This window comes from Danio rerio, chromosome 19 (assembly GCF_052040795.2).
Source record: "Danio rerio strain M-AB ecotype USA chromosome 19, GRCz13ab, whole genome shotgun sequence".
Taxonomy (NCBI): domain Eukaryota; kingdom Metazoa; phylum Chordata; class Actinopteri; order Cypriniformes; family Danionidae; genus Danio; species Danio rerio.
In genome coordinates, this window is record NC_141039.2 from 11,498,843 (window position 1) to 11,570,931 (window position 72,089).

The 72,089-nt window shown below is 36.8% G+C and overlaps 4 protein-coding genes across 6 annotated transcripts in view; 1 reads left to right on the forward strand and 3 right to left on the reverse strand.

Moving 5' to 3' along the window:
• necap1 (NECAP endocytosis associated 1) overlaps window positions 1-8,702 on the forward strand; it is an 11,946-nt gene extending 3,244 nt beyond the window's left edge. Inside the window, 7 exon segments of the mRNA NM_200722.1 lie at window positions 2,111-2,211; window positions 2,298-2,402; window positions 4,713-4,794; window positions 4,937-5,045; window positions 5,333-5,471; window positions 5,605-5,698; window positions 7,968-8,702. Coding sequence (NP_957016.1) covers window positions 2,111-2,211; window positions 2,298-2,402; window positions 4,713-4,794; window positions 4,937-5,045; window positions 5,333-5,471; window positions 5,605-5,698; window positions 7,968-8,028 — 691 coding nt within the window. The 3' untranslated portion in view covers window positions 8,029-8,702.
• A 7,010-nt stretch (window positions 8,703-15,712) lies between these two features.
• Window positions 15,713-26,245, reverse strand: si:ch211-171h4.3. Of its 2 annotated transcripts, XM_087295476.1 has the most exons (4): window positions 25,652-26,245; window positions 21,090-21,234; window positions 20,508-20,710; window positions 15,713-17,548 (listed from the first exon to the last, which is right to left on the reverse strand). In XM_087295476.1, exons 1-4 carry the CDS (start codon window positions 25,655-25,657, stop codon window positions 16,892-16,894), a joined length of 1,011 nt encoding a protein of 336 aa, XP_087151602.1. In that variant the 5' UTR covers window positions 25,658-26,245; the 3' UTR covers window positions 15,713-16,891. The 2 variants fall into 2 exon arrangements, with proteins under 2 accessions (XP_087151602.1, XP_087151603.1); XM_087295477.1 differs by lacking the exon at window positions 21,090-21,234 and having other exon boundaries at window positions 25,652-25,861.
• Window positions 26,246-29,688: 3,443 nt separating this feature from the next.
• Window positions 29,689-40,509, reverse strand: il11b (interleukin 11b). The gene is made up of 5 exons (XM_087296165.1): window positions 40,445-40,509; window positions 32,639-32,805; window positions 32,197-32,277; window positions 31,662-31,820; window positions 29,689-30,651 (listed from the first exon to the last, which is right to left on the reverse strand). Exons 1-5 carry the CDS (start codon window positions 40,449-40,451, stop codon window positions 30,481-30,483), a joined length of 585 nt encoding a protein of 194 aa, XP_087152291.1. The 5' UTR covers window positions 40,452-40,509; the 3' UTR covers window positions 29,689-30,480.
• A 13,536-nt stretch (window positions 40,510-54,045) lies between these two features.
• The window catches only part of si:ch211-171h4.5, a 25,303-nt gene continuing 7,259 nt past the window's right edge, over window positions 54,046-72,089 (reverse strand). The window contains exons 4-10 of one of the 2 annotated variants that reach the window (XM_087295474.1): window positions 71,727-71,887; window positions 71,491-71,635; window positions 67,920-68,189; window positions 59,585-59,678; window positions 57,464-57,482; window positions 57,223-57,300; window positions 54,046-55,404 (exon numbers count right to left, since the gene is read on the reverse strand). In XM_087295474.1, coding sequence (XP_087151600.1) covers window positions 55,336-55,404; window positions 57,223-57,300; window positions 57,464-57,482; window positions 59,585-59,678; window positions 67,920-68,189; window positions 71,491-71,635; window positions 71,727-71,887 — 836 coding nt within the window. In that variant the 3' untranslated portion in view covers window positions 54,046-55,335. Of the gene's footprint in view, window positions 55,405-57,222; window positions 57,301-57,463; window positions 57,483-59,584; window positions 59,679-67,919; window positions 68,190-71,490; window positions 71,639-71,726; window positions 71,888-72,089 lie in introns of both variants that reach the window. The other variant, XM_087295473.1, reaches the window with a different exon arrangement.

Below are 72,089 nucleotides of genomic sequence, written 5' to 3' on the forward strand. Positions count from 1 at the left end.
CAGATATCATATATGCTTCCATTTACATCGAAACAATCATCTTCAGTCATGCATAGAGAACGTTACGTATGCTAAACAGAAGCTGAAATGTGTGTGGGTGAAGCATGAGAGCCAATGGGATATTCTCTTGTCAGCAATCTACAAAAAATCTTATGGGTTTGGAATGGAATTTGTGGGTAAATTATTCCTTTAAGCTTCCACCAAAAGAGCCTAGTTATGAACTGAAAACTATTTAAGCAATTTAGTCATTGTTCATATACATGAAACTGGTTTCGTGGCATCCTGAAAATGCAGCTTCTCTACTCTCAAATGCAACACTTATGTTTTACTCCAAATTTTCATGAACTTAAAGATTAAAAACTATAGTCTATATCAGGAGTGGGCAATCTCGGTCCTGGAGGGCCGGTGTCCTGCACAGTTTAGCTCCAACCCTATTCAAACAGACCTCCCTATAGAGTTCAAGTGATCTTGAAGACACTGATTAGTTTGTTCAGGTGTGTTTGACTAGTGTTGGAACAAAACTCTGCAGGGACACCGGCCCTCGAGGATCAAGTTTGCCCATCCCTGGTCTATATACACGCACAAAATTTCTCTCAAATTTGGCTGACGCATTTGTCCAAATCTGTGTTAATGTGCACTTCTCCTTTGCCAAGATAAAGATTAGGCAGCATGATTATTGCACAGGTGTGCTTTAGGCTGGCCACAATAAAATGTCACCAATGCCACAGATGTCACAAGATTTTAAGGAATGTCCACCAGAACTGTCATCTGTAAACTGAATGTTCATTTCTGTACCATTAATCCATCTATAAAAGCCTTTTCAGAGAGTTTGGCAGGACATCCAACCAGCCTCACAACCACAGACCATGAGTAACCACACGAGCCCTGGACCTCCACATCCAGCATCTTCACTTTCAAGATCGTATCAAGATCAGCCATCTGAACTGCTGATCCAACAATTAGTTGGCATAACTAAAGTATTTATGCACAAACTTTCAGAAAGCATCTCAGGGAAGCTCATCTGCATGCTCAAGTCCTCACTGGGGAATCGCCATGACTGCAGTTTATCATTGTAACTGACTTGAGTGGGCAAATGCTCACATTTGATGGCATCTGGCACTTTGGAGAGTTGAATCCCGGTTTTCAGTCTACAGGGCAGATGGCAGACAGCTTGTATAGGTTGTGTGGGTGAGCGTTTTATGCTGATACCAACGTTGTGAATCGAGTTGCCCATGGTGGCGTTATTGTAATGGCAGGAGTAAGTTATGAACAACGAAACAGCTACATGTTATTGACGGCATTTTGAATGCACAGACATAACGCAATGTGAGTTTCGTTGTGCCAATCTTCCATGAATATCACCTCATGTTGCAGCATCATAATGCACTTTCAAGGGTCTGTAAACAATTCCTGAAAGCTGAAAACAGCCAAGCTCTTTATGGCCAGCATACCAATGCATATGTCACCCATTGAGCATGTTTTGGACACTCTGGATCCACATGTATGAGAGTGTGTTCCAGTTCCAGCCAATATCGAGCAACCTTTGCACAGCCATTGAAGAGGAGTGGACTGACATCCCATAAGGACAGAAACAACAACTCATTCGACTCTATGCAAAGGAGATGTAATGGACTGTGTGAGGCAAATAGAAGTCACATTGGACTCTGTTTTTCACTTTTAGACCTTTGAATTCAGCTCATGAAAAATGAAAGCAAAAAACAAAAGTGTTGCATTTTTATATTTTGTTGAGTGTAGATTCTTTTTAAAACCATACCATTATCATTTTATTTTACTAATGTAATTTTCTCATTTAAAGTGCATGTCCTTTACAGTTAAGTACTTTACAACTACAATAACAACAGTAGACTACAAGACTGTTTTTTTAAACAGACATTTAAGGTTTCTTTACAATGTACCATCACCAAAAAGTGGTATGGCATGAATAATGCACTGTTTTTAGTCATCTACATGTTTTTTTTTTAGTCATTTACATGAAACTTTTCAGCAACAACAACAAAAAAACTTTCCCATTTGTAGTAAATTACAGTAAATGTATCATTTATTTAAATATGTTGGCCCTAAAATGTGATTTGTGCTGTGATAATGGCAGGGCGGCGGACTGGAAGTTGGACGCTCCTGACTGGATGGGCCGAATGCGCATAACAGCAAAGGGGAAAGTGGCTTTCATTAAACTGGAGGACAAAGTCTCAGGTTGGAAATCTGCATGAAAAGAAAAACACCCGAATGTTTGATTGAAATGAATTTCAGATTAACGTGAGCTTCATAACTGTCTTCAGGTGAGCTATTTGCTCAAGCGCCAGTGAATGAGTATCCAGGCATTGCTTTGGAGACGGTCAGTGATTCCAGTCGCTATTTTGTTCTCCGAATACAGGATGACAATGGTTAGTGGAACAGTTTCGCTATTTTGGTTTATTTCCTGTCATACTATACAATTAGTTATACATTTAAAACAATTCAAAGCTTAATATGCAGTGCTGAAGTGTGTGCATAATAAAAAAAATTAAACAAAAGGAAAATCTTTTTTTGTTTTTTTTGTTTTACATTTTAACAGATTTTAAATCCTGTCTACAAGCACTTGAAACTTTGAAACTGAACATTCTTCATTTATCAGCATAATTAGAAAAGTGTACCCTTAAAAGTTCATATAATATAATAAAAAAATAATATAATATAAGATAATATAATATATTTTTCACTGACTTTTTAAAAAAAATGTGTAACTTAAGAAAAAAGTAAGGTTATACTTAAGACAAAACCTAAGAAGAATTTAAATTCTTACATAATAATGTTAAGATAACTGACAACATTGCAAAATGCAAAAATTGTATTTATTTTTTTGTTTATAGAAAACAGAAAAGGATGTAACTGATAAAATATTTAACTTATGCAAACTACTTAGCTTATTAAATGTTCGTGCTCTAGATTGAAATACTATTGGTTGTCTATAGCTCTTTCCTATTGAAGTTTTTGCTTTTTTTTTCTTGTCATTCATTTCTAATTAGATAAGACATTTACCCTTTTCTGCAAGTCTTTTTTGACAGTCCCACTATATATTAAGTGTCCTTAACTACTATGTACTTATATTAAAAAAAATAAATACAATGTACTTACTGTGTGTTTAATGTATTTGAGAACACTTGTGGTGTTAAGTGTTTAAGTCTTTAAGTTGGGATAGAGGTTGGTTATGGACAGGTTTGCTGGTATGGGTAGGTTTAAGGGTGGGTTAAGATGTAAGGGATGGTCAACAGTGTATTTACAAATGTAATTACAAAAGTTAATTACATAAGTAATTACATACATGTATTTAATAAAGCATAAGTACACAGTAAATACAAGTATTTACACAATAAGTACATTGTAACAAACATATTATTTCATATTTCATATTGTTACTAATTAATTCCTGTGTAAGTACATATCAGTTAAGACCACTTAATATAAAGTGAGACCCATTGTCATTATCTCAGAGAATGTTTTCATCCTAATCAATATATTAATATTTTAAAAAAATGTTCTAAAATATGTTTTTATTTGAGTAAAATATTTTTTTAAAATTGCTATATTTACTGTTATTTATTACATGTTTTTTAAACAATTTGTGCTATAATTGTAAGCTATGCCTTTGAATTATTTTGTAATCATAATGAATAAATTTATGATTAAAATATTATTTATAAATGCTGTATTTACTGTTATTTAATGCACATTTGCTTGTTTGTTTTAAACAAAAATGTTAAATAAATGTAAACAATGCATTTTAATTGTGTTGTAATCACAGTGTGCCTTCTGACTTTTGATTTTGCAGTTAATAAAGTCATTGCTTCTGATATGGCATTATGTACACTACCTGACAAAAGTGTTGTTGCCTATTCAAGTTTTTAGGAACAACAAATTGTAACTCGACTTCTAGTTGATCATTTGGTGTCAGAAGTGGCTTATATAAAAGGCAAAGGCCTCTAGATTACACTTATTTTACCAAAATAAAATATGAACATGTCTTGATTTTCAATTATTTATTTAGGACAGTAAGGTCTGACTTTGCGTAGTCAAAATTCTTGTCACTTACTGCAACAGAAATAATGTACAGTATATAATATAAAGTCATGGTGCAGTTGAAGAAGAATTAATATTGTGTATGACTCCCATGAGCTTTGAGGACTGCATCCATACATCTTTGCAATGACTCAAATAACTTATTAATAAAGTCATTTGGAACGACGAAGAAAGCTTTCTTGCAGGAAAGGGTAAAGTATGAGAGAGCGCTATCCTGCTGAAGAATTTGCCCTCTCCTGTGGTTTGTAATGTAATGGGCAGCAAAAATGTTTTGATACAGTACCTCAGGCTGTTGCCATCCACTCTGCAGATCTTTCGAATGCCCCCATATTGAATGTAACCCTAAACCATGATTTTTCCTTCACCAAACTTGACTGATTTCTGTGAGAATCTTTGGTTCACGTGTGTTCCAATAGGTCTTTTGCAGTATTTGTGATGATTGGAGTACAGTTCAACAGATGATTCATTGCAAAAATTGACCTTCTGCCACTTTTCCAAATGATCAACTACATATCAAGTTATTATTTGTTGATCTTACAACTGGGATCAGCAACAAAACTTTTGTCCGACAGTGGAAATAAATAAATCAATTTATATTACAGTTTAGATGTTCATTATCTCTTCTTCCTGTGTATTAGGTCGGAGTGCGTTCATTGGTGTTGGATTTGCAGACAGAGGTGATGCTTTTGACTTCAATGTTGCCCTGCAGGATCATTTCAAGTGAGATTCTTTCAAAAAGCATGCACGCATTCATAATTGGAAATGATTTTGTACTTGTAGTAACACCTTAAATGGTTAAAAAGCTATTTTATCATGTCCAGTTTTTGATTCTGTTGAAATATTTTGATATTTTCATATTAAGGTGGGTGAAACAGGAGAATGAAATCAGCAAAAATTCTCAGGCTGCAGACTCAGGACCCAAACTGGACTTAGGCTTTAAAGAAGGACAGACCATCACACTGAATATCGGGGTAAAACAAAACGGCTAAAAATTCCTTTTTACAATCATGTTATTATTTTAATGCCCACATATTAGAGAACAGGTTTCAAACTCAATTCCTGGAGCGATGCAGCTCTGTATAGTTTTGCTCCAACCATAATCAAACACAGCTGATCCAACTAATCAAGTTGTTCAAGACTTATAGAGACTATTAAGCAGGTGTGAGTTGGAGGTGGTTGGAGCTAAACTATGCAGAGCTGTGGCCCTCCAGGAACTGAGTTTGAGACCACTGTATTAGAGAAATGTTTCTGTGTGCAGCAAGGTAAAAAGAGGGACAAGCCCCGCCCCCAGAGCTCAGGAGGCCTGGGGCTCCTCCCTCCACCTCCAGGAGGAAAGATTGCCCCGCCTCCTTTGTCTAATCACAACACAGTCCAGCCAACAGGAGGAGCACAGACAGGTTAGACCTCATCACTGCTTGTAGATGAATATATTGATGCGTTTTCACAGATTAGTCTTGCAAGTTGCAACTAGATGTTGATATCTTAATTGATCTTTTTTTGTCTGATCTCACTTTCTCTCCCTAATTTTAGCATGTTTATTAGAACTGGACAGCAGTAATTCTAATACGGTGGTTCAGTCCAACCCCAGCTCTGACCTATGGGGAGACTTCTCTAGCTCTGCAAGGTAACATCATTACTGTTGTTGATTCTTCACCAGTGAATATGTTCCTTTATTCAGAAGTTTATTTGCTAATAACTAAACAATTTCTTAAAATTAAGATTTTTAAGATTTTAAGAAAACAACATTTTTTTTCAATATTGTATCTTAATGTCTGTATTGCAAGATATAACGAATTGGGTTTTTATTTCATTCTGAGTTTATATCTTGCAAATTCTGTCTCTAAACTCATATTTTTTTGGTAATAGAATATTTTAACCCTTGTGTGCTGTTGGGGATGTTTTCATCCACTCTGGGGTGATTTTGAGTATAAATTTAGCCACATCTTTCTCTGTTTCTCAGAAAATGGAATGATTTTTGATTGACAAATCTTATTTTGACACGTTTTGGGAAAATGCTTGGGAAATGTTATTGTATGTGTATTGTTAAAAGACTCAACAATACACTATGGGCAAATCTAATAACTTTTTTTATATGTTAGTGGCTGTTTTTGCCCCATTGAATTCCTCTATGTGAAGTTTATTCATAAACTAATTTCGAGAGGATCACGTGCTTATGTTTGACACGGCTGGCTCCGAGTCTAGCTAATGTACGAACCACCAATCAGACTATTCCTAACCCAGTATAAATAACCAAACATCTTACCTTTAGTCATCTTCGGCTTGAAGAATCCCCCCTTCCACCCCTTCTCCTCCTCTTTTCTACAGAGCAGCACGCCGGCCCAGTGGCTAGCACTGCGGCCTCACAGCAAAAAATGTGGGGTGGTTCTCGAGATCTACCCGAGCTCAAACTCCCCTCTCCCCCTGCAGCGGGGAGGGAGCTCCGGGCTCGAGGCTCTCATGAGCTCGGGGCTCTCTCCGGGGACCGCATGCCAAACTAGCTTATTACTAATCATCAGTTAAGTGTGAACTCTTGAAAACACCAAATAATCATGCATTCTTGATTGTTGGTGGTTTTAAATATTGAAAGGAGGTACGACTTGTTATTTTTACAGTTGATTATCAGTTGCAGTGCAAAAAAAGCTTAGTTTATGGCTTTTATGAAGTGTTTGTTTGTGTTTGTGTTTGTGTTTGTGTTTGTGTGTGTGTGTGTGTGTGTGTGTGTGTGTGTGTGTGTGCGTGAGCGTGTGCGTGTGCATGTGCGTGCGTGTGTGCGTGTTTGAGTGGTGAGTTCACACCAGATGCAGATGATGCATCAAGCGTGAGGGATTTACATGGTAAGCTAACGCAAAGACGCGAACAGACATCAGTGCGATTCGCATGAATGACGTTATGTGAATTGAGCATTTTGCACATTTATTGAACATTCGCGCCTTGTTAACTAATCAGGAGCTTGCTCTTGGAGCATCGCTATTATGACCTAGCCCCTGCAGTTAATGTCCTGAGGGGAAAATGACACCAGACAGCAGCTCATCAAACTGGGCTCGGCTCAGTCGGAAGCACTGCTGAAAGCTTCCATCATCCAGCTATAGTTTCTAGAGGAGATAATGAGCTTAGAGCTGGGTACACCTCTGAAAGGATCTAGTGCACTCAGACATGATGCCCAACAAATCTACGCTGTTTTTCAGCCTTCCTAAAGCACATAAAGCACAGCTTCTCTCTCAATAAAATCCATGTTAGCCATTTAGCATTGAAGCTAGAGTCACCTGGCAGACAGAAGCCCTGCCTATGATGCAAATCAGCATCTATTGTGAAGTGAATATCACATGCGAGTGAAGCGGATTTGACGTGTGAATAAAGGGAGTAAATTCAATATATTCATGCATCTACTTGCGCATGAATAGCTGTGTCTGGTGTGAACACAGCAGGGAGACCTTTCTGACTAAATCAAAATAAGCACCTCACCTCAGCTCTCAGAACATAGTAAATGTATTTATACTGTACATGCACACTATAGCTTGCTGTTTTACTCCATAGAACTCCACATAAAAGCCAGAAACTTTTTTGCACAGACCTGTCTAAAGTGTTAATTGTGCTAACTGATGATCAACAGGAAAATTGACAAAGTTCACCCCTTCTCAACAGGAAGACCTCCAAAAATCAAGAATGCATGATCATATGTGGTCATGGCTTTGTAATAAAAAAATGTAAATATAATGTAAGTCAATGTAGCAAAAATAGCCCTTAACATAAGAAAAGGGTAGTCAATTTGAACAATACACAAGGGCTAAATTCAGTGGTTCACACAAGCTTCCAGATTACGTTAATATGTTAAATTCTGTAAAAGTGGGAATCATGAACATTTGTTGTATTTATTTTCCTCTTTCTTGTTTCAGCTCTGTTCCTGCTTCAGCACCACGTCAAGATCCCTCTTCTGAAAACTGGGTTCAGTTCTGAAAAACAAAACCTTCATCATCCTTCATTTCAGTCGTTGTTCCCATTCCTTTCATCAGAACTACTGCAATTAAAATATACTGCATAACTGTTTGGAAAATCTGAGGCGATCTGTATGTTAAGCTGCTAATCCTAGCAAAGCACAGAGGCGAGAAATAGGCTATTAAGAATTGCAATGGTCTTAAAAAAACAAATCAACCAAATGAAATTATGGAAAAAGATTGTAAAACGGTGAGGATCATCCCATTGTGTGAAACTTTATGAGATTTTTTTTTAAAAAGTCTGTTTCAGTATCTTTACATTTGTCCAAAAGGTGTTGGATGTTTCCACTTTGTTGTCATAAACTGTATGTGTTTGTCTTTGGTTTTGGGGAGTGAATTTGTGTCTGAGTGTTAAAAACAAAAGATGACAGAGGTTTGACTGCTTGGAAGTGTACAATTTAAACAGGGCCTGGATATGTTTTCAAGAGCTAACATCTTGTATATCATAAGAATATATCAAATCTGTACAGTATAAATATACACGCATATAAATCGAAGGCCATAATGTAGAAAATATGTCCCTCAAATACAGGGATTATGTCTAGATATTCATTACATATCCATGCTGTCATTGACTTGACTAAAAGATAGTCATTTACATGTTAAACAAAAATAAAATATACAAAAGAAAAACAACACCCATTGCTTTGTAGTTCTTTTAAAGAATATAACTACTGTGGTATTTGATGATTAATTAATGTTGCTTCTGCTGATGCTTGCCCTACCTTATAGTGTGGAAACAAATACAATCATATTATTGTGCAAAAAGTTATAAGGATTAATTTATGTCTTTTTTTGTTTATTAGCAGATATCAAAACCCATCTGTTCCAAGAATTACAACATGTATCTTTGCTGACTTTAAAAACATAAAAGGTCAACACCGAAATTACAATAGTTTATTCTATTTATTGTATGATCTTACATTGGTAACCTCTAAGGCTAAGTTTACTGTAGCAGAAAACAATAGACTAGATAAGCTAATTGTAATTTCATTGAACTGCTTGATTTTAATATATTTAAATGTAAACATAGTGTATTTCGTAAATTTGACTTATTGGCTAGTACTTTAAGAGTTTGTGAAGGGAGCACGTTTCTATCATCAACTCAATGCTACTAGATAGTTGGACATACTGTACCCTAAAGCAGGGGTCACCAACATGGTGCCCGTGGGCACCAGGTAGCCCGCCAGGTTCACATGAGTTGCCCACGGGCCTGTTCTAAAAATAGCTCACCATAGCACCACATATGAGTAAGCTGCATCTAATATTTTTATAGGTATTCTTTTAAAATCACACTTGCATTGGTGTAAATTTAAAAAAAAATACTTTAAGTTATATATTTAAAAAAAAAACTTTAAAAACAATTTCAGACAAACAAAGTGTTTCATTTTGATATTTATCTAACATATAATTAAAAGTTAATTAAGAAAAATGTGTTATTTAATAACTGGTAGCCCTTCACACTAGTGTAGTTCTCAGTTTCCAAAAGGTTGGTGACCCCTACCCTAAAGCCTGTACAGTCTAAAAAGACTGATGTCAAAGTAGGCTATGATGAACGTTTATCTTTAATTTAACCTGTGTAAATGAAAAACTTACAATAAAAAAGCTTTTTATCAAAGACTAAACGTAAATGGACTTTGTTTTATTTAGCGAATAGTAGTGGATTTGTGAAGTAAATTAAATCGCCTGAGTAACAGATTTAATCTACCTCTTTGTTTTTATAGCGGTTTCTGCTTTAAAATGCAGTTTAAGATGGCGAATATTATTGTGGACCGTGTTATTTGTAATACAGTCAGATATTTTGAGGATGCGCGTCTGGACTGCAGTTTGAACAGCTAGAAATGAGCTAAACACATAATTTCCATCAGAAACCTCAAAGCACAGAGATTATTTAGGGGACTCATGTCTAGATAACTTCTTTTTGCAGACGTTTTGCTGCTTTGGTTGAGCAAGAACTTCCATCACAGTCTGCAATTCTCAGGTTGGCCACCAAACGTCTCTGTCACTCCAGTGCTAATTCCAATATTAGCTATCTGGCTACAGCAGGCTACCTTCACACGGACTATTTATCTGTTTTATGGCCTGTTTTATTCTTATACACATTTAAAACAGGACAAAAAGCTAAGAACACCAGGATAACGCATATGCATTATACAGTCATGATGAGTCATGTCCCACCACAGCATAGGAAATATAAGTCATTAATTAAACATTTACAATTTTACATTAGAAGTAGTAGCACAATCTAATTAAGTAATGCATTTCACAACCTGATTACTTAACCTAGACTGCATATAATCAGCACCAAATACTGATGATAATGCACTTTCTTATTTCTTATGGCACTACTGCCACATTTCCTTAAAACAATATTGATTTTTAATGAAAAGATTACAAAAAAGACCAACAATTTTAGGGATGATACATAACCCTGGTGGTTGGCTGGTTGACCAGTTTGGCTTTAGAGGGGTTTCGCCATTTCCAGGCTGGTCTTAGCTGCTCAGGATGGCAAATTACCAGCTGATCAGCCTGGTTTAGGCTGGACATAGCTGGTTTTGGCTGGTCATCTCCCAGCCTAAACCAGCTAAGACCAGCCTGGAATGGCCAAAACCTTTCTAAAACCAGGCTGACCAGCTAAAACCAGCCAACCAGCCTAGTCTGGTTCAAGCTGTTTTTTTTATATTTTTTATTTTTAGCAGGGAATGTATACACATAGTATAAAACAATTCGTTTTAATAATATTCACAAAGTTTTTTGCCTAAAAACCTGGATACATTTATTGAAAATGTGGAAAAATGGCCTAACTGGTCCGTTCAGGTTAGGTGTGCAGGTTTGGAACAACATGAGAGTGAGTAAAATATGACAAAATTTAAATAAGTAAATCATGTTTATATTCAATGTACACTAAATTAATTTTTTGGATCAATAAGATTTCAGAATGTTCAGTGCTTAAAGTTCACCCAAAAATGTCATCATACTCACCCTTTGCTTGTTTCAAAAAGCTTTCATGAAAAAAAAATTTTTTTGAAAAAAGCTGGAAACCTGTAACCACTGACTTCTATAGTGTCTACTTTCCTACTATGGATAACAATGGTTACAGGTTTTCAGCTTTCTTCAAAATATCTTCTTTTGTTTTCAGACAAAATGAAGACACTCTTAAAAGTCTGCAACTATTTGAGGGTAAGTAAATAGTGAGTAAGTTTTAATTTTGGGGTGAACTATCCCTTTAATTGTAGTGGTGCAGAAATAGAACAAAGTGTCCTGTCTGTCATTCTGGTATAGCGGACGGTTATGGAGAAGGTGTTAAGGTCTGTTTTGAAACATTGCGATGAAATGGTCTTGGCTAATAAATAGGCAGCATGTTGGGGCTTCAGCTGTTCACTCGTTGATGCAAGTTCGAATTGGTCTCAGAAGCTTGAATGTGTGAGTGACGTGTGAACAAGTGAGTTATTTAGCATTATAATGATAGATTGTGGACTTGATCTTTCTCTCATTCATTTGATCGGCCAGTTCTGCTAATGAGAATTCAAGGTGCTTCTGGATTAAACATGCAAACATGTTTTTTTGAAAGATTTTGGACATATATAATGTCATTTATTATGGTTTTCTTGAATGTAGATCAGCCAATCAGAATCTAGGCCTGAAAGTATTTCATTTGTAATCTTAGTTTGATCTCTTATTTTTTTCCCCAAATGTTCTTATACTAAATAGTCAATTTTGTGAGTAGGCATGCATTGGCATCGGGAATGTGGTCATAAATAAATAGACAATAAATTCATAATTAAACATAGTAAAAAATATCGTCAATATTACATGCAAAAAGAAATCTCTGCATGATTTATTAATCATTGTGTCAGTTTGATATGATTTAAAAGATCACATTGTCATGTACTTCAAATTCCACACAATTAGCATGTTTAGTACATTTATTTAAATTGTCAACATACACTCACGGCCACTTTATTAGGTACACCTTACTAAGTATCGACTTGAACCAACTTTTGCCTTCAGAACTGCCTCAATCCTTCGTGGATTAATACATTCAACAATGTACTGGAAATATTCCTCAGAGATTTTGGTCCGTATTGACATGATAGAATCACACAGTTGCTGCAGATTTGTCGGCTGCACATCCATGATGCAAATCTACCTTTCCACCACATCCCAAAGGTGCTCTATTAGATTGAGTCTGTTGACTGTGGAGGCCATTTGAGTACAGTGAACTCATTGTCATGTTCAAGAAACCAGTCTGAGATAAATCGCGCTTTATAACATGGTGCGTTATCCTGCTGGATGTAGCCATCAGAAGATAAGTACACTGTGGTCATAAAGGGATGGACATGGTCAGCAACAATACTCAAGTAGGCTGTGGCGTTGACACGATGCTCAATTGGTACTAATGGGCCCAAAGTGTGCCAAGAATATATCCCACACACCATTACACCACCATCACCAGAACCATTGAACCATTGAAATGAGGCAGGATTGACCCATGCTTTCATGTTGTTCACGCCAAATGCTGACCCCATCTGAATGTCGCAGCAGAAATCGAGACTCATCAGACCAACGTTTTTCCAGTCTTCTATTGTCCAATTTTGGTGAGCCTGTGTGATCTGTAGCCTCAGTTTCCTGTTCTTAGCTGACAGGAGTGGCCCCCGGTGTGGTCTTCTGCTGCTGTAGCCCATCCGCCTCAAGGTTTGACATGTGCGTTCAGAAATGCTCTTCTGCATACCTCGGTTGTAACAAGTGGTTATTTGAGTTACGGTTGCCTTTCTATCAGCTGGGATATTTTCCACTCACTGGATATTTTCTCTTTCTCCAACCATTCACTGTAAAACCTAGAGATGGTTGTACGTGAAAATCTAGCAGATCAGCAGTTTCTGAAATACTCAGACCAGCCCGTCTGGCACCAACAACCATGCCACGGTCAAAGTCACTTAAATCAGCTTTCTTCCCCATTCTGATGCTCAGTTTAAACTGCAGCAGATCGTCTTGACCATGTCTACATGCATAAATGCTTTGTTTTGCTGCCATGTGATTGGTTAATTAGAAATTTGCGTTATTGAGCAGTTGGACAGGTATACCTAATAAATTGGCCGGTAAGTGTACAAACTGCTCACAAATAACAAGCTTGAACATGATTTATATACTGTATATTTGGCTCCGAAGCAAGCAGCAATTGCTTATGGTTTCAACTATTGGATTTCATCCAAACGAAAACTATATGGAATTAAATACATAATATTAAGCTCAACCCGAGTTGTTTGAGTGAACTAATAATAATGAAATATATAGTAAACTATTAATTTACTAATTGTTATTTGTTGTTTTTTTATTTGCTATTATTTGTTATTGTCTCAGTTAAATTTGCTAGGATCTTTCTGAGCATGAGTTCTAAAATATGTCCCTGCGGTTTTAATGGGCTAATTTATTGGCAATAAACTTTACAAGCAGAATGCTGGTATTTCAGCCATTCTAGTGCTGTAAATGCTTCGCAAATATAGACAATTATTTCCTTACTGCGCATTTACTTACAAATTAACATATGCAAGATGACAGCATACTGGAACGCCAGCATTATTGCACTCATAAATGTGTTTTAATGTAGTATATCAGATGAAAGGTCACACAGACAGTGACTGGAATGGTCACCAGAGCTGTTAAATGATCTTGGTGGTTCTTCTCTTGCTGTAATGAGCTACTTCAGTTGTTAATCTCTTAACAACATGCCTGAAAATCCTCAGATTCAAAAGGCAAAATCTCACTCTAAGTATATTTTGATATCATATTTCAGAGGCCTAGATTGTATCTATTTAGTTTGTTGTCCACATGTTGTCAGTTACATTTTTTAAATATCATAATTTGCCTTAAATTGCTTACAACTGTGTTGTCTCTTTATAAAAGTCAAGTTTTAAATGCATCCACAGAACCAGATTTGTTGCATGAAGGTTTTAATTTGATGTATCATGCATTTAAGGTTGTCATATTTACTTGTAATTTACAGTGTTATGTTTTCATGGGTTGCTTGGACGAGTTTGAACCGAAGCCAGACCTATCTGTTGCATGTAACCTCACACTGTTTGTGTGTGTGTATAGCTTTTGATGAATGGAGGGACAGGTTCGAATACTGAAGTGTGAGACGCTTCAGGATAAAGATCAGTGAGGACTGTGTGTGTTTGCGCATGCATGTGTATGTGATTTCAAGTGTGTGTGTCTGACAGAGGTGATGATAGCTAAAAGAGTTTTATTAATGGCTGCGGGCTGTTATTTTTAAATCTAGGACACATAGTGTCTGAGTGCTTGTATGTGTCTGCAAGGCTTCTCCTGAAATCTGAGAGATATGCTCCTTCTTACGCTCACAGCTTGGAGTGCTCCACTTGAAGATGACATTTCATGAGCATCGGCTGTTAAAAGCATAAATATTCTTTTAGGACAGGAGTGAGCATTCCAAACTTCATGAGGCTAAGCAAACGAAGAGTAATCAATACAGTGTAAATACTGGTGAAAATATATGTTTAATGGTTTGTTTTTAAGAGAGGAAACTGTTACATTTTTACATCAACATTTCTGGAATTTCTTTTACTAATTCTCTACATCATGAACCCCAAGGGGAATTAAGACACCTTAGGAAATTTTGTACATTACATGCAAGAAAAATACAAATCACGAACAGGATTTATTCGTTAGTTCCCTAAATTTACAATAAAATCTGCTTGATTTGTTCCATAATTTACATTTCTTGATCCTAAACCTTGAGTTTCTTTCTTCTTTTGAACACAAAGACTGCTGGGAAAAAAATAAGTCATTGGCTTCCATATAGTATGGTTTTGTCGCTGGGTATTAGTATTGTTGCTGGTTCGAGTTCCGGCTGGGCCGGAGTTTGCATGTTCTCCCCATGTTTGGGTCTGTTTCCTCCCGGTGCTTCTGGTGTACCCCATAGTCCAAAGACATGCACTACACTGTAAGAAATTTCCAGATTTTGACAACAAGTTACAGTAATTTTTCACAGTAAATTACATTAGTATTGCTTTACAGTATTTAACTGTAAAAAAAACTGACAGTTATATGTTGTATTCATAATTTTATTGTAAAATTAAGGCAGGTACGTAGCATGATTACAGTAAATTACTGTGAAAAGGGCTATTTCTTTTGCACGTTAGTTATAGGAATTGAAACATTTTTATTTCATTAAACATAAAAATGAATACAAATGAACTTTTATGCTAGTCTTGGCACTTTTTAAAAAAAATAACAGAATGTTACCAACATGTTTTTGTTGGTACTGCACCTTTATTTAAATTAATAAATAAATTATTAAATAATTAATAACTTAATTAAAAGTTTAACATAGAAATATTAAATAATATTTAATGAACATAATTTTGTGCTTAGCCGTAACATAATAAACTATAATAAAATAACATTTGTAGGTTGTTTCAATCCTGTATACATTTTTTGTTTTGCTGGACACAAAGAGAAATATTTGATACTTTTATTCTTCGGCGTATTCCTCTGGAATAGTGCTGTTTACTGATATTTGGTTGTTAAACTAAATAAAAATCTACATTATTGATGGTGTAAAAGGACCTTATGAAACTGAAAATAGTCTCATCAATCGTTTACTGTAAGATTTCAGTGGCTGAACAACATTTCTGTGCATATAACCCATTCGTAACAACAAAATCTACACAAGTTTTGCGTGACTAAAATAGTTTTAAAGCATAACATTACCAGTCTAACAGAAATACTTCAGCTATGGTGTCATCCTTCCTCCAACTTGCAAAAGTAACTTCAATATTGACTCAGAGTTTTCAAAAGTTTTGATTCAGCATTTGTTTTTAGCGATATCACTCATGTCTATGTGACCATGGCTCGCTTTAATGCGCATCGGCGAATCTGCATGAAAAAGTGCGCAGTTGTTCAAATCTACATTTGCTGACAGACAGTCTGGGCTACTTATCTGAATTATGGGAATTATCTGCCTGACAATTATTAATTGAATGAACATTTTTTAGTCTTATGGCTTACCCAGAATATAAAATTACATATAAACACATTTAGATCATTTACTTTAATCATTACTAGTGGAATGTGAAGGGGCTTTCAACCAGTACAACAAAAAATGTTTCTGAAATCACCTACTGCAAGGTAGGTGTCCCAAAAAGATAATTTGTCCAAAAAAAAACATAAGAATTGTGTGGTTTCAACTCATTTTAGTTTAAACAAGCAGCAAAAGTAATTTTTGAGTGTACTATGGATATCTATAGCTGTTTTCCCCCTAACATTCTTCAGATTATTAGGAAACATATAAGGGAAATTCCCAAATGGTATTTGTTTGATTTAATAACAGTGCTGTTCATTTTCAGTAGATTGTTCTCTAGTTGTTCAAAAAGTTCTGTTTGCATGAAAATGAAAAAGAACAGCTCAGGATGTCAGCTGAGTGACCTGATTTAGGGACTTGCAAGAGCTGTTGAAATTGCCAAACGACTTTGGAAAGTGGAGATGGCTGGCAGTATTTATTCAGTCTTATAAACACAGATGTTATTAAGATGCCTTCCGATGTGAAGCCGCCACTGTAATATTAAAGATTCCAGTGTAGCCTTACAGTCATTGCACATTGTTTCGGAGTGCAGTAATGTTGCCGGACTGTGGATTGAGGCCCAAGTTTTTCGGTATTCCTATACACCTTGTCTCCTCCTCTGTAGAGTTCATGTGTGTTACCATTGGAACCTCTTCCAAGAAGTCATCACCATTTTTCCCACTAAAGAGGGAATGACCAAATAACAACAATCTACTATTCTCAGACTTGTCCTTTCTTTGACGTATCACCCACTGACATCCTTGTCCAGAAGCCAAGCTCCCCCAAGGTACTTCTCTACTTCATCTGGCCGGCCACGAAGTCTGGACAGTGGATGGAGCAGGGACCTAAAAAGAGAGGCTACAAGAGGAGTGAATGCCCCAAACTGTGGTGCCAACTGATAGAGGTCCTCGGATTGATCTTCTGATGCAGAACTTTCCCATTTGCTCCACTGTAGATAGCCTTTATATGCAGTGTTGTCTTTAACAGTCTCAGACCATGGAAGGCTCCCCATCAGCATGGCATAGATTAAAATGCCCAATGCCCAGCTGTCCGTACAGGGATCCACAGACACCAAAATCCTTTGGGTCTTGCCAAAGTCCACATTTAGCTTGTTCCCATTGTCATCCACATCTGTGTCTCCTGAATCGCTCTCCACCTTTTTCTTTGCTATCTCAGCCTCAGGCGTGCAGTATGGGGAGCTGTACCACACACACGGGACCCTAGTCCCTGCAGCTTTCACCATGCCAAAATCGCCAAGCTTGACCCAGCGGCAGTCGCGATCGCATAGAAAGATGTTCTCTGGCTTAACATCACGATGGACAAAGCCAAGGGAATGGAGGTGAGAGAGGGCACCGCTGATCTGAGAAGCCACTCCTTGGGTACGGCTCTCTTCCAGACCAACCTGCAATCAAGAAATCAAAAATGTACTTAAGACTGGGATGTCCAATTTGAGCTACACGTTGCAGTAGGATTGGACATCCCTTACTTAAGCACTTCAAACTTTAATGGATTAAAGCAGTGATGACAAACTCAGTTCTTGGAGGGCCATGGCTCAGAGTTAAGTTCCAACCCTGGTTCCACACACTTTCCTGTAAGTTTCAAACAAACCTGAAGGACTCAATTAGTTTGATCAGGTGTCTTTAATTGGAGTTAAAGCTAAACTCTGCAGAGCTGCAGCCCTCCAAGTATTTAGTTTGACACCTTTGGATTAAAGTCACTGTCACACTAGTCTAGGGGACACCAACCCTGTTCCTGGAGAGCTACCTTCCAGCAGATTTGAGTTGCAAGCTTGACCAAACACACCTGTCTATAACTGTCAAGTGCTGCTTCATGTCCTACTTAATATGTTCAGGTGTGTTTGATCAGTGTTGGAGCTGAACTCTGCAGGAAGGTAGCTCTCCAGGAACAGGGTTGGTGACCCCTGCACTAGGCTTTGAGCATGGGAATTTAATTTGAATGAAACAGTTTAATGCAATACTGATGAAATGATTACACCATATTTTAGAAATAGAAAGTCATGTATTGATTTTCTTTTGGTCTCACGCATAAATGCAAGTCAAATTTGCAGGTCAGAGTTTACCAAAGGGAAACTTTGCTATGCAGTGAAATATGGGATGAAAATCTTGTACAGGGGTGGTACAGGAGCCAACGTGGTGCAAAGACTAGCTCCAACTGGCTTCAACACAGAGCTAAACTCTGAAAGACATTAGCCCTCCAGGCCCAAGCTTTGGCACTCCTGGTCTAGTTTGACGACAGTTTAAGTTGAGGTTTGCAGACCTGTTCCTGGATATTAAATTCAATTAAATTAATGTTTATTTCTATAACGCTCTTACAATGTAGATTGTGTCAAAGCAGCTTAACAGAGAAGTTCAAGGACATTGAATCTGTGTCAGTTTAGTTCAGTTCTGTGTGGTTTAATTTCACTGCTGGAAGTCCCAAATTAAGCAAGCCAGTGGCGAGGAACAAACGTCACCAATTTGACTAAAGTGAAGGAAAAAAAGTTGAGAAAAACCAGGATCAGTTGGGTTAGATCATTTCTCATCTAGCCAAACTTCCTGTGTGGAGCTGCAGTCTAGGTGCAGGAGGCTGGAGAACACTGGATGTCTATTGTGGAGAAGCTGCAGGTGTGAGTACTATAGGTCACCAGCGGGTGTACAGGCTGGCCCATGGAATCAATGTGAAGACTCGTCTGTCACTGTGGTCTTTTAGGAATCAGGCTTTGTTTAGATCCTTACAATCCATAATGCTCCTTAACAAGCTATTTTAAGGATTTTAGACATTTATATTTCTGTTGAATTTATACTTTAACTGGGGGTATTGGAGTGTGCATGTTTGTGGCAAAATGAGGCAAAACAATCTGGTTTTAGTGCCCACACGATCACTCGATTTAAGGAGCTTCTGAAAATCTTCACAATGGCTTTCATCACAAAGTTTTCTTTCTGTCACATGATGCTGCATTTTTGTGTGGACGAATGCCAAACTGTGTAGAAAAAAAGTGTAGATTTGAAATGGTTTTTCCAGGTTTGTGTGGACAGGGCCTTACATTTTTTATTGACTACATTTTCATAGATATCAGTAATCTAATTATTAGCCTTAATTCGAACAAGACAAGATGATTAAGGTGTCTACATGAGCAACTTTTCGAACATTACATTTAAGTTCCCGTTTAACATGTTATAGTACATAGTTCGATTAACGTAATTACGTCCACGCTAGTTTCCCCCGGCATTTCACGCAACAACAGTTTGTGTTCATCATGGCGCCATATGTGATTTTGGGGATTTCGTTTTTAGTTTACGACAAAATCAACTGCAGTTAATTTCTCACACTATGCATGCAAACAGACGACGCCGGATACAAATTCTCAAGCAACAGGCCTACTCTAACATTTCATTTTCTAACTTTTCATTCATGACCCCAGTGACAATCTTGGAGGTACTTCATAATGTCCATTTCCTCCAGAATTTCTCACTCGCATCAAAAATGTGTGCTCTTGCTTGAAGCCATTCTCATTTGGTTGTTGTTAAAAGACAACTTCCTTGTGTGCCTCCTGTTGCAAAATGTAGCAAAAAGTACCACAAAACTGTAATAATTTGATTAGGTTGTTTACATGTCTGTACTGCACTTCAATAATGTGACTAAAACAGGAATACTCCATGTGTCTTAATTCGATTCCTGTTTAGTTCTAATATGACTTACTTTAGTCGGATTAAGGTAATCAAAAATCTCTACTTTACTTTACATGGTAGACTCGTAATCAGAGTATTGTCTTAATCGCATTAAAATAGGAGTATTGGTGTCCATGTAAACAGACTCATTGCCTGTTTCTCAATATGCATTCTTCAGCGATATTGCATCCTCGTGTTCTTGTGTAATGTCATCATCAACTGCCAAAGTTCAATTCCAAACCTCAAGACTGCAAGAATGGAGGATGCGTAAAAGTTCCTGCTAATTCTCTCAAGATTTTACAATACTTCCAAAACTCTGCTGCATGTGTTATCACATAAATCATCTCGGTCTCACATTACTCCTGTACTCCAACAGCTTCACTAGTTGCCCTCTTAGTCTTGTATTGATTTTGAGACATTGATTTTAACATGTAAAGCAGTTCATGGTTCTGCTACCGTTTACATTTGTGATTTGATATCTATTTTCTCCTGCCTCTCGCTGTGCTCCGGGTTTCAGCCTTGTTGTAAACTCAGCACCAAGGTCAGAGCTAACAGGACAGTGCAGGACAGTGGACAAGCTTGGACACCCCTGATTTAATGGGTTTTAAAGGTTGAGAGATTTTCTCGAATCAGCTTTGACGTGTTTAATTTCAATCATCATGACCAGTCATTGTTTAGATGCATGAAACGTACCTCAGGAACGATGACATCATAGAGGTCACCATAAAGGCAGGGCTGCTGGGCGAACACATAGTGAGTGGGAGTGGAGAAAGCGATACCCAAAGCTGAGGTAAGTGAGGGGTGCTTGCAGAAGGCCAAAGAGAGATTATACTCCCTCAGAAATGACAGGAGACAGGTAGAGTCTCGCAGGAAGAACTTAAGGGCCATTGGGGTTCCTAGATTACAAAACAGATTTAGAGAAATAATCAGTCAAAGATACAGAAAGAAGAATTGGTATTAACCATTTAGATGTGGCGATGTCATTGGCCCATAAACATTCCCTGCTTGTTGTCAAAATATTTCATAGTGGTAAAAAGAGACATTTTAATCAGATCTTAATGTTAAAACAGCCATCATAACATTGTTTATCAATATGTGGACTGTTTGAGATTCTTGGACATTCTTGGGAAATTAAAAATGCTGCACAGAAAATTAATTAGGACCATTGTTATTGGTTACATCCCTCAAAATGGTCTATATAGTAACAGAGCATCATTTTCAGAAATCAAATTAGTTGAAAGAAACTAAAAATATGAAAGGCCTGTCATCACTTACCTCTCTTTTTGTGCACCGCTAGCATGACTTTGCCATATGAACCCTCTCCAAGAAGTTTAATAACTTGGAAGTGATCTAATGGCTCCATTGTTTCTAGAGACTGAACTGTTAAATGACACAGCTCATCCAAAAGTCTTGTGGCAGCCTGCAACAAGCGAAGCAAGAGTGTGCGTTTTGCAGTTGAATATACCTCATAAGTTTAACCTCAAAATGTAGTTGGAGGTAGAATTTTCATGCCTTTGTTTGATTCAAATGCTCTTGTCATAAGTTTCCATTCAAAGATTAAACTTATGCAAAACTAGAATATCACAGAAAGCATTTAAGAATAAAGCACCGTTTTTAAGATCCAATGAGTCAAAGAGAAACAAATCATCAATTCCTGATAAACTGGTGTAACCCCGCTGGTCTTACGCCACCCAACCCACTCAGAGCTGGTATCAAGCCAACGACCTTCCGCATGGGAGTCGGTTGCTCTAACAAGGAGGCTAAAGACCATGGCTTCTAGCATATGTAGAGCGGTCAGAGGTCAGAGGAGTGAGGTTTACCTGCACAGCACTTACTAGCTGGCCTCCGTTACACTGGCGCCAATAATCAAAAAGAAAAACAATATGTTGTGGTAGGACAAGTGGGCATTTTTAAAAATTTAATAAACTCAGATATTTTATATCATGGTCAGTCCACTTTGTCCAGTAATCCCATACTACTCGTACATGACTTTCTTGTGCACATGCTGGAATTTATTCGGTAAATGTGTTTTTATGATTGTTTAGCCAGCAGCTAGCTCTCTACAACTCGCACATGGTCACCCACTGAAGCTAATTACCTGGATGGGAGATCACATGGGAAAGCCAGGTTACTGCCTGAAGTGGTGTTAGTGAGGCCAACAGGGGGCGCTCAACCTGCAGTCTGTGTGGGTCCTAACGTCCCAGGATAGAGAAGGGGACACTGTAAGTTTAGTAAGTGCTGTCTTTTGGATGAGACGTGTTAAACCGAGGTCCTGATTCTCTGTGATCATTAAAAATCCCAGGATGTTCTTCAAAAAAGAGTAGGGGTTTAACCACGGCCTCCTGGCTAAATTTGCTCAAATGGCCTCCTAACCATCCCCATATTATGATTGGCTTCATCACTCTGTCTCCTCTCCATCAATCAGCTGTGTGTGGTGCATGGTGTGGTGCAATATGGCTTCCGTCGTGTCATCCAGGTGGATGCTGCACACTGGTAGTGGATGAGGAGATTCCCCCCATTGTGTAAAGCGCTTCAAGTGTCCATAAAAGCGCTATAAAAATTATTATTATTCATACAAACTTGTTCTTATTAAATAAAAAGTCCAAAACGTATGAAAATAGGTTCACGGATATAGTTCCCATACTTTGTTTTTTGATATCTGCCTTGTCATATGAGTTCTGACTATAGCTGTCAACAGAGCACCAGAACTACACAAGGCCATGTTGAATGCAAATAGGATCTAGCTGGATCAGAGATGTGTGATGAGGGTCTGTCATTGCATACTATTATAAGGTCGCTACAGCGAAAGGGTGATTTGGGGCTTCTTAGAAATGTGTTTTCTGTCAACACATCTTAACTGTCCCCAGACAGCTGTGGTATTCAGCTGAGCCTCATCGGATTAAGTGTTCAGTTCACTAATAGTTTTGGTAACTGATCAAATATTATACATGGTTTAGATAGAGAAGCTGTTTTCGGTTGTTTATGGGATTTTAGATGGAGGATATAGTTAATCTCTTTAGTAAAGCAGTTGGGGTTGATGTGGAAGGGATAGTGTGTTGCACAAGGGGGGATAAAGTGCACCTGTTGGGCTTTGATTGTGCGAGGACAGACTGTTTGTGTTTAGTTAACCCCTTGTCAAGAACAGCACAACTGGCGGCACATCGAAGTGCTTCAGGATTAGTTGTGAATGTTGTAAATTGCTGAGTTACATAACATGCTCTTAAAATCTTTTCAGGTATGTCGTTATGTGTAACTGGTAATAGGTAATAAGTTTACGATTGCAATCTGACCTTGTGTTTACACTCACTTTTATACCTTTCATTTATTCATTTTCCTTCAGCTTAGTCTCTTTATTCATCAGAGGTTGCCACAGCGGAATTAACCACCAACTTATCCAACTTATGTTTTACATATCGGATGCCCTTCCAGCTGCAACCCAGAACTAGGAAACACCCATACACTTTCACATTCACACTCTTACACTACAGCCAATTCAGTTTATGCAATTCACCTGTAACGCATGTCTTTAGACTGTGGAGGAAACCTACGTGAACACAAGGAGAACATGTAAACTCAAAATAGAAATGCCAACTGACACAGCCGGGACTTAAACCAGCGACCTTCTTGCTGTGAGGCGACAGTGCTAACCACTGAGCCACCGTGTCATCACTTTTATATTTTTACATATACTTAATATATCTGATCTCACAATTTGGACTTTTATTTTGAGAATTCCCAGCAGACACACAACGTCATAAGACATTAATATTAGGTTAGATTTAGGTCGCCAGCATCTAAGTACAATGTTACTTTGATGCCCAATACTGACGTGAAAGGACATTGATATTATGTTGATTTAGGTTGTGTGACCAAAATCCAACATTGAGCCAACATCTTAAACCAACGTCATATTGACGTCAAATACTGAAATTTAATTGTCATGTATGGCAACCAATAGACAATGTCTGATAGACGTCATATTGGTAACGTCCACACAACTTCAAGCTGTAACATCATTAGACATTGATATTAGGTTGGTTTCATAAACTACTGGCCGCAGCCGTATATGATCTATAACTGATCATGTGGATGGATAACCTAACCATGTGGATGGATGATAACAGCCTTCTGAGCCTACTAGCAGGCGCAGAAGGCCTCTACTGGCCTAAATCTTTCAGCTGATAACCACTGATAATGCCCATTCAATCGAGTAATAACATTTGAATCGGCTGAACATTGGGTTCCGACTTCAACCCGGCTTTCATTTCCAAACAAAATGCAACGGCCCCCGACGTTGGTGTACAACATCAATCTGACGTCATGTTAATGTCCTGTGCCTGCTGGGTTAATTTTTACTTTGTAAAAGGACAAATTGCAAGATATAAACTGTGAAAAATACAGTCAGATCTGTCAAAGAGCCTATAAATAAGTATTTTTGAAAGAAATTAAATCCAGATCTAAGTTAAAAAGGTTTAAAATTTGAAATAATCTGAGTTTATATTTGAGTTTATATGTCACATGGATTTTTCTAAGCATTGTTACTTTAACTACAATTCATAATTTATATTTCACAATTTTTAAGTTGTAAGGAATATTATGATATTATTTTATCTTTGTCATTAGTTCTAATATTTATTTCCATTATCATATATTTGACAAACGGGCTTTCATGTCTCACAATTATACCTTCTAGTAACTGTACATTTTTTCTAGATTTTGATTATTTATTTATTTATTTATTTATTTATTTACTTACTTATTATTAACCCTTTAATTACCTCACCAAAAAAAAACAAACAAAAAAACAACAACATGAAAACGTTTAAATTGCATTTCTTGACTCCTAATGTAGTTAACAATCTTAATGCATATTTTCAACACATCCCATGATTTTTAAAATATCAGCCTCTACCAAAAACATAATCAAAATAAAACATTTTTGAAAACTAACTAATCTGTATTTGTTGAAGTATGGCATACAATATTTCAGATTCTCATTTAACATATTGTGTTATTTCTTTATTATTATTATTATTTTTTTTTTTTACAATAAAACCAAAATCAAGTGTAGTAGTGCTACAGCATTATGTTTGTTAGATTTTTTGTTAACCAACAATGCTGTTTGTGGATCCATTATTTAAAACAGTCAAAGCAGGTCAACCATAATAATAATAATAATAATAATAATAATAATAATAATAGTAGTAGTAGTAGTAGTAGTAATAATAATAATAATAGCAACAACAACAACAACAACAACAATAATATTTATAATAATAATAATAATAATAATAATAATAATAATAATAATAATAATAATAACAATAACAATAATAATAATAATAATAGCAATAATAATAATAATAATAATAATAATAATAATAATAATAATAATAATTATTATTATTATTTTCATTTATCTACATATATTTTGGCAATGTGAGCACCCATATTAGCATCACCATTCTTTTTTTTTTAAACTTAAAAAAGAAAATTGCAAAAATTTCGAAAATAAAGTTAAATTGTAATAATATTTCATAATATAACACTTTTTTTATTTTGCATTTATCATATAAAGGCAGTCAGGTTGTGATCAACTGTAAAATTGGAACAGTAATGCACAAACAGTATAAACCTACATACACAAATTATTCCATAAACAAATTAAAATAACATACATTACAATCTTTTTTAATCATGCCATATGCATAGGCCATAATTATTGCCTACATGATCATAAGCCTATTCAGCCCCCAAATAATGCTCCACTTAACAAAGTGTTGCAAACTCCCATATTTAGTTTAGCGTACAAGAATGCACAATTTGTAAGGACTTACTGTCATGTTTGCTGTTGTTGAAGGCTGAAAGGAAATTTAGAGGTGCGGTTCCCTATTGATCAGTCTGTCCATAAACTCTGCTCACTGAAAGCTGCAGGTCAGATGTGCTCCAGCAGGTCAAGCAGTCATAAATTAACTTACTGGTTACAGTTTCTTTTGCTTCTGTGGAGAGTCTTGTGCCTTACGTAGTTCAATACTCTCTCTCTCTCTAGCCTAATCCTCCAATATACTCACTCACATGCACTCTTGCTGTCATAACCCCTCCTTTTGGATATTCAGAACTCATTGCTGACAGTACGTTCTGTATGGTTTGTACAACAGGCAATCTATCAACACTGGTAAAACCTCTAACCTTTTCAGTTCTTTTTCTGACTTCAGTGTCCTCACAAATTGTACCCCATGTCTTATTTTGTGTCTCATTCAAGGCTGTTTAATGTAGTCTGATTAATGGACCAAGGAGACAACCTGCTGGTTCACATGTTTTTTTTCCGTATCACAGGTTTGACGAATGAGTTCTGATTTTGGCCAGCATGATCAATTTCTCTCTGAGCGAGCATGACACATCCAACAGCTGTGAGAGAGCAAAATGCTTGCACCGCAGATCTCACTTTCTGCTGGACGTGCCAGGTCCTGACTTTCCAGCTTTTTTAGACTGTCATGTGATAGACTCTGGCGCCTTTTCAACCTGTGCTTTAGCACAAATATCTCATTGGCCAGTTATTTGACAGTTCAGTTTCTCTAATTTACCAATCATTTTGCATTTAGGCATGATGGATCAAAGTCGGATGGATTTCAAACCAAAATTCATAATGTGAAAAATGTATGTCTGGTAAGGTTGTATGGTTATTAAGGTTGGGTATCGTTTGGGTTTTTTACGATACCAGTGCTAAATCGATACTTTTAAAACGGTACTGGTGCCAAAACAGTGCCTGAACCGATACCTTTTACCCACAAAATTAATCGACAAAAACAAAAAGATTTTATGTTTATATATATTTAATATATATATATTTTATATATATATATATATATATATATATATATATATATATATATATATATATATATATATATATATATATATATATATATATATGTGTGTGTGTGTATGTATGTATTTATTTATTTTGAATCATTATAATTGAACAATATACATATATATTTATAATACGTTTATAGTAAACATCAATTGGCCAGTTAAAAGAAAGAATTGAGATCTACCAGTCTGGAAAAGTCATTTCAAAAGCTGTATTGAAATTAAGTATGAAAATGTGTGTGAAATATTTTTAGTTGAAATAATCACAGCTTTAATAAACCTCTATTGGCCTGTTTCCACTGAGTGGTACGGTGTGGTACAGTTCCGTACCGAACCGAACCATACCGTACCACTTTTTCGACATCCTTTTGAAAGGGTACCAAAAGGCGGAGCTAGACGTGCAGCTGAACGCTATTGGTTTACAGAGATACGTCATTTGCTTACGCAACAAGCCAGAATGAAAACAAAGGAACCGCCATGTTTAAAATACACAGCCGAAGAGCAGAGATAACAGCGTAATTATATATACATATATAATAACGAGCCATGGTCAACTCGAGCTAAAACAAACCTTGTCATCATCTTGATGAACAGCCACAAAATCAAAAAGAAGAGCAGATTTACCGTGCCCTGTAGTTTTTTACGAGCCAGTCTGAAACGCGAGCGGTTTCGCTTTTTTGCTTGTGCTCGCCGCGCATCTTTATGTAAAATAAAAAACTTTTTGAGCTGATGATAATAATGTGTGCCTGATTATTGAAGTGCTTTTGAAACCCGATCCTGTCAGAAACTGACAAACGCAAGAGTGAAGGGTGAAAAAACAAAGGAGAAGCCGGACAAAAAGGAGCATATCATTTTTTAGCAAACGTAAACAAACTGCCATGTTTAACTATTATTATCACCTTTTGGACTATTATGAACTCAGAATTATGGAATTACTCTCTAACAGAGGTTACATGTGCTACTGAAGATTACAGACACAGATGAGAGGTTTGCACTGACTTTGGGCTTAATTTTGTGTTGTTTTTGAACCTAAATAAGGACTAAATGTATGCTGTGTGCAGTTCTTCTGTAGTTGGTAACATATTGGAGACTGTAAGGGTCTGTATGTGTTCATATATGTTGCATTTATTTATTTATTATATATAATTGCAGATGTTACAGTAGGCTATTTCACACTGTCATTGATCTGCAGTTATCATCAACTCATGTTCATAGAAAAGTTAGTAATAAACATTTATACACAAGTATTTATGTGTATAAAGCATCTGTTTAGTGGAAAGTGCTTCTCATATAATATGCAAGGACCTATACAGCTTTACTTTAGGCATTTTTTCGAGCAAAAATGACGTCAATTGAAACTTTTTGCCATACACCACATCCACCAAAACGGTACCCTTGGGAGTGGAAATGCAAGCCTGATAAAGTCATTGTAAACGAGCCATAAGTTACAGTTCAAGAGCTAAAAATAAAACCCTGTTAATTCAAGTCATTAAAATGCCAGCACTTGTTAATTCAATACGCTATTTTTCTAGTTATTGCTATTTAACAATGTATTTTAAATACTTTTGGCATTATTTTTGTTCCATACAACTGTCATGCAATATCAATACAGACCTAAATCCCTGAGGAAATGTTTCCATCGCTTTGTTGAATCTGTGACATTCTATTAGAGGACATCCGGAAGTATCTTGAGTTCTAGCAATGTGTGTTTAATTAACTGGCTGGTGAGAGTATCCATGTCCTGTTTCCCATTCTGCAGCTTGATATTAGTCATCATGACAAAGATTTTGACTGTCATGGTTGATTACACTATTGCTGGCAATTTGAACAGTTGAGTTATCAGTGCAAATGCTCAATCAGACAAAGAGGGACAATTGGGAAATTTATATATAAACCTGTACAAGTTTATACTGATGACACACTTACAAATCCAAATATAACTCATTTGATACAGTTCAGAATGTTGCATTGTGACGATAGTTTCATTATTGATTTAATAAAGGCTCAGTTGTTACTGATGCAGTTCAAGTTAAAAAAGCAGTTTGATGTAAAATACATTTTATTCAAAGTAACAAGGACACAAACATGACATTAAAACAATTAAATAGGCATTAAATAACTGATATAAATACAAAAATAAATATGTATAAAAAGTATGAACAATTTAAAATAACATCCAGGACCCTATTAAAACTTCTACATCCATCATCCATCTCATCATCTCATATAAATGCAAATCAGATTGGAGTGTTTTATGTAGTTTCCTTGACCTGAATTAAACTGATGAATGATTGTTGATTAATTAGACAGCTTCATTTATTGTATTCTGAATGGACTTTGTTCATGATCTTCAAGTGTTGTAAGGCCTCTTTTTTCAGTGCATCTCTGCAATATGACAGCACTTATGTTGCTTTTTATAGACTAAACATGCAATCACAGAGAATTAATATGGTTTAAAGGCAGTTGAGTGCATTTTAAGCTAAATTGTATTTTCAGTCTGTTCACACAAACCCAAGGTGCAGCAGCAATAACATCCATTAGCCCTCATGGAACTTTGGAATGGGTTTTATATTGAATGCCCAGTTTTTATCATGGTTTTGACAAGCAGGCTGTGTTACTGGATCACTTCATTCACTAGTCAAAAAACTAATCTAACTTGTAATTCTCAGTTAATCTGGATTTATTTGGTGTGGGTTTGAGTAAAATTGTAATGTTGGTTTTATTCTATAAAAGTCTGATTATATTTCATCAAAATTTTAAGCAACGATATTGTCATTAAGAGCGTTTTAGTCTTAGGTAAGAACAGCAAGAGTTTTGATTTGCTTCTTGAACGATTTCTTAAGAAAATGTATATAAAAATGCGTTTATTTTATGCAATTTAAGCTCTAAATGGCAACATTTGATTCTAAATTCATAAGAAATATCATCAGTAGCTTACAGAATAAACACAAAACGATGTATTCCTCAAACACATAACTATAAATCCATAGAAAATGAAACATTTTAAGTGGTTTCTTCATTTATTTTTTAAGTGGTGGTCAAAACTTTAAATAAACCCAAATCCCATTCAAGTTGATTCAAAACTTCCTGCTAAAATGACTATCATTTAACAAAAGTTAGTCACATTTAAAGGGATATTTCACACCAAAATGAAAATGTATTCAATATTTACTCATTGTCAAGTAGTTCCAAAGATTTATGAGTTTTTTCTGTTGAACACAAAAGAAAATTAACCAAGCTTAAAACCTGTAACCGCTGACTTCCAGTGAAGGAAAAACAAATTCTTACAGGTTACGGGTTTACAGCTTTCCACAAAACATCTTCTGTTGTGTACAATACAAGATACAAACTCAAACGTAAAGGGTGAGGAAACGATGACAATATTTACATTTTGAGGTGAACTATCCCTTAAATTCTACTCATAATCTGTTTCATAGCGACACCTATTGGTTATCTCTAGCAACTGCCTGCAGCTGATTTACAACACTGTATTTTTATAAAGTGCTTTTTTATCATTCACTCTATGTATAAAATAGCCTTCATTGTAAACAAAAAACTCCAATAAATATTACATATATAACTTATCAATTAAGTATAAAACAACATACATAGGAAATGTTAATTGGAACTAAAAAAAGGATAAAAATCCATCCCTTCAAATGTTAAGGCAAGTCAAACGATACGACCATGAGGCTTTAAGTTTGTTTTGTTTTTGTTTGTTTTTTTTGTTTTGTTTTTTACCTCAGCTCTTGTTTACTGGCACCATAAAGATTGGCTGACGGCTACTGGTGTCTTATGATGGTGTATCAGGGTGTTTGCGCTTCAGGGATCCAAGTGCTCTGGTGTAATAGTCACAGAAGATCAACAGTTTTTTATGAATCTCTGCATTGGTCTGGTACAGCTGCCAGAAGGTTTCCAGAGGAGGCAATGTGGGATGGACGATCTCGGGTGCTGTCTGTCCGAGCTGTAAGGAAAGTTAGATTGCTGTTTAATCACAGTTTTATAGGCTCACTTATTTCATTTTCGCAATCTGTCAGACAGATTTATGTTAAACTGTTTCGTTTGTTCTATATTTTCCCCTTTATATTGTCACCTCAAATCACATGAAGTGTTCAAGTGTTGTAAATAACAATATACACTCACCGGCCACTTTATTAGGTACACCTGTCCGACTGCTCATTAAAGCAAATTTCTAATCAGCCAATCACATGGCAGCAACTCCATGCATTTAGGGATGTCGACATGGGCAAGACAATCTGCTGCAGTTAAATCGAGCATCAGAATGGGGAAGAAATCTGATTTAAGTGACTTTTGATGTAGCATTTGTTAGTGCCAGATGGGCTGGTCTGAGTATTTCAGATCTACTCAACAGATCTACTGGGATTTTCATGCACAACCATCTCTAGGGTTTACAAAGAATGGTCCGAAAAAAAGAAAATATCCAGTGAGCGGCAGTTCTGTGGGCGCAAATGCCTTGTTGCCTGGTGGTGGTGGTGTAATGATGTGGGGGATATATTCTTGGCACAATTTGGGCCCATTAGTACCAATTGAGCATGTCAACGCCACAGCCTACTTGAGTGTTGGTGCTGACTATGTCCATCCCTTTATGACCACAGATGGCTACTTCCAGCAGGATAATGCCCTGTCATAAAGCGCGAATCATCTAAGACTGGTTTCTTGAACATGACAATGAGTTCACTGTACTCAAATGGCCTCCACAGTTACCAGACTCAATCCAATAGGGCACCTTAGGGATGTGGTGGAACGGGAGAGTCACATCAGGGATGTGCAGACGACAAGTCTGCAGCAACTGCATGATGCTCTCATGTCAGTATGGACCAAAATCTCTGAGAAATATTTAAACCCAGTACTAGTAAGGTGTACCTAATAAAGTGGCCGGTGAGTGAATAAAAAAAAAAAAAACATTTTAAAAATAAATGACTATTTGTAGGTGACAGACAGCACAGTTGTTACCTCTTGGAGCACCTTCTGGATGATAGCTTGGATAAGATGAACAATCTTCTTTGTTTTTGAGTAATCGTTCCCCAATTCGTCACTATTCCGTTGGACCCAATCAAGATGGAACTTGAAAGATTTAAGACCAGAGTACAGCTGTGCCAAGGTACTGCTCACCTGTGGGCCAAAACAGATCGCATGTTACAATTGACAATTTTCAAAACAAGCTACATTATAATATAGTTCACCAGCGTTATTTTTAGTATCCTGACTTATGAAAAAATGTATGTTTTGCTTAAGAGTAGCTGTCTTCTTTTGTTATGCGAAAATAGACTTGTCAGTTGTAGTCAAACATGTTACAGTATAGTTTGATGAAAAAAAAAGCACTATCCAATCATATTTTCATATCAATCAAGTCTATAAGTTTCAAGTCTATATGTTTGTTCCATTTCAGACCCACTATGGCATATTGGTAGGGAAGATACAAGTTGTGTTTATCAGTGAGAAGACATGGCAGATATGAAGATTACAGGCAGAGATGTGGATGTGCTACCTCAAGTGAATGCAGGTCTTTTACGCTGTAGTTCAGTGAGGGCAGGGATGATAGCGAATGTTCAAAGTCAGTCAACTCATTCTGAAAAATAAAAATGGGAGTTTTGTAAGACAAATAACAAGTTTAAAGAGATAGTCCACTCAAGAATGAAAATTCTGTCATTATTTACTCACTCTTCACTTGAGTTTCTTCTGTTGAGCAGAAAATATTCTGAGCAACGTCGAAAACCTGTAACCATTGACTTCCATAGTATTTGATTTCTTCTATGGATGTCAATAATTACATGCTTTCCAACATTCTTCAAAATATCTTCTTTTCATTTCAACAGAATAAAGAAACTTATAAAGGCATGGAATCTCTCAAGGTTGTAATTTTTGGGAAAACTAGCCCTCAAAATGACTTTTTCTACTAAAATGAGCATAAAAAGCAAGGTTATTCTTACTGCGTTCATTTGTTGGGATGTTAATTTCAGGAGCATACGCATGTCTTGGTACAGCGTCGACAGGTGTTTCTTTCCTTGTGGTAGATTAGCAGGACGTGCTCTGATGAAGTCAAAAAGCTCAACGCAAGCCATCAGGATGATGAGGGGAAAGGTGGAGTCAGGCGACACTGTTAGCACAAAAACAAATGATTTCTTATTAATGCCACTGAAACAGCTGCTAGAGACACAAGTGTGAAACAGTGTGTGTACCGAACAGCTGTTTACTCAATAAAAACATGCATCTGTGCTTCTCCTTTTTGGTTTGTAATGGTTACAAAGGTTTTCGCCCTACTGGAATTTCCATGTTGGACACACACACTCACACATGTATAGTATAACTGCTGCTGAGTGCATTTTGTGCAAAGGATGTGAGTCAGCATTTTTGTTTAGTTTTTAAGTTATAATTTTGTCTATAGTGGCTTTGTGTTTGCGAGTGATGAGCTCAGGAGATAAGATCAGCAAATCTCACTAAACTTGTAAAACTGGTGGAAATGACAACAGATATTGTGCAAACCAGGGATTTCCAGCTATCAATCCATTCAGGAAGTCTGTGTTTCTGAATTCACAGTTCTCAATGAATGACATAGGGTCATGTCCTCTTTGAGAATGAAACTGAAGCACTAAAAATAGTCATTATTGTTTTAAAACATCTCAATATGTCATTGATAGCCTTTGTTTTCTCACAGTTTCAGTACAGATATGATTCATTTATTCATTTTCCTTTAGCTTAGTTTATTTTATTCATGAGGAGTCACTTAAGTTATCCAGCATATGTTTGAAACAGTGGATGTCCTTCCAGCTGCAACCCAGTACTGAGAAAAATCCACACAAACTCATTCACACACATACTCAAGGCCAATTTAGTTTATTCAGTTCACCTAGCACATGTCTTTGGATTGTGGGGGAAACCGGAGCACCTTGAGTAAACCCACATGAACACAGAGAGAACATGCAAACTTCTCACAGAAACGCCAAGTGACCCAGCCAGGACTTCAACCAGCGACCTTTTTGCTGTGAGACCAATGAGACACCATGTGCAGTTCTTACTATTAACAAACCATAACGGTTTCCACTAATTTGCTCTTTGTTAATAGTTATTAGGGTAGATCAGTGATATAAAACAAGATAATAAAGAATATTAGTAGAGCCCTGAATAAGCCTTAAATCTAAACCCTAGCCCGGGCCTTGCCCAACAGCTTATCAAAAGTTTTGGCCCTAGTCCAACCCAAAACCCCCTTTTTTCCCGCCAAACAGCTTATACTGTTACTGCCATTAAAATAGACCAGATTTGTATTTAATAGAAATATGTTAAATACAATAGTTGATGTGGGCGATGTGGTAGCGAAGTAGGTAGTGCTGTCACCTCACAGTTGCTGGTTCGAGCCTCGGCTGGGTCAGTTAGTGTTTCTGTGTGGAGTTTAAATGTTCTTCCTGTGTTCGTGTGGGTTTCCTCCGGGTGCTCCAGTTTACCCCACAGTCCAAAGACATGCGGTACAGGTGAATTGGGTAGGCTAAATTGTCCGTATTTTATGAGTGTGAATGGATGTTTCCCAGAGATGGGGTGCAGCTGGAAAGGCATCCGCGGCGTAAAACACATGATGCATAAGTTGGTGGTTCATTCTGCTGTGGCGACCCCAAATAAATAAAGGGACTTAGCCAAAAAGAAAATTAATAAATGAATAGTTGATGTTTTTTTGTTTAGTTTTTTTTATCAGAATAATTTAGAAAAATGTTCGTTTTTTTTAAATGTAAGATTTAGTTCAAGTGAAATCGATATCCAAGCGGTATGTGGTCCATAGTGAGTTTACTCAATGTAACCAAATTTTTGCTACTTTTTAATTTATTTACTTATTTACTTATTACATAACTTAAATTGATTATTTAACAGTATACACTACGGCAGGGGTACTCAATCCTGTTCCTGGAGATCTACCTTCTTGCAGATTTCAGTTGCTACCCATATCAAACACACCTGAACCAGTTATTTAGGACCTAAACACCACTTGATAATTACAGGCAGGTGTGTTCGATATGGGTAGCAGCTGAAATCTGCAGGAAGGTAGATCTCCAGGAACAGGATTGAGCACCCCTGTACTACGGTATATTGAAAAAGCAAGACAGCGTTTGTGTGTATCTACTTGCATGGTGGGAGATGGTTAAAGAAATCTATTGGCTTTAGTTTTGCTGGCAGTTTTTCCGCACACTAAAAATTACAATTTAGCTAGCTATTGTTTAAAACAAGGTTCAAAATGAGTAAACCCTCTTTAAAACAGATAAAAGTAATTGAGACATTTGCCAAAAGGCCTAAAACTAATGAGACAAGTACTAATCCCCCACACAGAGCGAAGACCGCAGTCTCATCAGCACCTGAGTCGGGGAAAGTCCAGGCCCAGCCTGTCATGCACAGCCTCCTCGCATGGAACCGCTATTCCATTCAAAGAGTTTTGAACAATTTTATCTGACAGACTGGCATAAATAAGCAGACATCCTCCCTCACACAGCTAGTTTCTGAGTTCTCTTACACTTCAACTTTGAGTTTGTTCTTCCGAGGTAATCTGGGAACACGTACTGCTGCAAATGCTTTGTAAACACCTGTCCTGCTCATGAATTAAATTATGATTGACTGGCGAAATAGATGATTTTTTAACTAACAGGGAAAACAGCTTAATTAAATCTTCTCTGAAATAATGAATATTTCACTTAAATTTTATTTAGGCTAGATTATTATTTTATCTGATGATCCAGTTCATGTTTTGGCGCTGAAGCATATAGTGGACTTGTTTTGAAGCACTTTACCTCAAATGTTATTTGCTCTTCTATTTTATCTAGTACATAAGAGACCATCAAAAAATAAAAAAAAATAAAATAAAAAATATATATATATATATGCATTTATCTGCACACTACTGATTATTAATAGCAACCTGCACATATATTCATATATTGTAAATCTGCTCATAGCTTATCCAACCTGTATATAATGATCATAGTACATCCATCTGTAAATATCACCATAGTTTTTCTATAACTGCACTTGCTACTATTGCACTGCTGGTTAGACCTAAACTGCATTGTACCTAGTTGCATTGTACTTGTACATTTGTAATGACAATAAAGTTGAATCTAATCTAATCTAATATATATATATATATATATATATATATATATATATATATATATATATATATATATATATATATATATATATATATATATATATATAAAAACTAATGATGTCATAACTAATCTCTTTAAATAATGTAGTCTTTGACAGCAAGCATCAGTGTTTCTTGAGCTTGAAATAAGAGTAATGGATAAGGTGCAAAGCAGGTGCCCCTGGACTTACAAGTTGTGCATTGCACATAACCAGTTGGCTCATTATTTAAAGTTGTCACTATTTGAAAAGTTGACCAGAAGATTGCCTTTTCTCTAGCGTTTTTCAGTTTCATGTGGCTGAAAATCTCTATACGTGAGGCATCACTGTCACTTTCGGACCGCATGCATTAGATGCCATTTATTTTTTTTACAGTTTTTTAATAAAGCAGGCCCAAAGCCCGATATGCGTGCTAGATATGACGTGAAAATTGGCTCTGATGGGCTCAAATGCAGGGCTCTAAATATTCACTTTGCATTTATGAAATAAACAGGCAATATCTTAAAAATAGGCAGGCAAGAAGCCACTAGTTAATAGTGAGAATTGGTACTTAAACTAAAGTGTTACTTTAAGAATATTTACACCTTTACCCTTATGTTAAATCTTGGTTACCACACATTAACCATGATTTGCTACATAAACAATCAACTGAGGACTTTGATATTGCTTCTGTATTTTTACACCAATAAAGTATTAAATATCTGAAACCAACATTTTCCCAGTTTTGATTTGAAACTTTATTAGCTTTATATTTAGAAATGTTAAGACTCTTAAAGTGAAATGTGAATACGCTTCATTTGCGCTCTAATAATTGTCCAATTTCTGTCCCGTTTGATGTTTGCGCCAGTCTTTAGCCACAGCAAATTCAAATGAGCCTTGACAGAAGTCTGTCTGAAGGTCGTATAAGCCTTCAAATACATTCAGCAGATATGTGATAACTGTGATTTCACCCTATGATAAGCATTAGAGGGAAATGAATGGCTATTTGCGCAATTAACATCTTTTGAAACCTTAAGGTCACAGATAAGCGTTGAGTGCCACCCCTTCAGATTTGATGGCATGGTGGCGAACGCCATCAAAACCCGATGTCTGCATGCTAAGTGAAAAAAGGCATTGACTCAATTAGTGACCAGCTTCTGACTCATTTGCAGACATCCTGGTGAATTTTGCTTCACCTTGATAGCATCTTTTTGCTTCAGTCAACACATTTTTGAGATTGTTTTGCAATATGAGCTTGTTGATGATGTGAGTCGATATGCGTGTTTGTTTTCAAACTGGACAAAGTTTACAGTCTGGGGTTGGAATTCTGATGCTGCAGCAGCCTTAAGAAATTTCTGAAATCTTGACTTTACCAGTTCTCAATATTAACTAGTTCTTATTATCTGATTATTATTTAGATATTGGCTTAATTATTACTTATTCTGCATGATCGTATTCTATGTCCCTAATCTGATACCTAAACCCTACTACTACTACTATTAATGAACATCAAATTAAGAGTCTATTCAAGCAAAAGCCAGAGTTAAGGGTTTATTAAAAGGAAGAATTGTACCTTAAAGTAAAGTGGGACCAATATTTTGATTTCCTTCATTCATTTTTTTACCTTTGGCTTAGTCCACAGAAGTCCAAACTATGGCCCACGGGCCAAAGTTGGCTCATGGTAACCTTTGAGTTGGCCCTCCATCCCATATGAGAAGTGAGAGGGTTAAGCTAATACCTTAAACAGAGATCATAATGTCTAGTGTAATGTAGCTTGTTATGTTTGTTTGTTTTATTTCTGAACTAATAAAAAGCAGACTGAAAATAAAAGTTTCATTTAAAAGCTGTAAATGAAAAGATTTTTTCAAATATAAATATTGTCACTCAATGGTCAGTGTACAATGCTGAGGGTAATGGAGGCAAATCAAGGCAAAAAAACAAGTGCAGCTTAAGTAACTCCATTCTGCTATAAATTAGATTATTTTTTTTAGTGTAATAAGTTCATTATAAAATAAAAAAATATATATACTGCATTAGATATTATAAAAACAATGTTTTCTGGTTATTTTGAAATATTAAATAAATTAGTAAATCTCCAATGACAACTTTAATAAATACTGGCATATTTACCTTCGGCCCACCACCCTCAATCAAGTCTGGCTTTTGGCTCTTCATAAAAAAGTTTAGGTACCCCTGGCTTAATCTCTTTATTCATCAGCGGTCGCCACAGTGAAATGAACCGACAACTTATCCAGCATATGCTTTACTTAATTAAATTTACTTTATTTAATTTCATGTCAGCTACATATCAGAAACACTTGTAATAGTTTTAGAGAACAATAAAATAACTGTCTTGAATGTTAATTAAACATGATAATAAGGTATCGTCAGTCTGACTGATTTACAGAATACATTCTCAAACCCTTGACCTTAATGTGGTCTGATATTAAGAGCAAACTAATTTGACGAACTAAAAGAATCTCATAACTTTAGCAATGAAAAAAAAGGTTACAATTCCTTTACAATATTGAGTATCATGGAGATTACAATGAACTGTTATAATGATGAACATCTAATAATAATCCTATTTACACACACAATACTGTGTGTTTCAGTCTCAAGAAAAGGTGTTATTTGTTAAGGACTTTGTTCTCTGATATTGGTTTAGATGTTCATCATTATAACAGTTTATTGTAACCACCATGATATTCAATGTTAATCAGATTTTAACCATTTTTTTTTTCAAAACTAAAATTATAAAATTACTTCAGTTCATCATATTAGTTTGATCTTGATAACAAACCACGTTAAGGTCAAGGATCAATTATTTTGTGTTAATCAATCAGACTGACCATGCCTTATTATATTCTTGATAACAGACCACAGGATCAAGATTAGTTTCTGTAAATCAATCAGACTGAGGATGTCTTATTATCATGTTTATTTAACATTCAAGACAGTGATTTTATTGCTGACTAAAAGTATAAAAATGTGTTTTCAGAAGGTGAAATCAGCTGACATGATCCTAAATAAAATATTAAATGGATCCCAAATTGAAATAAAATATTTGCTCACACTTTATTTTAATTCTCGTGATTAATAAACGATAAACTCTGGCTTTTGCTTGAATAAACTCCTAATGTGATGTTCATTAATAATAGTAGTTGGGTTTGGGTATTGCATTAGGGATGTAGAATAGGATCATGCAGAATATGTACTTAATAAATAATAATAGACAGCCAATATCTTAATAATAGTCTAATAATAAGATATAAGTGTGACCAAAATATTTCTTTTAGATTTGGGATCCATTTAACATTTTATTTAAGTTCATGTCAGCTGATTTCAGCTTTTGAAAACACATTTTAATACTTTTAGTCAACAATAAAATCACTTTTATTCACATCTTGAATGTTAAATAAACATGATAAGGCATCGTCAGTCTGATTGATTTACTGAAAATAATCTTTATCCATGAACTTAATGTGGTTTGTTATCAAGAACTAGTTTGAGGAACTCAAGTCATCTCATAATTTTAGCACTGAAAAAAACTGGTTGAAATCTGATTAACATTGAAAATCATGGTGGATACCATGAACTGCTATAATAATGAACATCTAAACCAATATCAGACAATAAAGTCCTCAACAAATAACACCTTTTCTTGAGACTGAAACATATATTGTGTATGTGTACAGGATTTTAAATGATTTTTGCCCATCATTAGCATTTACCTGTTGTACCTTTAACTACATTAATGATGCAGATAGTCTAGTGGTTAACACTTTAGTTTATGTACTAGTTCTCACTATTAGCTAATTTCTTATTATTATCCTATTATTAATTAAGATATTGGGTGTTTATTATTACTTATTAAGTACATATTCTGCATGATCGTATTCTACATCTCTAATCTAATACCTAAACCCAACTACTTCTATTAATGAACATCAAATTAAGAGTTTAACCAAGCAAAAGCCAGAGTTGCTGGTTTATTAATCCCGAGAATTGAAATAAAGTGTGAACAAATTTCAATTTGGGATCCATTAAACATTTTATTTAAGGTCATGTTGGCTTATTTCAACTTCTGAAAACACATTTTTATACTTTTCGTCAACAATAAAATCACTGTCTTGAATGTTAAATAAACATGATAATAAGACATCCTCAGTCTGATTGATTTACAGAAACTAATCTTGATCCTGTGGTCTGTTGTCAAGAGCAAACTAATTTGATGAACTAAAATAATCTCATAATTTTAGCACTGAAAAAAAGGTTAAAATCTGATTAACATTGAATATTATGGTGGTTACATGGAACTGTTAAAATGATGAACATCTAAACCAATATCAGAGAATAAAGTCCTCAACAAATGACACTTTTTCTGGAGACTGAAACACATATTGTGTGTATATAGATGATTTTTGCCCTCTATTAACATCTATGTGTAGTACCTTTAATTACTTTAATGAGACAGAAAGCTTGTGGTTATACTGACATTCTCAAAACACCTTTCATGCTTAATAATTTGCATACACACTCATATAAATCTACCCTCTAAATTTGTTCATATCTTAAATTCCTTTGGCTATGTTGTAAAGTGGCAGAAAGAGAGGAAAAAAAGAGGAACTTACGTTTCATGGTAATCCCAAAACGTAGTAAACACAGTGCACACACTTGTCTTTATCACTCTACTAACATTTAGAGTAGTGAAAGGGTTCCCCTTTATAGCATGGGCCATGACACACTCTGACTCACATTCACATTCAGAAAAAAAAAAAACACAGATCTACACACCCCCGTCACACCAAACATATCTCTTTTCTAAAGAACTCAACAGCTTTGGCTATTTCCGCCAAGTTGATTCCTCCAGAGCTGTACGTTACCTATTTTGGATTTCTTTTCTTTCTTGTTTTTTTTAAGGCGTTCTTTGTGAATTAAACCTCTCCGCCAATGTGTTTAGAAGATGTTTTCTGACAGGTTTTGCCAGATTATCTTTGATATACTGCTATGACACTCCAATTGGATCAGATTTCAGTTTGCCGGAGGGAAATCCCTGAGAGATAATGACCTGAGATTTATTATTTTTAACAAAAACTAAGAGTGGGGTGACATGGTGGCTCAGTGGGTAGCACTGTTGCTTCACAGCAAGAAGGCTGCTGGTTCGAGTCCTAGCTGGGCTTTTCTGTGCTGAGTTTGCATGTTCTCCCTGTGTTCGTGTGGGTTTCCTTCGGGTGCTCCGATTTCCCCCACAATCCAAAGACATGCGCCATAGGTGAACTGAATTAATTGGCCGTAGTGTATGTTTTTGTGTATGTTTGTGAATGAGTGTGTATGGATGTGTCCCAGTACTGGGTTGCAGCCGCAAGGGCATCCGCTGTGTAAAACATGTGCTGGATAAGTTTACGGTTCAATCCGCTATGGCAGATAAAAAATAAAAATAAGAGCAAATCACAACCTGAGGAGTCATAATATGCTCACACACTGTTCAAGAAGATCTGAAGTCCTCCTATTAATGTCTGTCCCCCCTCCAATGTTTTCCCACATTGGTCCACTTGGCCCCCCGTGACACATCACCCTGTTATTTCCACTCAGAGACCCAGAATGCAGTGTCCTCATGCCTGAATGCACATCAAGGCACTCCTCTCCTTCTCTTTTTCATTGTCTCCATCACCCACTCCTTCTTAATTTTTCCTTTTTTTTGTTTTTGTCGATGACTTCAGGGCAATGAGGGATGTGTTGATAAGAGACAAGACTGCTTGCGCTGTGTGGGGTCATATCCTGTACGTCTTGAGGAAGTGGTGAGACTCCTGCGGTCTGGTGTATGCAGTGGCACTGTATAGGAACTCCCAGCAGACTGTAACTAAAGTTAAAGATGGCATGAGGTGGAAGTTGTAGTCATCCTTTTGTGAATTGTATATCGAAGTCCCTTTCAAGGAATATCCATTCACTCGGTGGCCATATTTGCAACACATCCTGACAACAGCTATTTTGAGTAGCCAATGCTGAGTCTTCTCTGCATCCCCTGGAAGTGTGATATATGGCCATATATGAGCATACATACAGTATACAGTTGAAGTCAAAATGATTAGACCTCTATGCTTTGTTTCTTCTTATTCAAATATTTACCAAATTATGTTTAACAGAGCAAGAAAATGTTCACAGAATGTTGGATCATTAGAAAGTCTTATTTGTTTTATTTCGGCTAGAATAAAAACAGTTTATAATAATATTTAAAAAAAAATAAAACAAACATTTGAAGGTCAGTATTATTAGCCCCTTTAAGCAATTTTTTTTTCAATAGTCTACAGAACAAACCATTGTTATACAATAACTTGCCTAATTATCCTATCCTGCCTAGTTAACCTAACGAACCTATTAAGCCTTTAAATGTCACTTTAAGCTAAATATCTTGATACATTTCTATTCAAATTGTATGTACTGTCATCATGATAAAAATCATTTCAAAGATAAAAGAAATCAGTTATAAAAAAAAATAATTAAAAAAGCTATTATGTTTAAAAATGTGTTGAAAAAATCTTCTTTCCGTTAAGCAGAAATTGGGGAAAAAATATACATGAAGGCTAATAGTTCTAGCTTCAATTGTATATTAAATTACAATTAAAATATTTAAACAAATATGTACATATTTGTAATTCAAATGGTTAAAATATATATATATTTTTTGCAATATTCTGAAATAGATGGCTCATATATGACATTTATTTATTTATATCTGTGAAATCCAGTTTAGGTCTAATCAGGAGTGCAATAGTAGCAAGTGTAAGATATAGGAATAAGTTATAAAGTGCAAATTCTAGAAAAACTATGGTGATATATACAAATGGATGTACTATGAACATTAAATACAGGTTGTGTTAACTATGAACCGAGAATTACAATAGATGAAAATATGCACAGGTTGCTAATAATAATCAGAGGTATGCCCAGGGGTGTCCAAACTCGGTCCTAGAGGGCCAGTGTTTAATTCCAACCACACCTAAACCAGCTAATCAAGTTCTTTCTAGGTATACTAGAAACTTCCAGGCAGGAAACCGGCTCTCTAGGACCAAGTTTGGACACCCCTGAGAACTCTGTTGAAATTACTTAGTGTGGTTCAATTACTGTAGGTGTAAAAGCTTCCAGAGGACAATTTCCGAGTATGGGTCATTTGCATTTCAGGTATCTGAAATGTCTCTTTTTTTAAAAACTCTTCATGCAATATTAACTTATATGTCATTACATGTGCACACTAGTCTTTAGTTGTGGACTAGCCTTTAGTTTTGGATTACATGTGCCACCTAGCATAGTTTTGGATGTTGTGTAGGTTTTCTCAAAACATGTAGAAATACATTTAGTTTTTTTTTTTGTCAGCCTTTATTTGTCCTTAATGTCTGTGTGAATGCTAAATAAACTGGGATATATCATTTTCTTCTTTTCCAAATAAGGCTCAATGAAGTTAGTATGCATATTCAAACTTCTCACAATTAGTTTTTTTCCAAAATTCACAACATGTGTGTACATACACATACAGTACGTGCACTTCATTTTAGTGTTCATAGCCTTAAGGTGTCCTGGGCTCCATCTGCCTTTACCCATCATAGTCTCTCAATCTTCCCCATCCATCGAATTGACTCTATCGCTGTCTCTCCAGTCCACCAATAGCTGCTGTGTGGTGAGCGCACTGGTGCCATTGTCCTGTGGCTGCTGTCATTTCATCCAAGTGCATGCTGCACACTGATGGGGGTGTGGAGAAGACCACCCATCATGATTGTGAAGTGCTTTGGATATATGGCCATACAAAATAAATGTGCTATATAAATATTCATTACTTACTTGCTATAGCAAATGTTAATTAAAATTAGTCATGAGTAGATTACATAAAAAACTCTAGAAGATCTATAGATCTATATCTATAGATTCTGTTTGCCAGTGAGCAAACAGAAGCAAATTTTCGCATGAATAGCACCAGAAAGGTAAAAAATATGCTAACTTTATCACGTAAACATTGTTTGTGGATACTTTACATGTACAATACATGTTAAATAAGTGTTGTTTGTGTCAAACTATGCACAAACAGCCTGTTCTCAAAGTGTTGCGCACATGTCAGGATTCACACATTTCTGAGGTTTCTGGCTTCCTCAATCCATGTGAACCCAGCATAGGTTGAATTTCGAGTATTATAAATGAGTGGCAACATGCACAAGGTTGGTCATTTGCATAAAACACATCCAAACCAAGACCATATAAGGCCTTCCTACACAACCCTTCCTTTAAGCGTTTTGGCACTCTTCTCAAACACGCTGCGCTTAGCAGACGTGCTCTCGCTAGATCATGAATCAATGCCAAGTGTCATTTGCACTCCCAGCTCTAACACAATAAACAACTTTTATTCATATTTCAGACATAGTTTACAGAGAATATACTCTGATACAGTATATGCATTGTTACTTTGCATTTTACACAGCAATTTGTGTGTACAGTGGGTGACACTTCAAAATGACCATTACCGCCGCACATGGTTCTTAAGGGATTAAGAACATGTTTTTAGGTGTAATAGCAGTTTGTGACTATGCCACCAGGGCGCACAAAGGGATGGGAAACGAACAAACAGATATATACAGTATTATCATTGTACACTTAAGTGCAATGAGGATTCATTTCAGAAATTAAAGCAAAAGAAATAAAAGACAACTAAAATGAAAGGACAAACATACTGTACAAACACACATAAACAAACAAATAAACAAAAAATAAATAAATAAATAAATAAATAAATAAATAAATAAATAAATAAATAAATAAAGCAGCGTTTTAGCCTAAATATAGACATATATACAGTGTTTGTTATTTTAAAGTGAGGGGACTAAGACAGCAATAAATAAGCTTTTTCATTTACGTTTTTATTTACAGATCTCATCTACATTTTCTTTATTGTTTATATTTTACTTTTTTTTATTTTATATATTAATTTTTCTATATAAATAATAAATAAATAATTGGCCTAAATAATTATATGCAGTTTGTGAATAAACCGACTACAAGTTACAGATGCGATGGCTGTTTTTATGCTGAGTAATCAATCAGAGAACAGGAGAAAGTGCATTATTTTGATCATTTGAGGTGACAGCACAATAATAATGAAATCCAAAAATTATAGTATAATACTGAGAGTTAATATTAAGCTTTATATTAAGGGCTCTTAAGTTAAGTGCTACTTTATCAAAAGCATAAAACTAAATTTACCCACCTCAAGCAGATCACTAAAATAAAAATAAAAATAATTTTGCCATTTTATTTTTAATAATTTAGTTCCAGTTCAGTTTTCAAAACGTCAACTACTAATGGCCAATATCCTTTGTGAAATGAGACTACAGTTGTCAAATATAAATATATTTTGTGAATTATAATTTGTATATTTCTCTTGGAAAAAAATCTTTTTGAAATGAATTTTGTTTGGTATAATTTGTATCTTAATTTTATTGAATGCAGAATTAGAAAACGAGAGCATGATGAAATCAAGAGACAAAGATCATGCTCGTATCTATTATCATAGTCAAAGTATGGTTCAATACAGTATCACAAATGTGTCTCCTTGCAGCAGCTCTTTATTTCTTTATGAAGGAGGAATCATTTATTTTGACTTGATTTAACTAATTGGTAATTGGCTCTCTTTTTTTTTTAGAAGGATGGACCTAATGCAAAGACTATAGAATACACAAAACATGTCAATCTTATAGTTTTGAATGGGGTAACGTGTAACATTCAATATGGCGAACAAAGCCCCGCTTTCTAGTACAGGAGCCAATAATATTAAATTCAATTCAATTCAGCTTTATTTGGATAGCGCTTTTACAATGTAGATTGTGTCAAAGCAGCTTCACATAAATGGTCATAGTAACTGGATCAGGGTAGTTCAGTTTTTAGTGTTTAAGTTCAGTTCAGTTTAGCTCAGTTCAGTGTGGTTTGAAATCATTATTGAGAGTCCAAACACTGAAGAGCAAATTCATTGAATTGAATTCATTCAATTCAAATTCATTCATTCAATAATAGATTGCTATACACTGAGGATTCTCCAGGGAAGGGGCTTGGACCAGATGCAAGTTTTTGCAGATGTTGGGTGATTTGAACATTTAGAAATGAAACTAAAGTGACAGTTTTTGTTTAGTTGTATTGGTGATTCCTGATAGGAAAGTTAATCGTAAGCAATGCCCGAGTAGCGTATCAAAGAGGGCCACAGAGTGAAATGACTTGCCTTGACGTTGCTTAATATGTCAACTTTCTCTGCATTTCAAAGGACTTTGTGTATGAGTAAAACAGCTTCTGGAATCAGTGGAAATAATGGAAGTCCATTGGGAATTGAATGGATCATTGTCGTTATTTCTGTCCATTTAATGCTGACTTTGAAAGTGCTTTTTTAGTAACTGATAACTTTATTACTGATCTTCGCTCAGTCAGCCGTGACTCATTTAAAGAGCATTGAAAGTGTTCAATTACAAGCTATTGTGAGTAGTAATCTTCAGATTGACTTCATCATTTATGATCTCATGTTCTCCAGTGCAACAGTTGGAAATTGAGTGGACTGTAAACACACCTTAATGCCCTTCCCAGTGGAAGTCTGGAAAAAACGTTAGTCACGTCACTATACAGAGTATCCTAATCCTTTGCTGAAGTCATGTACCTCATTGTCACTAAATGTTTAGCATTGTCCAGGCCAACCGTTATTCAGCAGCATCGGAAGCTGCATCATATTCTTTGATGCAGCAACCTTTTTTTTCAGAGAGCAGGGGCGGAGAGGTGGATTGTTAATGCTCGGTAGGCAGCAGCTCATTGTGTCATAATTGGATACGTTTACAGCAGAAGACAAGCCACATTTAGCCCAAGTGGGTGGATTCTTTGAGTTGCTTAAATTCCTGGAAAGGAATGCATGATCAAGCAGAAACAACATCCTTTCCTGTGTTAATGAATGGATCATAGTCAACAGTCTGGCATCAGACACTAAAATAACTATTTTCAGAAGTGGCACTTTCAGTTTTTCCTGCTAGGGCAAAAGGTTAGCTGTTTTGGAGTTTGCAACAAAACCGATTGTGTGTATCTGTATGTATTGTATGTTTAACAGAAGAAATCTGACATTTCCATTTATTCATTCATTCATACTTTCAGCTTAGTCACTTTTATTCATCAGGAGTCACCTCATAGTCCTTTTTTCCCTCACAGCGGAATGATCGCCAAGTTATCCAGCATATGTTTTACACAGCAGATGCTCTTCCAGCTGCAACCCAGCACTGGGATATTTCTTTGACATTTTATGTTCACAAAATTTATTTGAAACAATAAACACTTTAGTTATTTATTTATTATATATATACAGTTGAAGTCAGAATTATTAGCCCCCCCCCCCCCGCCTGCTGATTTTTTATCCCAATTTCTGTATAACAGAGAGATTTTTTCAACACATTTCTAACCATAATAGTTTTAGTAACTCATTTCTAATAACTGATTTATTTTGTCTTTTCCATGATGACAGTCAATAATATTTTACTAGATATTTTCCAAGACACTTCTATGCAGCTTAAAGTGTTCATTTAAAGGCTTAACCTGGTTATTAGGTTAACTAAAGTTGCTTCTTTATCATTTAAAATTAATTTTGTGAACATAAAATGTCAACATTTTATTATTATTATTAGAACCTTTATTGTACCAGGAAAGAAACTTTGAGATTAAAAATCTCTTTTACAAGAGCGTCCTGGCCACGATTAGGAAGTATACATGTCGCATGGGTCTAACAGACAACCAACAAACATTGTTAAGAAGTAATATATCACAATCTGTAGTCATCTTAAAAACTTAAAATCGAATGGTGTTAGTTAATCTTTAGGGACGCAATGTGAATATATATGTGTTATTTTATTTTATTGTAATTTGCATTGTTTACTTTTTTTAAAGAGATAAGGTAGACATGAACTTGTAATACATTACTTTTTACCCTACACTGCAAACAATTAACACAATTAACAAAAAACACAATTAACAGTTAACAAGAATCACACATTGACAAACCAACTATTCAAAACATCTGCAAGTGTTTCAAATTCTAAATCATTTATACTTTTTAAAAAATCATTTAGTGAAATCAATTCTTTAAACTGCAACTTTTTTGTAGATTATTCTATGCAAAATGTGCTGCATATTAAAAAGCTTAAAAATATGGGCAAAAAAGATTTAGATTTTTTTTTATATAAATTGGGTGTAACGGGGGCGCAGTGGGTAGCATGATCGCCTTAACAGCAGGAAGGTTGCTGGTGTGAGCCTTGGCTGGGTCAGTTGGCATTTCTGTGTGGAGTTTGCATGTTCTCTCTGTGAACGCATGGGTTTTCTCTGGGTGCTCTGGTTTGCCACACAGTCCAAAGACATGCGGTACAGGTGAATTGAATAAACTAAATTGGCCATATAGTGTATGTGTGTGGATGAGTGTGTAAGGATGTTTTCCAGTACTGGGTTGTGACTGGAAGGGCATCCGCTGCGTAAAACATATGCTGAGCATAGCGAGCCCTGATAAATAAAGGGACTAAGCCAAAGGAAAATGAATGAATATTTAAAATAACAATCTATTGTTTCAGATTGCTAAAAATATAAATAAAACTTGCGTTGCTCAACTTTTCAACACCAAAAGTTAAAAAGCAGAGACCAATTTGAATTATAAATGATCAAAAAATATCTGCAAATCACATAAAAAGCATATCATATCAAAAGCATTTCATCGAATCAAACGTAAGACTTTTTAAGACCTTTTTAAGACAATTATGAATGAACTTTTAGATGTATACAGGGCTAAACACTGATTTTTTTTGTAATAGCCCGGTTGGGCCAAAAAAATAGGAAAAAAACAAAACAAATGCAGTAATTTCTTAACCACATATCCTAATTTGTGTAGTTGTATACACTTTTTTTCAACTTGTTTCTTTTTTAATGACAAGTTTAGCATTGTCAAATGTGTATTGATTCTGAAGAAAATTACAAAAATGCATATTTGTTTGCTTTTTGTCCAAATTAATAGAGTATAAATCTTATTCAACCTAATGCATTTTTGTTATAAAGCCTTATGTTTCATGCCTATTTATAAAGATTATGTCCACTCACCCTTATGCAGATTTTTGTGTAAATGGAAGATAATAGAATATATTGCTGTTATAATCGTGAGGAATTGTGTAAATGTTTTTAGTTTTCTGTTCCTGATTAGGGAATTTAATGAAGATAATTTGCTGTAAAATGTTTAGCAGGTGTTATAAATTGTATCTCTTTGCAATAAAAAACTTCAATATTTATATTAAAAATATATAGATGGATTGTTGGCGATTGGTCTTTTAAAATTAAGACCAGTTTAAAATGATTTAAGACACACATCACAATATTTATGTCAGTTTAAGACTTTTTAAGCCCTAAAATTTTGTTTTACTTTATTCTAATTCTAGCTGACAATATTTTTTTGCTATATAATGCTATTTAGAATGATATTTTTATTGGGTGTCTTCTGTAAATAAAATCAGTGAACCCTGCACATTGTGAAAAAACAATACAAGGCAGTCATGATATAAGAATACATTTACATACAGCTTCATAATTAATTCTGAAACTAATAAAATTCATTGAGTGACTAGAGACCAATTACACTTTTTCCACAATGTCATCAGTGACACTTTATTTGCATATGAAGTGAATAAACTTGAACTATATGCTTGAAAATAATAAATGCTTGGTAATGCTTTAAGTATAAAATCACTTCAGCAATATTGTGTTACAGACATCAACACTGTTTTCTATTCTTTTGAACAAGGAAACGCATTACAAAGGTAAAAGCACATGATCCTTGGTCTCGTAGGATTTGTTTCTCAGGCTCTGGGACAGGAGGAGGAGGGAAGATTACAGTCCAAAAAGTCCTAGATCACTGAATAAAAGGGGAATCCCAAAACAAATCAGAAGGCGGTGGATTTCATAACTCGCAGGCTTACCGACGCTAATCTCTTTCGCGGCCTACCACTGTTATGTTTAGCTAAACCGCATTCTTTCCAGCCGAGCGAATCAAACTGCTGAAAAAAAAAACAGTCAATGAGCAAAACGTCCGGCTACTACTTTTAATATTCTGCACAATACAGGCCAACAAGCCCGGGCAGGATAGTTTTAGTCATAACAGTCAGCTATGACTGCATGTCTCACTATGGCCTCACAGACACAGACTTGCTCTCACATGCACATTTTTCAGGGATGATCCAGGCCTCTGTCATCATAATCAGGGAGCCTAAACCATTTTGTGACATCATCATCACAAGACTTTTCCTCCAGGGCGAACACCATTGCTATTGTTTGATGACCTTTCACCTGCTAAGATCTGTCGTTTCATGTTTTGTGCCTTACATTTTGATTCTGTCTTTCGTTTTCAAGACTATGGAGTACGCTTGTGTTCTGAAAAGCTGTCAGAGGTGTCCGCCTTTTAAAGTTCCTTTTTGTGTGTGAATATACTGTATTAGTTTTAATGTATAAAAAACCGCAGCTGGCTGAAGCATTTACATTGTAGCCTTCTATAGTACAGTGGTTCTCAAAGTGGGGGTCGGGACCCCCTGGGGAGTCGCGACACAATGACAAGGGGTCGCTTGGTGATTTCCAAAACTCAAATAAGTTTTATTAAACTATTTGAATGACCATAGGTCCCACTTTATATTAAGTGTCTTCAACTACTATGTACTGACATCACAAAATAAATACAATGTACTTACTGTGTTTATAATGTATTTGAGAACACTTGTGGTGCTTTTGAGTTGGGATAGAGGTTGGGTTATGGACAGGTTTGCTGGTATGGGTAGGTTTAAGGGTAGGTTAAGAAGTAAGGGATGGTCAACAGTGTATTTACAAATGTAATTACAAAAGTTAATTACAGATGTAATTACATACATGTATTTAATCAAGCATAAGTACACAGTAAATACACGTTTTTACACAATAAGTGCATTGTAACAAACTATTAGTACCAGTGTAAGTACATATTAGTTAAGGCAACTTAATATAAAGTGGGACCAAACAAAATTATTATTATATTATTATTATCTATTATAAACAAAAAAAAATCAGTCATCAGCCTTTACTTTTTATATTATAAATTAATAAATGAATATAAAAAATATATATGGTAAATAGACTGTTGCATTTATGTGTTGTCAATGTGCTTATGTTTATACATGCCTATAGTTGTGTCTACAAGGTATATATATTTACAGTATAACTACCTTGAAAAATGGGGGTCGTGAGTCACTGACATTGTTAATTTGGGGGTCGCGGGCTGAAAAGTTTGGGAACCTCTGCTATAGTAAATAGTTTCCAGATGTGCATGTACAGAATGCTGGATTCTGAAGGTTTTAAAGAGCTGTAAAGCCAAGCACAGCAAAGGTGTGTGTGTGTATATATGTATTTTTTATATAAAACAATTATTATAAAATTATAAATATTATGAAAAATATTTATAAATAATTATAAATATTAAGTCAACTTAATAATTCCAAGTTACAATAGATTTACTTACATTATTTTTGTAAAGCCAACTTGTTGCTTTTAAGGCAATTGGTTTGCTAACTTAAAGCACAGTAACTACTCACTTTTTACAGTGTCTTTTCCAGAGATCACAGTATAACATTTAAAGCATAGACACTCAATAAATGAATTTTGCTGCTTGTTTAAACTGCTTATTTTAAATGAGCTAAATCAACACAATTATTGAGTTTTTAAAACATCTTTTTTATGTCACTTTATTTATGTTTCTTTCATTTGATCCACTTTATTTGTAAACGCTATAAAGTAAACCTATAGTGCTCCAGGGGAAATGAATGTGTCGGTGCTCTTTGGGTGAGGGATACATAAAGATAAAGAGCAAAATTTTAAGTCCAAGGCTTTTTAATTTTATTTAGAAAGCTTTTATTAACATGGCTATTCCATTAAAACTGCACCTACGTGGTTCAGCAAACCCTTGCCTTCATCAGGAAAACAATTAAGGTTAACGTAATCGATTTGAATTAAGACAACATGAAGAAATTGTGTTGAACCAAGCAATATTTACAGAGTAGAAACTTTTATGTTTTTTTAAGCACATTACAATAATTAAATGTATTATAAATATGTACAAGTACGACATAAAAAGTAAAAGAAATTTTAAAAAAGAAGAAAGTATTGAAATTCAAATAACCATACATGACATCACACAACTGCCTTATTTAGATTTCTCAATATGTTGCTTGTGATTACTTATTCAACGTCCTGAATGTTCACCGTATTAATCAGCGATTTCAAATTATGAATCCTTCGTCTTGCAAATGGAAATACACAAAGCCGACCTCTTACTTAACTGCGATTCACTAGTCACCATCTCAAATAATGACTTCCTGTGATGCACAAACACACACAGGAGCAGAGTGTGAATTCCGTTTTCGTCACAGCGTTTTTCATCTCTAATCTGCTTGTCAGTGAGTAATGGAATGTAAAGAATGCTGGAGGGAGACTAAAGAGAGAGAGTGACTAAAGGTGTGACTGAAAATGAGAGTGAGTGGAAAACACTTTATCGCATTTATTTTCCAGGGTATCTATGAGTGTGCGGTTAATGTTAGGACATCACACTTACTTCAATACGTGTTATGTGCACAAACACACACAGTCCACTACACACAAGGGCATTCATAATTAATACAGTGGTGAAAGATGTTTCTATACACTGTAAATCCTAATGTTGTCTTTTTTTTAAACAATTAAGTAAAGTTGACTGAACATGACTTAAAAGTTTTGTTCCTGTCACTTAAAATATGAGTGAATTTAACTTATGTACCATGAAAATGCATAAACTTAAGATTTCAAGTGTAGTGAGCTCAAAATCATCCTTTGAAAAAAAATAGGTCATTTTCACAAATGTTGTCTTGACTGTAAAATTCTAATATGTGCAACCTTTTAAATGCAAGGTCTTTTCTAAAATCAGAAAACAAATGGCTTCAGGTAGAATTATTCATCATAATGTGAATAAATGGCTACTAAATTTTTGTTTAAAATTTATATAAACAAGGCGAGGCAGTGGTGCAGTAGGTAGTGCTGTCGCCTCACAGCAAGAACGTTGCTGGGTCACTGGTTTGAACTGGCTTAGTTGGCGTTTCTGTGTGGAGTTTGCATATTCTCGCTGCCTTCGCATGGGTTTCCTCTGGGTGCTCTGGTTTCCCCCACAGTCCAAAGCATGCGGTACAGGTGAATTGGGTAGGCTACATTGTCCGTAGTGTATAAGGGTGTGTGTGAATGTGTGAGTGTGGATGTTTCCCAGAGATGGGTTGCGGCTGGAAGGGCATCCTCTGCGTAAAAACTTGCTGGATAAGTTGGCGGTTCATTCCGCTGTGGCGACCCTGGATTAAAAAAGGGACTGAGCCGACAAGAAAATGAATGAATGAATGAATGTATTTATTTAAACATTTTTTCATAGTATATTATTACACACATGCATATATATACATTGTGTTTACATATATACTTTGTGTGTGCGTGTGTGTGTGTGTGTATACAGTTGAAGTCAGAATTATTAGCCCCCTGAATTATTAGCACACCTGTTTATTGTTTTCCCCAATTTCTGTTTAACGTAGAAACGATTTTTCCAACACATTTCTAAACATAATAGTTTTATTAACTTATTTCTAATAACTGTTTTATTTTATCTTTGCCATGATGACAGTAAATTATATTTTACTAGACATTTTTCAAGACACTTCTATACAGCTTAATTAACCTAGTTAAGTCTTTAAATGTCACTTTAAGTTAGGCAGGTTAGGGTAATTAGTCAAGTTATTGTATAACAGTTTTTGGTATTGTAGACTATCGGGAAAAAAATATAGCTTAAAGGGGCTAATAATAATGTCCTTAAAATGGCTTTTTAAAAATTAATAACTGCTTTTATTCTAGCTGGAATAAAACAAATAAGACTTTTTCCAAAAGAAAAAATATTATCAGACATACTGTGAAAACTTCCTTGCTCTGTTAAATATCAATTGGGAAATATATATATAAAAAAAGTAAAGAAAATTCAATGGGGGGCTTAAAATTCTGACCTCAACTGTATATATATATATATATATATATATATATATATATATATATATATATATATATATATATATATATATATATATATATATATATATATATATGATTATTGTTATTTTTTTTTACAATATGAAGTGTTTTAATACTATTTACTAGTATAAACGCTGTTCAAATGAAACTACAGGGCACTAGAGGTGGTCAGACACCTGAAATGGTCAGACAGCTGAAATCTATATTAAGTGAGTGGGTGAATGAAGAAGAGATTCAGTTGTGGTAGAGGGAACGCATAGTTGCTTGGAGCTACTTCAAACTGTTTGTATAGGGTATATGCTGAGCTAGTGTTTTTCCCATACTGATAAACTTCCGGTGACGTGTTATTGTGAACTTTTTTTTCCATTTTATACGGTTCCTTTTACAGCATCGATGTTGTAATGTAATTAAAATACATTCAGTTAAATAAACTTTGTCATTCATTTAGTTGCTCAAGCGTAAAACGAGACAAAAAGCCGTTTACTCGTACGCGCCAATCAGAATTGGCAGGCTGGCGCAGAAGCTCCATTGAATATACTGGGGTAAAATAAATGCTCATATTACAAAGACATGGCGGGGGGAAATGTAATTTAATGCAGTGTTTCTTGTACAATCTGAGACCCACTTTATATCGGATATCACTCAGCTAGTGGAGATCGCTGATTTTTGAAGAAAACAGACCTTAAACGCGCCGGTTTTTGCATTGGCATACAGTTCGCCGGAAGCGCTTACCCAGGTTACTGGCAAATTAAAAGTCCCATTAGCATGCTTGGGCATATACCCTATTGTGAAATCCTAGTTGGGAAGCCTTGCGTTTTGAAGCTCAGCCTAAGGACTTTCTTATTGTCCAGATAACTGAATGTTTGGAAAATGTATTGGTATGCTGTCTGCATAAGATTTGACGTTTTGAATACCATAATTACACTGAAAACCCTAATAAGTTGACTGAACTAAATAAATTCACTATTCAGTTCACCAAACTTAGTAATCAGTTACAAACTTAGTAATAAGTTGGGGGGGGGGGGGGCTCAAAAACATTGTCATTCTTTAAAAGAACGACCTTTATTTCACACATAAATATCCTTCAACTTTATACAATAAACATGTTTGTCACTTTTGATAACTATATTTTTAAGCTGAACAAAAGTATTCAATTATTTACAAAATGACAAATGTTTGAACAGTAGTGTATACATCTCAAAATAAAACACAAGAACCTATAAACTGTATGATGTTACCAGTTTTGTCTTTTTGATTGAATAATTTACACATTTGCCAATTTAATTTTTGCGAAATACTGAGAAAATGATTGGAGTCAGAAACCTGCATCTACAATGTGGGCACTACAGCACTTTGTGTCTTGTTAACTCTTATGGCTGCATAGTTAGGAGCTGGACTGTTGTTTGCTCAAGTGTCTGTTTTCGTAGTCATCTTCAGATCTGTTGGCTCTTGGCTGCAGTAAAGACAGAGAAAGTATTCTATAAATGCAACACATATTCATCACATTTACTCAGTACCGCTTATGGGTATTTTGTGTAAAAAATAGATGTTTACAGTAATCAGTATATATGAGTACACCCCTCATAAACCTCTCATTTAAATTAATATTTTCTATAGGACGCTTTACGGTATATACATTAGATTAGTAAGTAGCCTATTGAAGAAAACTTTTTTAATTTTTAAAAATTTTTTTTTTAAATGTTTTGGATTGATAAAAAAATATTAAATATAAATTTAAAAAAGAGCAAAAATAAAGAAACAATATATATGATTGTTTATATTGTATATTGTATGTATATATATATATATATATATATATATATATATATATATATATATATATATATATATATATATATATATATATATTGTATATATAGTGTGAGTGTGTGTGTATGTGTGTGTGTATGTATATATATATATATATATATATATATATATATATATATATATATATATATATATATATACATTTGAAGTCAGAAATATTATTATTATTATTATTTTATTATATATTATTATATATTATATTATTATATATAGTGTATATTATATATAGTGTGAGTGTGTGTGTATGTGTGTGTGTATGTATGTATATATATATATATATATATATATATATATATATATATATATATATATATATATATATATATATATATATATATATATATATATATACATTTGAAGTCAGAATTATTATTATTATTATTATTATTATTTTCTTTTTTAAATATTTCCCAAATGATGTTTGACAGAGCAAGGAAATTTTCACAGTATGTCTGATAATATTTTTTCTTCTAGAAAAAGTCTTATTTGTAGTTCACCTTATTAACCTAGTTAAGCCTTTAAAAGTCACTTTAAGCTGTATAGAAGAGTCTTGAAAAATATCAAGTAAAATATTATTTACTGTCATCATGACAAAGATAAAATAAATTAATTAGAAATGAGTTTTTAAAACTATTATGCTTTGAAATGTGCTGAAACAATCTTCCCACAATTTAACAGAAATTGGGGAAAAAAATAAACAGGGGCGCTAATAATTCAGGGGGGCTAATAATTCTGACTTCAACTGTATATATATATATATATATATATATATATATATATATATATATATATATATATATATATATATATATATATATATATATATATATATATATATATATATATACATACATACAGGCTGTGTTTAGTGTTTTGATGCATGTAAACTTTTTATGTTTGACCTTTATGCAATGCAAATGTGTATAATTATACACAAAAACATATTTGAGGAGCAGGCAAATTTCAAATAAAACAACTGTGATACAACAAAAAATGTAACTGTCATTTTTTGCACATACTGAATTTCAGCAGAACATCTAATGATCAGTATATCAGTGTTGATTATGCTTAACCAACTCCTGCTTTCAGAGAAATACTACTCTTTATTTCCTGCCTCAGGAACTTGATAACCATTTGACTAGTTGATTTAACGGTAGATTGAATTATGTCATAAAAAAGCACCATCATATCTAAACACAACTTACATGGAATAAAACCACTGTTTTCCAGAGAAACAACAAGTACGACTGTGGTGCAGCAGCATACTTGCATGCCAAGATGCATAATTAAGTTGTAATAGAATGTTTTTTTTTATGTGTGGTTTAAAAAAAATAACAACAATTTATTACTACTGATTCAGTTTCATGTTCATAATGTCTCATAATAATAATAATAATAATAATAATAATAATAATAATAATGAAATGATTGAAAATCTGACCTGTATGACATTGTATACTGAGTCGCTGGTTTTGTGCAGGCTGGCGTATGTCATGAGTCCTCTTGTATTTTCAGAAGCCTAACAGCAGAAAATACATGCAATTAAATTGGAATGTGGATTACTAAAAAATTATAAATATCTGGCATCCAGAGGATTTCTACTATGTCCTTTGGATAATAAATCTTCCTAGTTTTTGTTCAGTGAGTTTGCCTAAAAGCAGTGTTTGGAATGTTTTACTTACTTGGAGTCTTTTAAGTAGGCTGAAAAGAGAAGAGAACATAATATAATATAATATAATATAATATAATATAATATAATATAATATAATATAATATAATATAATATAATATAATATAATATAATATAATATTGGATCAGTTGGCATTTCTGTGTGGAGTTTGCATGTTCTCCTCGTGTTGGCGTGGGTTTACTCTAGGTGCCCCGGTTTCCCCCACAAGTCTAAAGACACTTGGTGTAGGTGAATTGGGCAGGCTAAATTTTCCATAGTGTATGTGTGTGAATGGTTGTGTATGGGTTGCTGCTAGAAGGGCATCTGCTGCGTAAAACATATGCTGGGTAAATTGGCAGTTCATTCCACTGTGGCAACCCCAGATTAATAAAGGGACTTAGCCGAAAAGAAAATGAATAATATAATATAATATAATATAATATAATATAATATAATATAATATAATATAATATAATATAATATAATATAACATAATATAATATAATAAACATAATATAATATAATATAATATAATATAATATAATATAATATAATATAATATAATATAATATAATATGATATAATTTATCTAAAATAATTTAAATTTAATATTCTAAAAATGACAACATTATTATTTTCTAAAAATGTTTTTAGTTGTTTTGGATTCAACATTTTATGACACTAATAAATAAAATAAATAGTTAAATAAAATAATTAAATGAAAAGAGATCTGTAAATCTGTATTTTAGTTATTTGTTTCTTGTCTTTTTTATTCTTATCATTTGAATGTTTAATGCTACGGTGGCATGATATATACACAGCATTTCTTTTTATATACACAGCATAATATCTTTAATGCATAAAGTGTTGTATAATTCAGTGTAGGAGAGCAAAATGACACTGTCAAAAACAAAGTTGACTCAACTTAAAATTGTAAGGCAACTTCTTGCACAGCTTTTTTGAGTTTACTTAACTTATAACCAAAGTACTGCCCTTGACTCAATTTGAGTCAGCTCCAAAAGCTCTGCAGCAAGTTGCCTTACAATTTTAAGTTGAGCTAACTTTTTTACAGTGTATGATAATCATTTTTGTCCATTGTAAATTAATGATCATTTTAATGCAATTGATACGAATATACTGATGATACGATTACATTACAGTTGAACATTAATGGAATTACTATTTGTTGTTATTCACAATAAAACTATTAAAGTTATTTACTATCTACATCATGATAGTATTGAACAATAATGGTAAAATGTAGAACAGTTAGGTTAACAGCACCTTCATAAAAGTAAAATTGAATTATTTTGCTCCAAAAAAAGTGACGTAAGCAGACCTGATGTTGTAAATGCGTGCAAATGCAAAATGTTCATATATTGACAAAGTTTTCAATAATTCAATAGTAATTGGGTAAACCGGCAGTGGGTGGTGTTACACATACTAAACACTTAAGCATTGTTTTTTACATAAACTAATATGTTAACTTAGCATGTTTCTTAAACAACTGCAAACATATCATAGTATTTTTTGCTTCATATTAGTCAAAAATCACATACAGCACTTTTAAGTAGCCTGAAAATACATACTACTACATTTTAAAGATTAAACGCTAACTTGGCTTGCCATAATGGATGTCAATCATTCATTCATTTTCCTTCAGCTTAATCCGTTAATTATCAGGGGCCACCACAGAGGAATGAAACGCCAACTATTCCAGCAAATGAGCCACAACCCAGCACTGGGAAACACCCATACATTCACACACTTACTCATACACTATTGCCAATTCTCCTTACCCAATTCACTTATAGCACCTGTCTTTCTGTGGGGAAACCAGAGCACCCAGGGGAAACCCACGCTATCACCGGGACTTGAACCAGTGACCTTCTTGCTGTGAGGCAACAGTGCTAACCACTGAGCCACTGTGCCACCCCTAATAATAGATACCAATTACAAATCAACTGATTTAGAAACTTCTTCCCTGGTGTACCTCAGGGATCTATCTTGGGTCCCCTACTCTTTGCTCTCTACATAAATGATCTTCGTTTTGCACGTCTTTGCATTAATATACAGATGATACTGTAAATTATTTGCACGGTAATAATTCCACATGTTACAAATAAAACTTACCTTTTGTATTTGACCAAATCCACTGCGGTAATGAGAATTAGGGAAAGCATCAGGAATCCGCATATAATGTATGGTGCAATAGAGCAGTGGCAACCTGAATCAGACAGATTAATATGCTGGTTTTACAGTACGTCACCGTAATGTCATATAAAACAGTTTATTTACTTGCATACCCCCACACGAACACCCAAGGAGATCCATAACTCAGGTTCACATAAAAACACATTCGTTTCCACATTGCAGTTACGCACAGTCTGAGAATGAATATTCTGAGGGTAAGCGAGTTTACACATCTACTAATTTCCCTCTGATACCCTTACGAATGTATTCTGATGTGGTTTTGGTGTCGCTTTTGGATTTAATTGCTTGTTTACACCAGGAGCTGACCGTGTGTCCAGTTATTGCCCACTGTTCAGCCACATCAACACTACCGCTAGTTTTTTTCAAAGAGTTTGTCTGCCATGAATCACCTAATCATTAGTGAGGCTCAGATGAAATCACTGCACTAAAGCGATTATGGGTCAGTGACACATAAAGATGTCCAGGATGATGAAAAGAAAGCAGACGTCAAGCTCCTAGACGTGCACACAAGCAAACAAAAACATTTAACATCAAGGGGTGATATGATATGATGAATGCATATTATGATCCTTATTTTTATTTTACTGTGATACTGTCTTTATTGCAGTTTGGCATGCTCATTATTATTTTGTTGCCCAAAGTAGCTTTTGCTGCATAAAAAAGCAGCTATTTACATTAAAACAATACTTTTTTGTTGTTGAATGCCTAATTCTGACTGCCTTATAAACATTACAATTATATTGAGGGACATTTAATATAGTTCTAGGCTTATTCTGAAAATGTACCGCTATATACATTTCTGGAGAGCGCAAAATAAGTTCCAGAAGCTACTTTTTTGCTGTTTTTGTTTTTGCAAATCCACCAGAGGCCGCTGTCTACGCTTTTTCAGTTCTCAAATTTGTCTCATTAGTGGCATTTGTGCCTGCTGTTTTCACGTAATTCCACCAGAGGCCACTGTTGACTGACTGATTGACTGATCTATCCCCCTCTCCCTCGCCTACTGATAGTGTTTTTAAAAGCACCGATTGACCCATCCACCCTTTTCCCTAAACCCAACTGACAGTTTTAAAAAGCAAGTCAGAAAAAGAAAAGCCCTCGCCTGATTTTTACCATGTTTTCAGATTTTACCACATTTTCATCCTGTTATTTACTTTTTTTTATTTACCTGTTCATTTTATGTTTTAGATTCTGTTTTTGTTTTACACGCTTTCTGGAACCGTTCTTCACCGAACTCGAATCTCGTTGTCAACTCCTCTCTACGTCTCAAGTCCACCGATGTATATGGCAAGCTAACTGGACAAACAATGGAAAAACCTTTTATACGGAGGTAAGCAGTCAGCTGGTAAGCGAGAAAAGGAACGGCGTCATGCCGCCTTCATTTTAAAGACAAAATGTATCCATACGTACTTCTGGCTACATAATTTGCGATCTCCAGAAATGTATATAGGGGGACATTTTCAGAATGAGCCTGTGTTGGTCATTTCATAACCTACAACCTCAAAACTCAAAACAAAACAAAAAAAAGTATTTTGAATTACATACATATTGTAGCGAGCCATGTAATACCACGTCGCCCTGGGCACAAATCCACACCAGCTGGATCTCTCATCAACCTCGGATCGCTCACAGCTGGACCTCATCAGCCAGGGAGAGATAAAAGCCAGCCCCACACAGGAGGAAGTGAGCTTCATTACAGATGACTCCCTGCGCTAACGCTTGTCTCTCTCTGTCTCTCCCACAGCCGAATCCAGCTCGTGACCGATCCAACACCATCCCTCTCACCAGTCTTCACCTTCTCCCCGGAGCACCTGAGCACGCACCTCTAAGAAGAGCACTCATTCACCCCTTTATCACTTGTAAATAAAAGCACCCTCCGGGGCATTGTTTGTAACTTCATCTACGGTGTTTGTGTTTTCCCTCTGCCTCGCTACAACTGGTGGAGAATGCGGGCATTGCAGAGGGAAAAATTCAGAAGAAACACTCACCATTAAGTAGAAAATAACCGCTGAATTTTTCTCTGTGTTTGTTACAGACAGGCATCCGCTCTCTCTCTCTCCCACGCTTCCTCTTACTCGGCTGTCAACATCCCGTCGCCATGTCGGTGGAAGAGGTACTGCTCCACCTAGCGGAGATCTCCAGGAAACAGAATTCCATCTCTGAGCAGCTTACAGCCAGACAGGATCGACTGGAACAGCAGCTCCGCCAGGCGGCCAGACACCATCAGACTCCCGAAGTGAGTGCGCATCATCATCTCACTAAACTCAGCGACCTGGATGATATTGACGCTTATTTACATACCTTTGAGGTTATTGCCGAGAGAGAAGGCTGGCCAAAAGAAAACTGGGTGAGAATGTTGGCTCCGTTTCTCACAGGAGAAGCGCAACGAGCATACTTTTCACTAGAGACACCTAAAAATGAAGATTACAAAGCGTTAAAAAAGGAAATATTAGCCAGAATGGGGCTATCCACAATCAGCGCAGCCCAACAGTTTTCCCAGTGGTCTTACGACGAGAAACAACCAGTGAGAACTCAAGCAGCTCAACTTTCTCGCCTGGGAAGGCTATGGTTATTGGGAGGAGATCCTTCGGCGGTCCAGGTCGCTGAGAAGGTGATCATCGAGAAGATGATGCGTGCGTTACCCCGACGTTTGCGAACACTCACCAGCATGCGAAATCCTGAGTCACTGGCCACCCTGGTGGAGGCGATCGAGCTGGCTGAAGCTCACATCGCCCGAGATAATGGGGAGAGAGCGGCTCTGCCACCCCGGAGGGTAAGTGCACCTTGGCGACCGGTGGAGGGCACAGCGCGACCAGGCGGCAGACCAGCGGTCCCCAGCCCGATGGACGAGCCGATGCCCACCGAGCCGACGACGCACTCGACCCCGGCCTGGACAGCAGGGTGCGCGGTACACCGCAATATCCCTCCCGAAGCTCCCACCCATAAAGTCCAGCTAGAGGGTAAAACACAAACGGCCACCTTAGACACAGGAAGCGCCATCACTCTGGTTCACCCGAAGACTTTGAAATACCGCCAGGAAAGTAAAAGTCTTATTCCAATCACGTGTGTACACGGTGATACCCGCCACGTACCCGCCCGAAGGGTGACCATCGCGGCGAAACCAGGCAGCTGGCGCATCGAAGTCGGGGTTGTTCCAGATCTTCCTGTGCCCCTCCTACTGGGCAGAGACTGGCCGGGGTTCGATGAACTCCTCACTCACCACCACGCTCTATCGGCTCGTTCAAAGAAGAAGAACAAGTCACGGGCTCATCGGGACCGCAAACCAGCGCTGATGACCACCGAGAGCGATAGAGGGGGTGAGTCATCAATTTCTGCTAATTTATACTTTGATCTGTTTCAACAGATAACCGCAGGAGGCGATTTTGGCAGAGCACAGAGGGAAGATGAAACGCTCAAACACTGCTGGCCGCAAGTACGGATCATTGAAGGTAATGAGCGACTTCCCAGCCCTCACCCCCTCCCACATTTTATTGTGGAAAATGGTCTGCTGTACTGTGTCGCAGAGAGGCGGGGGGAAAAGAAGACACTATTGGTCGTCCCGAGGACCAAGAGGGAGACGGTCTTAGAACTGGCACATACCCACCCGATGGCTGGACATCTGGGAGCGGCCAACACGGTGAAAAGGATCCGCGACCGTTTCCATTGGCCGGGGCTAGACGGGGAAGTAAAGAGGTATTGCCAGGCATGTGACATCTGCCAGAGAACGTCTCCCCAACGACCACCCCCCAGCCCTCTAATACCACTACCCATCATCGATGTGCCCTTCACCCGAATTGGTATGGACTTGGTAGGGCCTTTGCCGAAGTCGGCCCGGGGACATGAGCACATCCTTGTTATCCTCGATTATGCCACCAGATACCCTGAAGCGATTCCCCTGAGGAAAGCCACGTCATCGGCCATCGCGAAGGAGCTGTTTCTACTATGCAGTCGAGTGGGAATCCCAACAGAGATACTGACCGACCAGGGCACCCCCTTCATGTCCCGGTTGATGGCAGACCTCTGTCACCTACTCAAGGTAAAACAGCTAAAAACCTCTGTATATCATCCACAGACGGACGGCCTTGTCGAGCGCTTTAACAAGACTCTGAAGCAGATGCTCCGACGGGTGGTGGCAGAGGACGGGCGCGACTGGGACCTCATGATCCCGTACGTGTTATTCGGTATCAGGGAAGTCCCCCAGGCCTCCACAGGATTTACCCCCTTCGAACTGCTGTTTGGCCGCCAACCCAGGGGCCTATTGGATGTGGCTCGTCAAGCCTGGGAGCAGGAGCCAGCCCCCCAGCGGTCGGTGATTGAACACGTACGGGACATGAGAGAACGCATCGACAAAATCATGCCCATCGTCAAGCAACACCTGACCGAAGCCCAGCGCGCCCAGCAGAGATTGTATAACCGGCCCGCCCAACCCAGGGAGTTCCACCCAGGGGACAAGGTGATGATACTCATACCTACCACAACGTCGAAGTTCCTCGCATCCTGGAAGGGACCATACACCGTGGTAGAGAGGGTAGGGCCGGTAAATTATCGAGTCCGTCAGCCGGGACGAAGACGGGAAGAACAACTCTACCACATAAATCTTATGAAGAAGTGGGTTGCAGCTCCAGGTCATCTCGTTGCCTTCGCTGAAGAAACTCTTCCCGTTGTCCACATTGGTGAGCAACTCTCACCAAACCAGAAGGCGGAGCTGCAAGCCTTGGTTGGTCAGTTCAAGGATGTGTTCTCGGAGAAACCGGGCCGAACCTCCATCATCCAACACAACATTATCACTCCTCCTGGCACCATCGTCCGGCAAAGGCCTTATCGAGTTCCAGAGGCTCGCAGGCTGGCTATCGACGAGGAGATCCAGAAGATGAGAAGGTTAGGCATCATCGAACCATCCCGTAGCCCGTGGTCCAGCCCAATAGTGATGGTCCCCAAACCCGATGGCACCCTCCGTTTCTGCAACGACTTCAGGAAACTCAATGAGATCTCCAAGTTCGACGGATACCCCATGCCTCGGGTGGACGAGCTGCTGGATAGGCTGGGTGGAGCCCGATTTATCTCCACCATCGACCTCACCAAAGGCTACTGGCAGTTACCACTCAGTGAAGACGCCAAGGAGAAAACCGCCTTCTCCACACCCGGTGGGCACTGGCAATACCGGGTTCTTCCCTTCGGGCTCCACGGGGCCCCAGCCACATTCCAAAGAATGATGGACATCCTGCTGAGGCCCCACCAGCCATATGCAGCAGCCTACCTGGACGACCTCATCGTCCACTCAGAGTCATGGGAGGAACACCTATCCCGGTTACGGAGGGTGCTCTTAGATCTTCGACGGGCTGGGCTCACAGCTAATCCCAAGAAATGCCACCTGGGTCTAGCCGAAGCCAGATACCTCGGGTTCCACATTGGACGAGGTCTCATACAGCCACAGCAAAACAAGGTCAAGGCACTACAGGAAACTCCACAACCCACCACAAAGACCCAGGTACGTGCATTTCTGGGGTTAGCGGGCTACTATAGATGTTTCATACCTAACTTCTCATCCATAGCCAGCCCTTTGACAGACCTGACCAGAAAGGGGCAGCCGGAGAGGATAAGATGGACCAAGGAAGCCGACGATGCGTTCCGAGCCCTAAAGAAGTCCCTCACGTCCTCACCGGTACTGCACGCACCTGACTTCGGCTGCCCCTTCATTCTACAGACGGATGCTTCCGACTCGGGCCTGGGCGCGGTCCTCTCCCAGGTCCACGGCGATGAAGAACATCCCATAATGTACGTGAGTCGGAAGCTGACCCCCGCAGAGACCCGCTACGCAACGGTGGAGAAGGAGGCCCTGGCGATCAAGTGGGCAATCCTGGAGCTAAGGTACTATCTCCTTGGCAGGAAATTCACTCTGGTGACCGACCACGCCCCGCTACAATGGATGGCGACAGCAAAGAACAACAACGCTCGGGTCACCAGGTGGTTCCTGTCGCTCCAGGATTTCAACTTCGACGTACAACATCGAGCCGGGGCCTCCCACGGAAACGCAGACGGACTCTCACGGCTCTGGTCAGGATGGGCAGGTCTGTCGAAACATTCTACCCCCCCTCTCAATACACTGCTCTTCCTTCGCAGGACACCCAGGACCAGGACGACGCTAAGGGGGGGGGAATGTAGCGAGCCATGTAATACCACGTCGCCCTGGGCACAAATCCACACCAGCTGGATCTCTCATCAACCTCGGATCGCTCACAGCTGGACCTCATCAGCCAGGGAGAGATAAAAGCCAGCCCCACACAGGAGGAAGTGAGCTTCATTACAGATGACTCCCTGCGCTAACGCTTGTCTCTCTCTGTCTCTCCCACAGCCGAATCCAGCTCGTGACCGATCCAACACCATCCCTCTCACCAGTCTTCACCTTCTCCCCGGAGCACCTGAGCACGCACCTCTAAGAAGAGCACTCATTCACCCCTTTATCACTTGTAAATAAAAGCACCCTCCGGGGCATTGTTTGTAACTTCATCTACGGTGTTTGTGTTTTCCCTCTGCCTCGCTACAATATGTAATACTTTATAGTAACTTCACACTATGAATAATTTATTAAGCATTAGCAAATAGTCAATGCAATATTTGTTAAGTATTAACTCTACATTAATAAATGTTAGGAAGCAGTTTATAAATACAGCTACAAATTCTGTATTCTTGATTTAAACGCACATTGAAAATGTGCTTAATGATTGTGTTTTCATACTATGTTAATGATCTGTTTTTCATTACTTAATTAAGTATTGCATTATTTACAATCAAGTTGTTTAAGAATAGTTGGTGTTTTTTTTAAAGATCATTCAGAACGCACAAGTAAAGGATTAATAAACTATTCAAATGAATATTTTTAATGTCTAATTACTTAGGCATTTAATAACAGCTAATTTGTATGTTAATAAATGCTTTATTAACTCAACCTTATCTAGTTTTGTGACCCTAATCTATTTATGCTTTGTAAATCCATTATAAATGGCAATTAAAGACTCAGTTATCTTCTAAACAGAAAAAAAGAAAATAAACAACTTAATTCATTTCTGTTCATTTCATTTGCAATCTTATCTAAAATAAATTTACTGTACAGTATAAACATTGCTAAATAACATTGCAATGTTGTATAATAATATATTGTTCAATTATTATACTGTATTTGTTTTATCAATTTTATGCTTTATTTTGACACTCCTGTTATTCAGCAATGTTTATAAACTGCTGACTAACATGTAGTTATTATGAAGTGTGTAGTTATTATAAAATGTTACCGAAACAATTTCTACACAGATGAGGACTAAAACCTGACAAATATGGTGACAGTATATATGTGATCTTGATCATTGCTAAAAACTTTAATAATTTGCAGAAAATTAAGTTAACTTGAAATAACTAATTTAAAGGCATAGTTCGCCCCAAAATAATAATGTTCTCACATTCATGTGGTTCCAAACATTGATAAGTTTCTCAAAAAAAGAAGATATTTGGAAGAATCTTGGTAACTGGTAACTACTGACTTCATTTATTCATTCATTTTCTTTTCAGCTTAGTCCCTTTATTAATCTGGCATCGCCACAGCGGAATGAACCGACAACCTATCAAGCATATGTTTTATGCAGCGGATGCCCTTCCAGCCGCAACCCATCACTGGGAAGCATCCACACACACACATACACTACGGACAATTTAGCCTACCCAATTCACCTATCTTTGGGAGAAACCGGAGCACCTGGAGAAAACCCACATGAACATGGGGAGATCATGCAAACTCCACACAGAAATGCCAACTGACTCAGTTAAGGCTTGAACCAGCGACCTTCTTGCTGTGAGGCGAACATGCTACCCACTGTGCCATCGTGCTGCTTCTACTGACTTAGTACACTGTAAAAAAAAAAACTTGCTGACTTCAAAACTTTTCTAGTCATCTCAACTCCAATCAAACTGATTAAAAATGTTAAGTTAAACTTTGGATAGCTTGAAAAATGTAGTTGAAACCTGATTAACTTATTAAAATTAGTTAAAGCAACAAATTTATTAGTTGTTTTTGACTTTACATCATTACATTTTTTAAAGCGTATGAAAAATCCAATTACGTAAGTCAGTGGCTACCACTTTTGGACATTCTTCAAAATATCTTCCATTGTGTCCAGTAGAAAGAAACCCAAAATAATTTTTGGATGAACTATGCCTTTAAATCATTTTGTAGCCTAAAGAGTTTCCCAACAGAAAAAGTATTTACCATTTATGCTCACAGAGACAGCCTTGGACTGGTCAATCCCACGATTATTGTAGACCTTGCAGACATAAAGTCCCTGAACGTCAACCCCGGCTGTCATTGTGATAGTCTGTCCTTGATTCTGCAGCTCAAGCTTCCCATTTCCATTGTATTTGTACCACTCATAGCGCTGGACTGCAGGGTTGGCATCACTTTGGCATCTCAGCGTGACCACACTGCCTTCAGACAACACTCCCGATGGGCTCACCAGAGCTATGGTGTTTCTGGGAGCATCTGAAAGAGAAAATCGACCAATGTGCTTAAATGGTAAGGCTATTTGCTTATACAAGTTAGGATTGTAAAATAAAAAAAGTTCATCCAGAAGTTCTAATGTTGTTCCAATAATACTGAATGCTCTTTGGTTACAGACGACAAGGTGAATGAAATAAATGCCCTGCTCACAATCATCAATATAATGGCTAGAGTAACTAGTTAGCAGTCACCAGTATTTAAGGTACATTAAGTCATTTTCGCCGCTAGAGGTCGCACATTCACCTCAAGCGAAGGCATATTTTGATGACCAAACTGTCTGGAAATCGAGGGTGTTTGATGTCATAGCATGCCTACACAGGACAGCGTCTGTGCTGCTAGATAAAATGGCTTATTTCTCTGGATTAGAACATTATTCAAAACAATGTAAGTACATTAGTCAGCAGAACTATATATTTCTATATATTACTAGATATTTCAGTGAAAATCTGTCAAATTGTGTTTGTAATGTTAATAACATTAGCATTGCACGACTATACATGTTTATTATGTATTAGTGTTACCTGTAGATTTCAACTTCATTCATTCATTCATCTTCTTTTTAGTTTAGTCCCTTTTTAATCTGGGGTCGCCACAGCGGAATTAACCGGCAACTTATCCAGCATATGCTTTACGCAGCGAATGCCCTTTCAGCTGGAACCCATCACTGGGAAACATTCATACACACTCATTCACACACACATACACTAGACTATTTAGCATACCCAATTCACCTATACCACATGTCTTTGGAAACCAGAGCACGTGGAGTAAACCCACGCAAACAAGAAGAGAACATGCAAACACCACTCAGAATCGGCAACTGACCCAGCCGAGGCTCGAATCAGTGACCTTCTTGCTGTGAGGCAAACGTGCTACCCACAGCGCCACCGTGTCACCCTAAAGGGGACCTATTATGTAAAAATTACTTTTACAACATGCTCAAACACAATTTTGTGGCAAAAGTGTGAATAAAGCCTTCTGATATAACTTCTGATGGTAATTAACTGATTAATCAATTAAGTTTTTTTATAGTCACACTTCATACAACATCTACAACAGTCTGCAGAAACACTTTGACTTCCATCTTCCCTATAGTATGGCAGACATCCCAAGTCTCTTGTCAGCCAAAACGCAAACCACCACTCCAGCCCCCAGCTAACTATACCCCTACAACCCCCATGTCGTGCATTCCCCCTTCTTGAAATTACTTTAACTAACTCAGCATGTCTGTAAGCCGTAGCTTGCCCACCTCTGGTTTAGAGTCTTTTTTACTGAGTCCGGAAATTTGTAGTCCCCTCACACACAGTTTATGAATGTGCCCTAGGCTACCGTAGATTAAAACCACTAACTTTGTGTTGTAGCCAGACACTTTCCCAAGTGAACCGTGTCTGGCCCACCTCTTCCAACCGGGCCAGGGCCGGCCAAGTGAACCTGAGCCCGATTCAGCGCACTCACACTTCTTAAACGATCCGGGAAACGGGCCTGGGCACGGTACGGATGGCATAGTGTGAGTAAGGGCCTACTCACACTATGCCATCCGTACCGTGCCCAGGCCCGTTTCCCTGATCGTTTGAGAAGTGTGAGTGCGCTGAATCGGGCTCAAGCACGGTTCACTTGGCCGGCCCTGGCCCGGTTGGAAGAGGTGTGCCTGAGCGCGGTACACTTGGGCTTTGGCGCGGTACGCTTGTGTGTGAGTCAAAAATCCAATTCAAGATATCTACAACTGTAATTCGACTATTAGTAAATTAATTAGAGATATCTTCAAATATATTTGTAAATATCTCTAAATATTACGAATTAAAGACATCTCCAAATGTATTATGACTAGTAAAACTCAGTTAGAGATATCTCTAATTACAATTGTGACTAGTCAAAACTCATTAAGAGACATCTGCAAATATTTTTCAATGGAAGCGAATGGAGGAATATGACTAGTCATAATATATTTGCAGATATCTCCAATCTGATTTCGTACTAGTACAATTGCAATTGTAGATATCTCTAATTATTATTCTGACTAGTCGAATTATAATTATGACTAGTCAAAATATAATTAGAGATATCTCTAAATATATTTATGGAGTCAGAACAAAGATTTAAATGCTAAAAAGGCTTGCCATAGAGAGCGCTTCTGAACAGCGCAGCAGCGATGACGTAAGCGTGCCGAGGCCCGATATGGTGTGAGCGCGGGCCGTCGGGGGAGACGGGAGGGTGGACAAGCGTGCTTTGGCCCGGTTCGAGGCAACTGTACCTAGTGTGAGTACAGCCTAAGCCTTTAGGCTCACGCCTGAGCCCAAAACTGAAGACGAGACGTGACTTTTACTGGACTGTTACATATGTTATTAATCATTATTACTGTTCAATGAACACAAACTGTCGTAGATTATTAAAGGCGCAAACCCCTCACTGCACGACAGCTGCACCTTCAGCAAACCTCCTAATTCCTGCAGAACAAGGACTTTATGATTGTTTATGAGTGTCAAAAGCTTCGGCCCAGTTCAAGTCAACTGTACAAAGTGTGAGTATGCCCTTAAGGCTCGTGCACACCGAGACGTTTTTTGCTTGTGTTTTTCGTTGACGTTTAACGCCTGGTGACTAAATAAAGGGCGCCAATGTGATCGTGCCCACCAACATGCAAAACACCAGGCGCAAAGCGTCATTTAAATTAAAAAAAAAAAAACGCCTCATGCTCGTTTTTTAGTTTTGACGCACTGCGTCAAAACCTTCTCCACCAATCAGATCGGCACTTTTGTTCATGTACACAGAGCTGCTGAAGTTACAGTAAACAGCACTTGGAGGCTCTCAAGCGCAAAACTGTCAATGCGAGTGCACACTGAAGAAGAGGCAACATGAACTTTTAGCTGCTTATTGCTCTTGTGAACAATAATCATTTCTTTATCGCTTGAGCTTGCGCTGCAGCTTAAACCATTGATGCTAGTTCGAGTCACCAGTAACTTTAACAACAAGCATGTGATCTTCCTCTCCTCCTCTTCTTCTGTGTTATAAGCGGGTGTCAGAAGCTTAAAGTTGTGTAGCGCCATCTAACGTCAAGGAGTGATTTGCATCCTCTTCTGCTTGACGCCAGTGAAAATTGCTTGGGTTTGAATACGGAAAAATGTCTCGAAAAACGCTGACTATAAACGCAAACGAAAAGAGCCCCGGTGTGTAGGAACTTTTAGATTTATTTTACATCTTGTAAAAAGTGACATAATAGGCCCCCTTTAAATTTGAATACCACAGCAATTCACTCATAACTAGATGATTGTTTTTCTTTCTCACTTACACAGGACTCTCAGGGTAATGCTGCTCTCAGCTGGTGTTTTGGTGCCCTGCATGTACAGAAGGGAGCAGGAGATTTTAAACTGGTCATTCAGAGGCGTTGCGTTAAACATCTGAGAGGAGACCAGCAATGTCTGTCCAACCTCATCCTTCTTAAGACAATAAAGAGAAGAAAGCATTTTAATAATGCATCAGCTGTAGTTTGCAAGCATGATGAACTCATGATGAGTGTTATTCAACCTGGAGAGCTGGTGGCAGCAGCTCTTCTAGCTGTGTGTTCCACTGCATCAAGGGCTGCACTGAGGGACAGGAGATCACAGTGGAGCAGCTCACGGTCAGCTTGGTACCCTCTAAAACCTCCAGTACCTGGGCATGTGGGTTCAGGACAGGCGGTAGAACATCTCGCAATTCAGAAGAGAGTTAAAATGTTAACTGAGTGCCTTCAACAAGCCCACAGTGCAACTGAAATGTAAGGAAATATTCACTCATTCGTTCTATCATTTTTTTTCAGCTTAGTCCCTTATTTATCAGGCGTTGCCGCAGCGGAATGAACCGCCAACTACTTCAGCATATGTTTTACATAGTGGATGCCCTTCCAGCCAC

Excerpts from the sequence above, each read along its gene's own strand:
- si:ch211-171h4.3 (XM_087295476.1), bottom strand. Across the intron at positions 20,711-21,089 it reads AGCGGTGCACAAAAAGAGAG|GAACCCCAATGGCCCTTAAG; the intron begins GTAAGTGATGAC and ends TTTGTAATCTAG. Across the intron at positions 17,549-20,507 it reads ATGATGTCATCGTTCCTGAG|GTTGGTCTGGAAGAGAGCCG; the intron begins GTACGTTTCATG and ends TCTTGATTGCAG.
- il11b (XM_087296165.1), bottom strand. Across the intron at positions 32,278-32,638 it reads CATCCCAACAAATGAACGCA|AATGAGTTGACTGACTTTGA; the intron begins GTAAGAATAACC and ends TTTATTTTTCAG. Across the intron at positions 30,652-31,661 it reads TCCAGAAGGTGCTCCAAGAG|CTCGGACAGACAGCACCCGA; the intron begins GTAACAACTGTG and ends CTTTCCTTACAG.